Here is a 72,089-nt window from a genome sequence, read left to right on the forward strand (position 1 = left end):
TTCCTATCACTTTATAAATAATTATGTTCCATGTGTGATAAAAAATTTCCAGGGAAAGCACCAGGATTATTATTTTAAAAAACTTGGAAAGGATTAAGAATAAATTAATTTGGTCTGATTTACAAATATTTGCTTGTGTTTTTATAAGCTCTGTGGTGGCATAGGGAGTATGCTTGGTATGTCTAGTACTGCAAATACAGAGTGCTTTCACTGTATTATTTTTGCCACTTAGTGGTGAGAGGTGACATTAAAATGATTTAGTAAAATTTAGAAACTTGCAGAATCTCATTTAATGAGATCTCTGTTCATTATTCTTGGCCCTGGCTCAGTTTACTATATGATGTGCCTTGTATCATGAGACTGTGATCTAATTATTGAAGTCACTGGGCATCAATTTCTGTTTGGCCTGATCTCTTGTTTTCTTTCAGGAAGATGGACCCTGAATTAAAAGATCTTTGCTTCATCTATTTGCTATCCTAACCTCTACACCTATAGCAAAGACCAGTGCTATACCTAGCCTAACATTCTAATGGGTATTTCCTCTGCAACAGATCCCAGTCCTTTTTTTCTGTTTGTGCACTTGCAAATGTAATTAATAATTAATCTGATTTTATTTACAGATCCTGCAATAAGCCTTACAAAATCTCTACCAGTCTTTTCCTCATGCTACAACTTCAAAGAGAGAAGAAAACAGGATTTTATGCATTTGGAACAGCTAATACCACAGTACTGGATTAACACAGAAGCTAGTGCAGATATCTTGAAAAAAATGGAGAGTGCTTTTTTCTATGAATATGCATTAGATCGCTGCTGTCCTAACTATTCATTTCTGCTTCTATCAACTGTATTGCCTCTATACTTTCAATTTCTCTCCTTTTTGAAATTATTCATCCAGTAAGCCTCTGCTGCAGGAATTGGGCAAGGATGAAAGCAGCCAACTGGGTATTAACCACTGATGCTCTACTTCAAAAGATGTCAAGATGGTGTTATAAATTGCAAAACTTGTCGGTCCAGCTGGGTTTTGAAAAAAACAGAGCCTCCCAAATATTACTAATTTTGTAATATTTTCATGACACTGTATAATTTATGACTAAAGAAAGGAATGTGATGTTTTACTATCATGTACTTAAAGCAGCATGGTTTTTTTATTACGACAGCTGGAATACAGTAACTAGAAGCTTTCTATCATGCTTTTCAACATCCCAGTTCTGGCTTTGCATGAAAGAGAGTTTTGAAACTACACCATATATATCATACTTACGAGTCTAGCTCTGGCTCTTCCTGCTATGTTAGCTGCACAGCTTCAAGAGAAGGTGGGGTATGAAAGCTGGCACTGAGATCAAATAAAGGTGAACCAGATCCAATGTATAAAATGTCTGTCCTGGGAAGTGGAAGGAACTGGCGTGGCAAGGCACAGTATGGTACAATATGGTAGTTCTGACATCCTCTAGGATTTAAATCCACTGGAATAAATCCTCTGTATATTAAATCCCACTTTCTGGATACTTTATGTCAAACATAATGGGAGCTGAGAATTGAAGATAAATAAAGAGCATCAGTGTGCTTCAGTGAAAATCTGTTCAACTGAGCATAATGTAACAGTAGTTTTGGTTTAAACTGGCACCAAATAATCTACAGTGGTTACCGTCTCTCATGAGGCAGCTAAAAGTCACTGCAGGTATATTCTCCAGTACCTAATGAAAACATGTAGGAAACATAAGAATGTGATTTTTTTTTTCCCCTTCCTCTAGGAAATTATAAGATGATTTAACAGAGGTTTTTACTTCCCCTCCCTAAGCACCCTGAAAAGGCTGGAATTTTAAAAAGAAGAGATCAGGAATAAGTTTAACAAGGAGTGAGAAAATTAACTCCTTTGAATTTTTTCTTGTTTACTAGCTTATGCTTCCCATGAGAGAAAGATGGTAGTGCATCTGACAAATGACCAAGCTAGCTGTCTACCCTCTGGCAGGTCAGTACCATATAGATCTATACAGCATTGAGTTGCATGTGTCGTTATGCTTGGGAATGGCTCTAGAGCTCTTCTGGGAAAGCAATAGCCATGCAGATAAAATCATCTGAACATCATGTGTTTTTTAGTAATTCTCCAAAGGCAAAATATTTTCAAAACTTGGATTTGCTCTTCTTGGTTTTCTCAATAACCCAGGAAATCATGAGCTGTTCCCAGCAATGATTAATATATACCCATTCAGCTGACAGGAACTCAAAACACAGCCCTCTTTGAAAAAAAAATAATAAAAAAAAATAATAAAAAAAGTAAATTAAAATTCTCATCTAAATATTAGGCAAACCAAATCAGTGGTACAAGAAAACACATCAAGAGCCCATTAATATCTTGTGAATACCAGAAAAACCACATCAAGCACGTGTACATGGCATGAGAGATGTCAGATCCAGGGCAGAGTGGGTTTGCACCCCAGTTATACGGTATCAATGTAGACATCCAGAGCTCATTAGTAAAACAGAGAAGTTTATTCATGCATAGTATATACTTATGAATTCCTCTGAGGCAATATTTTAAAACTCCTCTTGGCATATTTATTTATCTTAATATTTGGAAAAACTTGTAACAACTACTGATAAGAAAAGGATGGATTTGAAGTATGGATTTCTGAGCAAAACACAACAGAAATAGTGGTTAAATTTTAAGCACATTTACTACTGGAAGATAATTCAGGAAAGACCTTAAATGGATTAGCCACATGCATGCTTGTTATCTGTAAGATAATGTTATCTGTGCTTCAGCTGTTGAGGTATGTCACAGTGAGTTAACACCATAAAAACTATTAAATGCTTGAGACTCGTGTCTAAACTCTTTAGTACAGAAAAGAGGAGCATTAATGCAGTATTAGGTATGACTCCCACTGAAGGGAACTGTACCTAAACAGAGCTTTCTGTGCTTGTAACACAAATACCATTACCCATCCCTGCCCTACTGGAATCTAATAGGGTGCTTGCAGTTCTAATACATACTATCCAATGGTATTTGCCTTGGGATTTGTGCCATGATATTCAGGGAAAAGCATAACAACAGTTGGTGTGTCGAAATGCCTGCTTCAATATTGGCTTCTTATTTCCTCGTGGGCTATTGTCTGGCCATTTCCTTAGAATACAAACAGGGGGAGGAACAGTCTTTTCCCTCTCTGCATTGTGCTTACCACAGGGACAGAACCCTCTGAGCAAGTAAATGTTCTTGCTATTTTGATTTTTTTTTCCTGTTGTTATTTATGAAAACAACTATTATGAAGTATAAATGGCTGCATTTGTGTTTGTTCCTATACAGAAAAGACTGAAAGACAAACCTTCCATCTGTTCCATTGACAGAGCCTGTATCTGACTGCTGTGATAATCCATTACCAGTTAGAGAAATTCCAGCTCTATTTGTTAACATACTAAAAGGCTCCTCTAATGCAGAACTTCTCAGTTTGATTCATGACCTAGCAACTCTCTTAGTAGACTCATTAGATTGTTTATCCATATTCTCTTGGGGACGTCTGGAAAGTTCATGCTACATATGTGCTACTACATTTGCTATCTCCCTCCTCCCATTTAACAAAAATAGAAGCATTATAAATGTCATATTGAATTTAAACATTGTTCTACTTCATGAGAAGTTGATCATTAACATGGGGAAACATAATCAAGCAACAGAGTGGGATTGGTAGGCGTAAACATGAGCTCACACCCCAGGAAACTGCTATGCCTGACTTTACAAAGTGAGGAGCCCTGAAGGCTGCAGGCTTGACAAAATAAGACACCATAGGGATGGAATAGGGCTACTTCTGTGCTCCTTGGCCTCTGGACAACATTATTTGATGCAGTACCACAGGATCATATGGGCATCTCACAGAATCACAGAATCTTAGGGGTTGGGAGGGACCTTGAAAGATAAGCTAGTCCAACCCCCGTGCTAGAGCAGGATCACCTAGAGCACATCACACAGGAACACATCCAGCTGGGTTTTGAATGTCTCCAGCAATGGAGACTCCACAACCTCTCTGGGCAGCCTGTTCCAGTGCTCTGTCAGTGCTGAGCAAGAACAACAGGAAGGTGAGAGGGCAAGTGAAAAATAGGTCATCTACTTTGTGGTGGGCAAGTGAAGATGGAATCCAGGGCAAGGGCAGCTGGAGCAGGAAGAGAAGGTGTGGGTGAGGGAGAGAATTGTTCCTTCTTGCTGAGCTTAAAATTCCAGCTTGGTTTTAGCAACCACAGGGATTTACTGCCCTTTCAGTTGGTGGGATGAAACCCAGCGGGTGTCCTCTGGTGACCCATTTTTGGGTCATGCCCCAATGCTTGTAAGCTGTTGGTCTGACAGATTTCGGCAATAGGAAGTTTATTCTGATGTGGTTCTTGAATGGTTTAGGAGATGTTTTGGAGGGAGGTTTGATGTAGGTCATGGAGCACTGATGTGGTCTCTCTGTGTTTTTCCATCTGTTTTTGTTCAGGGAGGGACCTAGTCTGAGTTCCTTTCACCACATGGTAAGTTCCTCATTGCACAGATTTTTGCTTGAGTCCCTTGCATTTTAGGAATGTCTAAAAGCCAGACTTGACAAAGTGTAGGAAGTGTCTGATCCTGAAGAGCTGCTGGAAAAATTTTAGCCAAGATTGCATGCCACTACCACCAGCATTGCCACACCAGCAGCTAGATTTCAGAAGGTGTTGTGTAACCCAGCTTTTCCTTGGGTTTCCAGAAATACTTAAGCATTTGGCATGTTTCAGTATGCTTGAAATTTCTGTTGGTTGCCTTTTGGGCACCACTGAGGTGAGATTCAGTGCATCAAAGCCAGGACCTTGCTCCATTCACTTGAAGCAGGCATAACTGGGCAGCTGGATACCAGGTGGTCAGAAGTACACAGCATTTTCTTCCAGAAGAGATAAACATCCTCTGGAAGCAGACTGGCTTCCAGAACAGGGAAGTTGGGAAAGCACTGAAAGGAGGCTAGTGTGGGTCCTCTAAATGCCTGCAAATGCATCTGTCTCTTTCCGGCAACTGAATAAAGAAGATGAGCACCTTTAGTTAATCTCCTCAGATGCTTGAAAAACTGGCCTTATTTCACTAAGAGACAATTGAACTTTCTACCTCTTTCCTTCAGTCTAAGATTCATTGATCTCTGCAGAAGAAACATTTTAAAAGGATTTCTTTTCAATTTTTCTTCTAGTTTTCCATCTTGTCTTTGTGTTCCTGAATTTAAAAAATACAGTCCATCCTAACTTAGAAAATTTCACAAGTTTCACAATTTCACACTCCTGGAATGCTGCCAGGAAATCCATTTGTCAGGTTCACTTTAAAGATGAAGTCTGCAAAATGTCGTGTCTTGTAGTACCAAAGAGGAGACAAAAATGGAGTTACAAAGTACAGACAGTAAGCTGTTCCTAAATTTTTGCACAGCTGCTGCTGTACTCATAGTGGGCCTGTGAAACTTGGAGAGGAGGTAGCGTGCAGCAACAGAAGAAAGGGACTAAGTAACTGAGATAATTATGATATCCCATTTCCTTGGTGGATGACTCAAGAACTCATGACTCGTGCTTTCCATGATGAACCAAACAGCACAAACTGACTTTTCCTGAACTAATCTGTAGGAACACAGAGTGAAATATTGAGATTCCTGTGTTTATTTTCTATTTCCACTTGTGCCTGTGTATACAATCACATTGCCTGCTGTTCCCTAGACCACATAATTGACCTATGGCTAACACTGGATGAGGCAGATCTCCCATAGCTTGGCTGCTAGCAAAGTAAAGAGCTGGAGAGGAAAGACAAAAGATCTAACGGTAGCTTGCCAGCCAGGTCAGTAGTTCAGAATATAATTCAGCCTCTTTCTTGTAGCACATCAGTGACATTTCAGTGGCAAGGAAAAATGACTGAAGAAAAAAAACAAGAGAAATATTAGCAGATCGGGAGGGACTTTCTTTTCCAGGTTCTAGAGATCTTAAAATTGTGTTGGAGTTTTGCTACAGCTTAGTGTCTTTGGAGATAGAGGGCTGAGCAAAAAAAAAGTTTATTTCTTTGATTTGTGTGCATAAAAAGCATCATCTGTTCTGGCAGTCACAATATATAGCTTAGAGTAGATGTAATTTTAATATTATGATTTAACATCATGATTTCTCTACTGTGCATTGCCATTTCTCTACTAGAAACAATGAGGTTCATGCAGCACAAAAAAACAAATAAAACCCTAAATACCAAATGAATCCAAGAAAATCTTGGGCATTCTGACATGTTTGCGCATGAGGCTTTGGGCCCATTTGTGGTGCCACCAGTCTTAAAGACTGTGTAGACTTCAACACAAGAACCTTGAGGTTTTGCAAGTAACTATTGCTGTAAATCATGAAAGGGACAACTGTGTGCAGTTCTGGGCTCCCCAGTTAAAGAACGACAAGAAACTACTGAAGACAGGCCAGCACAGGGCCACAAAAATAATTAAGGGGCTGGAGAATCTACCACATGAGGAGAAGCTGAGAGAGCTGGGGCCGTTCAGCTTGGAGAAAAGGAGGCTGAGGGGGGATCTCATTAATGTTTATAAATATCTACAGGGTGGGTGTCAGGAGGATGGAGCCAGACTCTTCTCAGTGGTGTCCAGTGACAGAACAAGGGGCAGTGGTCACAAACTGGTAAACAGGAGGTTTAACCTAAATATAAGAAATTACTTCTTTACTCTGAGGATAATGGAGCACTGGAACAAACTGCCCAGGGAGGCTGTGGAGTCTCCATCCCTGGAGACATTCAAAACCCACCTGAATGTTTTCCTGTGTAATATGCTGTAGGGGATCCTGCTCTAGCAGGGAGTTAGACTAGATCATCTCCAGAGGTCCTTATCAACCCCTACCATTCTGTGATTCTGTGAAGTCAGAATGAACTGTGCTAACCTGTGTCTTCTGATGTTGTTCTTGTACACTGGCCCAATAACAGCACTGTTGAAGAAGAACACTGCTATATGAGCCTTTGGTTTGACTCCTACATGTCACCTTAAGCTCTGTTCTAGTTCTGATACAGGAAGTGCAGCAGCAAGAGGCACGATGTGCGACACTGCTGATTTCGTTTTCACAAACTGCAATACTGATAGTACTTAAATATTTTCAAGCATATAGAAAAATTGAATGTTTATAATATCAGAGAAATACAAGATGTGTACCACAATAGTGGAAAACAGGGCCAAAATACTGTTGATAGGCTGGAAAAAATGGTGAAGCGATACCACCTTAGCAATTGATGTTGACATCTAACCAGGGCAATGAGTCTTTCCTTTTGTAACCCAAGTCAAAAGGAGAGGTTGTTATTAGTTACCCAGTAATCTTATGAAGCAGGTAGTATTTCTTACCAGCATCTAGCAATAGAAGAGGCATGCATGGTGGCCCTGTGGTTTGGATTTGGGCTAAAACGTAGGAAAGAGGCATGTAGAGATGAAGTTTAGCATTCTGTACTGTGACAGTTTCATCTTTCTTGTTATATAATCTTTATCTAGTTTATGAGCATTTTTAACCTTTGAGAAAGGGTTTGTAACAAGCTTTCCTCCTTAAAGGAATTCCAGCTGCTGTTATGTTTCCCTAAGTGGCTAATAAGTTGACATACACTTGTTGAAGGTACTTTTTTGAGACTACACGTTGTCTTGTCATTGTTCATGTTCTATTGCAGCTCCAGCAGAATGCAGAGGTCTCAGTCATGTGTGCAGAGAAGCACAAACATTGAAACTGCCTTTCACTGAAAAACTATGACCATTTTTAGTGGGGATTTAGAAGGAGGGAGAAATGCTAGTTTAAAATCAGGTACAATAATTGTTTATGGTGACTGTACGATCATTAACTTAGATTATGTTAAAGTGTGTAAGTTTCAAGTGTTGAAACATGTGCATTTGCATTGATTGCAGCTCCCCTGCTTAAACTGTCTTTTCAAGACTTTTTTTGCCAGTTTTTCATCTGTCTTAAAAAAAATAAACCACAACAAAAACACCTTTTGTTTCCCCCTCTATATTATTTCACAATTATGGGACAAGTCACACTGACAGAACATTGCAGAAAAGGTACAAAATGCAGAAGGAGCAAGAAGAGGAATACAGGACAAAATGAGAGACCTATTGTGAACTGAGGTGAGGAGGGTAAGTAATTATCTGAGAACTTCAGCTAAAATATTCCTAGCCACAGTGGAAGGTCTCAGAGAGGGCTGAGAGCCTTGCATGTTTGATGGAGGTTGCAGGCAAGACAGATTTTAACTCCAAAAAGAAACGTTAAATCCTGAAACAATGCTGAACTGCACATGCTAGCAGACAACCTAAATCTCAGGGCAATGAAAAAGCCAAAAGAAACACCCAGGTGTCTGTGCCCTTTTAGGGAAAAGCCTTTAGAATTTATTAAGTACAAGAATGATGTAGGGATTTCCATAATCCACAATTAAATCCTGGAAGAATAGTTTGAATACCTGGTAGAAACAGTATTATTTTCAATTATATTCTGAAGTCTTTCAGCTCAGAAGCAGGGAACGTAAAGCAAACTCTCCATGAGAGACAAAACAGCAGGAGATTCAACTCCTATGGACATTTCCAAGCTGACACTATGTGTGCCCATCACTATGTATTTCTATCCATTTGATAAAGCTGCTCAAGGGAAACATACAATATCTGGAACTAGTTTCTGTTTCCTCCATCAGCACTTAAAGGGTAAATCAAATTTAGGCAAATAGGAATACAATTAACAACATCTGAGGTACTACTCCAGCTAGGATTTGATTATGACTGATTATGTTGCACACGTCAAGATCAGTGCTAATCTTTGCCATGAGGAACCGATTAAAAGAGATTTTATTTTTTTTTACATCAATTATATTTTTCTTTAAAAACTTCCCACAAACACTCTGTTGGCATCACAAAATGTTTTCTAATCATTGATGGAGGTTGGGCTGAAGCAAAAACCTTGAGTGAAAAGATGCCAGAAGTTTCTCTCAGTGATGACATTCAAATAATTACATGTAATCTTCTTTTTCAGTTTGTGAGAAGTAATGCCCTGCCAAAACATTCACTCTTATGCTCTTCGCACTTTCAGAAAAGATGACCATACTCACACTTGCTCTGAGAGTCCCAAAGATGTTAAAAAAACAAAACAAAACAAACAATCAAACAAAAACAACAACAACAAAAAAGCTGCTGCTTGTTTTCCAAGTTAATTGTCACAGGCCAGATCCAGATTTGCTACAAGATGACCTTGCTTTTCCCTGCTCCTTCGTCACCCCTTCATTTTACAGCTCACAGGTAGAGTCTGGCCCGGGAGTGATGGATAGTTTTGCAAGCCATCATGCCACTCAACCTATGTAGACTTAACACTGGTAGTTGGAAGCTCTCAGCCTTCAGAGATAGGCTTTTCTACCTCCATAACAGAGAAGAGAGCATCTATGGTCTGTAAATCACAGTGAGAAAGAGAATGAATGAGCACAGGGGTGTCCTGTGGGCTCAGGGCCAACTCCAGAGAAATACTATCATTGTTTGGTGGATTCTTGCAACTAAAAATGAATTATTCTGAAGTGAAAAATCTAAGTGAAATTTGTTGACTTTGCTCATATCTTTGAGGTTTTTCACCATCTTTTTAGGCTTCCTCCCTCCTCTTTGTCTAAGCCACCTGTTGTACTCTGAATAAACTGTTGTCAAGTCTGTGCCACAGCACGTGGCAAGTCTGATCTTTTATGTTCAAGTTCTTTTATGGCAAGGCTTTTTTTTTTCACTGACTCAAATGGTCATCACTGAGTTACCGGGTTCATTTGAATATGAGTGTGAACATTGACACACATGAGAATGTTCATTTCTAATTTCATTTTTTAGGGACATCCATTTTGCAAGTTTTTCCAGCTTGAATACAGGAGAATTGACTGAACTGAACTTGTTTGGAAAAAATGCAGATTTGATGCCACAGCTTAGTTTTGCACAGTTACTTTTATTTTGCTCAGTCTTCCTAAAAAAGTGTTGGGGTTTTTTTTGTTCGTTTGTTTGGGGTTTTTTTGTTTTTTAAAATTAATTTCATTGAGTAACTAATCAAGTCTTAAAAGTACTGAAATGCTTAAACATGGAAGTGTTTTGTATTTTTTTCTTTAAAAAGCATTTTAAATATTGTATTTGACTTAACATGAACTTCATTCACCCCTTTTATTTGCCACATTTTTTACTCTGCTATTTTTTTATTTTTGGTTTTATTAAAAAAAATAATATTTTTTACATTTCATCTCAAGGGACTGAAAATCAACTATGAGTGATGTATTAGAAATAATAAATCAGGCAATCTGTTTAGTGCCCTCACTGTCAAAATAAATATAGCTAATTAGGTACAGATAATAACAGCAACGCCCCTAAAACTAAAAACTAATCCATGGAAAAGCAAGGTTTGGTGATATCACTCCTTGGTCAGGCCTTGGGGAATCTGACTTTGATTCCCAGTTTTGCTAGACACATCATCTCATGCAAGTTATTTCATCCCACTTAGGCTCATCACCCTGGAACAAATAGGCACCTCCAAAGTTGAGTCATCTTTTTTATGTCAGATGCCTGCCTGCAATTGTAAATGGTAGGAAAATCTGCACTTAAAGCATGGAAGAAGGAATGGGTCTTTGGGAGCTATACACACAGTGGCAATGGAATTGCACCCCCAAAAATGGCATACAATTAACTGCAGTGCAAATGATGAGGCTTCCAGCACTGGAAAGCACTGATAATTCTGGGGGTTTGTCCCATGGGGATATTGTGCAGGTGACTAAAGACCTGTAATCTCTCATGAGAAGGAGGCAGGCAACATGTCTAGGGACTGAAAGAGATCATAGCCTTATTTTACTGGGTACAGCCTACTTGTTTACCAGCTTACCTCCTCAGTCCATTCCAGGAGTAAGGGCCAAATACCAGGAAGAAGCGAGTCTATACTTCTCAACTATAACCTTCTGGGCCACAGCTTGTAAGAACAATTATTCTTCCATCAACAAAAGCCAAAGTATTTAACAATAAAAAATAATAAAGCTGTAGTTTATGAGCAGGTTCTCAAGTGAGCACTCATTATCCTCTCCTGGGAGATGGAAAAAGATAATTTTTCCCCCCTAACTTTAGTCAGGCTACTTAAAAGATAAGCATCCTGTCTAATCTAGTCTCAGTGCTACCGAGTGGAAAATGATTGACACCTACATGAATAATGTGTCATAGCCTAAAATAGGTGTCATCAAGAAGTCTTTCATACCTGCTAAATATAGACTTGTCTCTCTCCATTGATGACAGAGGAAACATAAATGACCACTTTTGACTAAATATTTTCCTTGAAGATAGCTGAAGTTAGGTGAGATGCATCTTACTTCCAACAGTCTCAACCCACACACAAAGCTTCCACTTTACTCTTCGCAGTTAAAAAATGCAATTTTGAGACATTCTTCTAAAATGTCCTCCCTCAAAAATGTTCTTGGTTTCAATATTTCATGCTGTTGCTGCCCAGGGCTTATTTGTCTGGGAAAAGTGGTCTTAGCAGTTCTCATAGATCTGGGCAGAATTCCCACAGATCATTGTTCTTTCTAGTCATTACTTCATGAGCTGCTCTTAAGTCAGAATGTTCTTTCATATATCACACACAAGCTTATTCAGAGTGTCATGCCTGCATTACAGGGCAGAAAAGTTACCTTGAAAGTAGGAAAAGCCAGATATGACACTTATGTACTAAACAGAATACTGAATTGTGGCATCATTACTAAGTAAGATAAATTTGTGATATGGGGAGAGGTTTGTCATTTGTCATTTCCCTCCTTAAGGAAGTAGGGAGAATAAGGAAGCTGGCCCATGGAGGTTCTATGGTACCCTTGCTGCTTGAGAAATTCAAACTCCATTTTATTAAAAATGGCAGCTGTCTGAAGATGGTCTGCAAAAACTGGCATTTGGTCAAATGAGTACACTGAACGTAGGTGCAATTAAAAGAAGAGCCATTATGACATTCCCAGTACCCAAACTGCTCAAACCTACCTGCTACAATTACTACTGTTTTTGCTGTTATCATTGTTCACATCCCAAACCACATCAGGCACCTCTTCCTCTAGGACAGCTTTCTTGGCAGCTTCAACAAAGAAGCTAAGAGCCAAATTGCACAGAATCTGGACTGTTCTGTCATAGCTAAGGATGTTTCTACAAGAACAGACAGGAGATGTGTTGGTAGTATGAGCAATCATTGCAAGTGCTTTTAGTATTCTGGGAATTTATCAAGGACCTAATGCCTACCACTTCAGTTCAGTTCCTGAGCACAACATTCACTTTAAATTATGTGTATACCCACAAGTATGTATTTGCCTACTCAACAGAACTATTGTTGCTGCTTGGAAAGGGCTAACGTAGTTCAGCAAAAATAAGAATTGCTCCAGAGCTCAAACATTTTGAAGTTTGGAAGAGGTATATAAGCACACAACTAATACCAGTAGTAGTAGTAATAACAATAATTATAATAAAATACATCATATGTTGCACCCCTCTGTCTGTTGCTAATCAGTTACATGAATACTGAAATAAAGATTCTTTTTGTATCATATTTTTGGAAGCATCTGAGAACTGTCTGCTGGGAATTAGAGCTTCTCCCTTCAAAGGGGTGTCAGGACTATTAACCCAGCTGAGCTGCATTTATACCAGTGCAGGCCATATGGGAACAAATGCAATGAGGCAGAGATCTGTGTGCAGTCACAGGGCCATGATCTCATTGCAATTACTGAGACGTGGTGGGATAGCTCAGATGACTGGAATGCTGTCATGGATGGCTATGTACTGTTTAGGAAAGTTGGTTCATTGAGGCGGGGTGGTGGAGTGGCTCTTTATGTTAAAGAGCACCTGGAATGTATTGAGGTCTGACTAGGAGAGAAGGAAGAACGTGTTGAGAACTTACGGTTGAGAATTAAAGGGCAGGCCAACATGGGTGACATCATTGTGGGTGTTTACTACAGACCACCTGATCAGGATGAGGAGGTTGATGGGGCCTTCTACAGGCAGCTGAAAGTAGCCTCACCATCACAGTCATTGGTTCTCATGGGGGACTTAAACCACCCTGACATTTGCTGGAAAGGCAACACAGCCAGGCAAGTACAGTCCAAGAGGTTCCTGCACAGCACTGATGATAACTTTCTGACACAGGTGGTTAAGGAACCTATGGGGGGACGTTCACTGCTGGACCTGATATTAACAAACAAAGTCTTATTGGGGATGTGAAGGTTGGGGGCAACCTTGGCTGTAGTGACCACAAAATGGTGGAGTTTATTATCTTGCTGGAAGAAGTAGAGAAATAAGTAGGGTTACAACAATGGTAATTTGCTCCAGGAAAGCAAAGTTTAGCCTCTTCAAAGATATAATTCGTGGAATACCATGGGTCAGGGCCCTGGAAGGTATGGATGTCCATGAGAGATGGGCAATTTTCAAACACCACTTCCTCTAAGCTGAGGACTAGAGCATCCCTATGAGGAAGAAATCAAGCAGAGGAGGTAGGAGACCTGTGTGGATGAGTAGGGGTCTTCTGAAAAAATTTAAATGTAAAAAGGAAATTTACAGAATGTGGAAAATAGGACTGGCCACTTGGCAGGAATGCAACAATATAAGCTAAGGCTCACCTGGAATTAAATCTGATGAGGTGTATCAAGGACATCAAGAAGGGTTTCTTTCAGTGCATCAATAAAAAAAGGAAGACTAAGGAAAATGTAGAACCACTGATGAATGAGGCAGGTGCTCTACTGGCAGAAGACACAGAGAAGGTAGAGTTACTGAATGCCTTCTTTGCTTCAGTCTTCACTGCTAAAGCTGATCCTCTTGAATCCTGGACACTGGAGGTAAGAGATAAGGTCTGGAGAGATGAAGACTTTCCATCAGAAAGGAGGGCCAGGTTAGAGGCCACTTGGCCAAACTGGACATTCATAAAGCCATGGGCCATGATGGCTACTCTCCAACATCTTTGAGGTCATGGAGAACAGGAGAGGTGTCTGAGGACTGGAGGAGGGCCAGTGTCACTCCAGTCTTCAAAAAGGGCAAGAAGGAGGACCCAGGGAACTACAGGCTGGTTAGTCTCACCTCTGTCCTCAGTAAGATGTTAGAACAAATCATTCTGTACATCATCTCAAAACATGTAAAAGCAAAGAAAGTAATTGGGAAAAGCCACCATGGATTCACTAAAGGGAAATTATGCTTGACCAATCTGATTGTGTTCTACAACATCATAGCTGTCCGGCTAGAGGAGGGGAGAGAAGTGTATGTCTTCTACCTTGACTTCATCAAGGCTTTTGAGATGGTCTCACATAACATCCTCATTAAGAAACTGAGGAAGCTTGAGTATAAAGTGAGATGGACTGAGAGCTGGCTGTGTGGCAGAACTCAGAGGGTTGTGGTCAATGGAGCATGGTCAAATTGGAGACCTGCAACCAGTGGTGTCCCCCAGGGATCAATACTCTGTCCAGTCTTGTTCAACTTACTCATCAATGACCTTAACGAGGGGACAGACTGTCTTCTCAGCAAGTTTGCTGATTATACCAAACTGGGAGGAGTGGCTGACACTCCAGAGGGCTGTGCTGCCATCCAGCATGACCTGGACAGGCTGGAGAGCTGGGTAGAAAAGACCCTGATGAGGTTCAGCAAGGGCAAGTACAGGGTCCTGCACCTGGGGAGGAAGAACCCCATGCACCAATATAGGTTAGGGGTGGACCTGTTGGAAAGCAGTTCTGAGGAGAAGGACCTGGGAGTCCTGGTAGATAGAAAATGATCCATGAGCCAGCAATGTGCCCTTGTGACCAAGAAGATCAATGGAATCCTGGGGTGCATAAGGAAGAGTGTGGCCAGTAGGTCAAGAGAGGTCCTTCTCCCCCTCTACTCTGCCCTGGTGAGGCCACATCTGGAATACTGTGACCAGTTCTAGGCTCCCCAGTTCAAGAGAGACAGGGAACTACTAGAGAGAGTCCAGCAGAGGGCAACAAAGATGATTGGGAAATTGGAGCATCTCCCTTATGAGGAAAGGGTGAGAGAGCTGGGACTCTTAAGGCTGGAGAAGAGAAGGCTGAGGGGACACCTTATTAATGCCTGTAAGTATCTAAAGGGTGGGTGCAAGGAGACTCTTTTCAGTAATTCCCAGTGACAGGATGAGGGGCAACGGGCACAAGGTGGAACATAGGAAGTACCATTTAAATACGAGAAAAAAGAATTCTTTGCTATGAGGGTGACAGAGCACTGGGACAGGCTGCCCAGGGAGGTTGTGGAGTCCCCTTCTCTGGAGATGTTCAAAACCTGCCTGGATGCAGTCCTGAGTAATGTGCTGTTGCATTAAGGAGCAAAGTAATTTGGCAGAAAATAAACCCCCTTGCATTCCAGCTTATCCCCAGATGCTAGAGCAGCTGGAGGCAGCTGGGCTTAGATTCTGATGGATGCCCAGTTTGGCATTAATTGTCCAGTCACACCCAATACTTATATTGGACTCTCATGGCTCCAGATGTACCACTAACAACGACACTGTCCATCTGGCAGAATTCTGTGAACTGTCACGGCCACACTCAGGAATTTGGTTGCATTCAAGAATTTTCATGACCAGATTAGTGAACAGTGTAATTTAGTGAAGCAAGATGCACAAATTCTTTTAGATTGCTGATGATAAATTCACTGTCTGCAAAGCACATGCAAATTGATTAATACAGCCTGGTTACATGCTCATGGAACTAAATACAACTCTATAGAGATTCCTGGGTTTCCTGGGGATGCACTCAGATACCTGGGTGATTGAATCTTACCCAAAGACATCCCTCTGCGGGGGAAGAGAAGGTCAGCCTGTCGACTGGTCCCAGAGGCCAGGGGAATGGGGTTGTCCATCCCTTACATCTGCCCTCTCTCAGACTATTTTATAGTATTTTATCTTACAGGTGGAGCTTTGGTGACTCTAGTCATACTGACCTTTATGATTGGTGCAAAATTCTCTTGCTTTGCATTTGAAGGTATAGACTAGAGAAAATTCAGTGCACAAGCTCAGTGAGAGGTGGTCATACCTTGGGAGGCAGGTAACTTTTAGGATAGAGGTCTGTTTTGGTATCATGGATTATAATGAGCAAAGTTCAGTTTGAGGCCAGCACTTCATCAAAAGTTGACCAACTGTCGGCCCAGGGTACAAAATGTGCAGCTTATCAATGTCATGATATATATTGTGCACCTTCAGATCCTCTTATTATCACAGAGTGTGGCCACAGTGTCTCCACTCCACCCTCCATAGAATTTCTCTTGGAGTCAGCATCCCCTGATGTTGTCAACATCTAGGGTTGCCTAGGAAATTGCCATGGTACAAACTTGTTGCACATTAACTGCATTCCAACCTGCTTCAATTCTGTACCTTTCCTTAGAAAGTGAATATAGGTTTAATTTCTAAGTTACCTCCAGCAATTATTCCACATGTGCTCTAGGCTATTCTGCTTTAGGAGGATAGCTGGACTAGATGATTTCTAGAGGTCCCTTCCAACTCTGACAATTCTGTGATTCTGTGATTTCTGAGCTGGTTGTGAAAGAAGATCCCTGGAATACATTCAGGAAATCCAGATTTGATGAAAATGTCTGCCTATTTCCAAATCAGGGTGACTTGTAAATGCATCCAAGCTTTTGGATGCTTAACCAAAACCGAACTTCTTTTGCAGTATGCCCATTAGTGATTGTTAGCATGTGAAACTGCTCTTGTGAAATTCAAAAGTATGAAAAACTCATCTGGTTTTACTATAAAGTTTAAACTCATCCCTTATACATTGAAAAATGTATGTTCACATTCTTGTTTTTCCCTGACACTCAGGGGAAATCATAATTGACAACATACATGACAACAACTAGGAGAGTTTCTCATCAATAGGGAAGTGTTCCAGCAAAGTCTGTTTCAGAATCTAAACACAGAGTCTTTCCCACCTCCCCCCCCCCGCCCCAGAATAATGGCAACATAGACAGATGGAAGCAATTGCATATGAAAATAAGAATTACATGGAATGATGAATGCTGAATATTGCTATCCCAGTGCCTCTCTTTTTTCTACAGACAGCTTTAACCTCTTTTTACTCACTGACATTTTCAACATCACCAGCACTTACAGTATTTGCATGAGTCAGATCATGGGTGATCTTTATCTTGTTTTCATTAACTGGAGGTCAGCAAGAACTCAGCGGTGGAGATTATAATTGAGATGAATCCTCAGAATAAGGGAAAAGCTGTCAAGCATTAACAAAGAGAGTATGAACAAAAGAAAATAAGTTTTCAAATAAAACAAGGAATGTGAAATAGCCTTGTTTCCTGGAGTCTTGAACTGGTGATGCTTCTAAGCTGGAGATGGAGTTCCTTGCACTCCCACATCTCTTCCAGGAGTATCCTGTGCACTACTTCCCTGTAGCCCAGTGCTTCAGGAACTCCCTGAAAGTGTGATAGGGTCCCACAGGTCAGACAATCTGTTGGTCTTCAGTTCCTTCCTCCGACTGAAGTCCTCTCTGCTTCCCTCTTTTCCCACTGTGAGAAGCAGCCTAGGTCCCTTACACTTTTTTACTCCTCAGCATCCCCTGCATGTCAATCGTTTAACATGTTTTGGAAGACAGTCAGATGTGGGATGGAAAAACTGAAATGTGTGAGCATGTTCACAGCTGCTGTAAATCTGTTTTGCCTAGTAACAATACTAAGCCACTGGAAGCTGATACTAGTACTAACTGCATGCTGGAGCTCCATGACTTCCTTGCTGCCTCTCTTGGCTTTCTCCAAAATTGTTCCGGTTCATCCCATTGACATTCAGATTATTCTCTGAGATTTTGGAATTGGTTCCACTTACTGAAATATAATAGTGTTATGAAATGGGGGTTAGGGCTTAATTGCCTTCAGCCAGTGATTATTTCAGCATTTATAGGGCTAGTAGAGACCTCACAAGGACTAAGACCATGGCTCCCACAAAGACTCTTAATACATTCTGCTATGTATCAAGCTTGAAGAATTTTCTACCTCTTGTTTTAAAATTAAGAATTTATATTTATATCCGTTGTGGGTTTCTCAGGACTTTGTCTCTGTGGCTGACAGCTCAGCTTAGCCCCAGCAGTACCTCTTCAGTAGTGGTTCCAGGCAGCGTCCCATTCCAGCTGGGCAACCTGAAGGTCCCTCTAGGGCCCTAAGAATGTTTTGAAGGGACTCATTCTCTTCCCAGAAGTGCCTGTGGGCCCACTACTCCCTTCAAGTTCTGCTTCTGCCACTGCTAAATGGTTATCCTGCATTTTGTACACACTTTTCTCTTCTTATAATTGATCAGGCAAGATCCACAGGAAAAAGCTGGACCTCTGGAGCAGGGGGTTACCTTGGTGGGAGTCTGCCCCTGGTTTCACTTCAAATGTCCACAAACCATCCAGAAGGTTTTGGGGGAAAATTAAATTGATTTCACAATTCACAGAGAGTGTGACATTTCTTCTTCACAGTCACGTTGTGAGGCAAATTGAGTAACTCTTATCCAGTACTTTGGGAGTTACAGTGGAAATTATTCCTATAAATGTTTCCATGGTGTTTTTCATTAATTAAACATCTCACTTCCCATACTAAGAAATTCCATCAGCGTTAAAAAATAGAAAGAGTCTGGATGTAGCTTTGGTCACAGATAGAATAATGTTGTATAAAAGACAAGCTTTTCTAACATGATTTTCTAACCTTTTGTCACTTCCCACTCTTCTAGCACAAGACAAAGGTGAGAGTGCTGAACACCCCAGCAGCTCACCCGCACATTTTTTAGATCAGCTACTACCTCCGAGTGTAGCGCACACATGTGATTCTAACACTTCTTGGGTGAGAAGGATGACGTTTTAGTCAGCAAGTGTTTCCCCTGCTTTCTCATTCTCAATTCGTGATCTCCCCGGCGGGGCAGCCGGGTGCGAACGCAGAGGGATGAACACTAGATGGAGACAGATGCTCCTGCCATTGGGTGTAGAAGATTTCCTGCGGTGAGCTGACATTTCCTATCAAAGAAAGAGCTAAGGCTAATGAGGTGCTGACTGTTCTGAAGCAGCAGGAGGATTTAAGCATTAGAGAGGTTTTACTCCCCCCACGTCATCTCAGACCTCAGCAAGCAGCTTTTTAAGGGCTAAATTTGAGCTTTGCTGTCATGTGAATGTCGTATTAGTTCATAGCAGAGATGCAGGGTATATGGGACGTTGCATAAATCATGCAATTTCAAAGGAGTGAATCCAAGGAAAGGGTAACTTGCATTAATCTCTTGCTCCTTTGTCTGTGCCTGCTAAAACTAGAATAGTATTTGTCTTTTGGGACCTACCTTCACTTTTTCATAGCATAACCTGAAGATACATACTCATTGCAGCACGGGAAACAAACCATATAAAAGAAGAGGTGGGTGAAAGGTTGGAGTTGGAATGAGATAGATATCTGGAAGTTTAGAGCTTTTTCAGAATGTATCAAGCTATCTACCCACCTGAAGCTTTCAGCAGTCTTGTAGCAAAAACCCCTACTGTAAGCAAGACATGACAGATGGAGGTATGTTAAGAATTCTGGGTTACAGATGTCCTTGTCCTCCAGACAATCACCTATGAGCTTCTTGGATTGAAATTCAGATCTGGTTTTGAATAAAACAGTTCATACTTATATCAAAAAAGAAACAAAAAATAAAATAAAGTTGAAACTTCTTACTACTGGAAGCTAACAACCAACCACTTCTAATCTCAAGGGGATGTCCAGTTTCTGGAAGAGTCTCAAAGGCTATGCTTGCTATTTTATTTTTTTTTCTTTAAACTCATCTCTGATTTTGATCATTGTCAAAACACTGTGAAAGAAAAAATGGTCTCGTCTGGAATTGCACAAGAGGTGGCCTGTGGGAGGCAGCAGAGCCTGGTAAGGGAAAACAGGGATGTCGCAGGACCCGAGTCCTCAGCTGAGCAAGTGTGAGTGACTCAGCACCACACAGGCACCCCGGCTGCAGTCCTTCACCCTGAGGTCACTGGGAAGTAGCTGACACCTACATGATATAAAGGGAGATATCCTGCGGGGCAGAGATGTGAATAGGTGTTCTCTGCTAGCTGACACCCTCTCTCACCCAACAAGGTCTGTTTGAGCATTCCTGAGACTCAGCTCTCAGCTCTGAGCTCTGGTATGGCCTGATCAACAGTGTGACTTTCAGGATTTTTTTTTTTAAATAAGGTGAGTCTTCACAGAACAAGAAAAAAAAATAGTAAAAAATAAAATAAAATTCAGTTCTGCCTGAACTAAAGTGAAATAAAACCAGTATTGGAATATTTCCTGAGGTAAATGAGATCTCATGAAATGTGGTAGACAGTTGTGCATCTCATGATGACAGATAAGAAAAAGTTATAAAACAGAGTAGAATAATTCACAAAGTTGATTTTTTTTTAATTATTATTATTTCTTTTTCAGGCACATTATGTTAGTATTTTTTAAAGGCTGAGTTTTGGTTGTATTTTTTTCAGGAGGAAGATCATGGTATGTTTATGAGTTTATGTAAGCACACCTGAGCCACAAGATTTTGGAAATCTGTTTTGCTTCACAAAAAATTGCAGGTAGCATAATTATCACCTAAGAAGAAAATGATGCAATGGGGAACTACTGGTGTTAGAACTGGTCACATCATTGAAACCAGTACATTTCATGGAAACAGGATCAATGAAGTTAAACAGCCTGGTGGTAAACACATTAGCCAGATATGTTTGTGTTAAAGACCATTCTCTATCTATTTGATGATGAAAAACTAAACTGAGGCCCTATTCAAACAAAATCATACAACACAGTTTTGTCAGAAATATGGGGAAGATTTTACTATTTTTACACTGCAGAAATAAAACCTGTTTCTTCTATATAATTAGATGTGACATCTTCTGAATAGCTCTGCATGCTTTTCACTCGCTTACCTCTTACCTCCCCTGTTCCCTGGCTTCACAAACAAAGAAAGCATGTGTAAGATGTCAAGAAAACACGCTCATTCTTGGGAAGGAGCACTCCAGTCCACAAAAACACCTGCAGCTCAGCCCTGAATTTCATTCATGCACTCAGTAAATTACTTCACTAGCAGTTATGTAGTGAGGCAGGTTGCTCTGACAAAGAAGCTGTTTACGTAGAAGTAAATGTAGAATCAGAGGCTCTGAGGTGAAATCCTTCCGACTTGATTAGTACCATCACAAGAAAAGTAAATGGAATACTGACATTCTCAAAAAGCTGTTACATGTGCCTCCCTTTGGCTTTGTAGACACCAAGAAAGATGGGGTTCATCCTGAAAAAAATATCCAAAAGAAAGTAGAAGGAAACCATTATTTTTGCCTAAGTTACATAATTTTGGATAAGGTGAGGTGAGAGCTGGGGCCTGCACTTCAGATTTCAGAAAGGAGAGGTTCATGTATGGGCAGTCACCTGCTAGTCTAATACTTAACATCACAGAATATAATGTTTGTTATTACCACAGCTTGAAAAGCAGGGACTTACTCTATTTAATAAGTCATCCTATCTTTTTTTCTTGAAATTGTATTGATAAACTTCTTTTACTATGTAATAATTATCTTCCTTGGAAAATTGCTGCATTGGCTTTAATTAGGATTAATTGGGATTAATTACTTCCAAAAGAGGCAGCTGGAAGTTCTCTGAATTTTGTCTTAGATAAGTATTCACTGGACTGATGCTTAATTCAGAAGGTGTCCAAACTATGTGAACCTGTTTGGCACAGAAATACTGAAAGATTAAACCTGAGAGCCTTTCATCCTGGAATGACTGCCTTTCCTGTAGTGAGAGATGCCCGATTGTTGCAAACAGAGTTGGAGAATATTTGCTCACATTCCAGCATCCAATATTTCTGTAATTCTCTCCCTTGACCCCATTCACACAGCAAATTTGTTTTCTTTTTCATGTCACTGTTCAAGAAATGTCAGTTTTTCACTTGTATCTGTAACTGAATAAGGGTACTTAGGCACAAAGAATTAATTTGCTTAGAAACTTCCAGAAATCCAGTCAGAGACCAAAATTTAGGGAACAGATCCCTCCCCCTGACAACAAATGCAGAACAGGCAAAAGGAGAATTCATGAAAATCCAAATAATACGAGCAAGGCTACCAGCATATGGATTACTGTTGCTAAATATATATGCAGAAACCAAGCTTCCTGCAACAGTGTTTTGGCCACGAAAATAAATATGCCAGATAATTTTTCTTATATTTTTGCTCTCTTCAGTAATTCTGACCTACTTCAGTTTTTCTCTGAACCTGAGTGTGTGAAGGGTTACTGATGATGGAGGTTTAAAGGGTGACTGCCATTAAAGTATAGTTTCCCTAGCTTTTAGATCATATTAGAATCACAGAACCTCCTTATTTCCTCTAATATTTTATTAGGGGTTTTCAAAGTAAAATAATATTTTGAAAACTGATTATCTCTGCCAGTTTTACTGTGTCAGTAAGGGCCCTCTCTGATGTTACCGTGCCAAATCCTTAGAGAAACACTGGGGAAATATGTTGAGCCACAGCTCGTCAGCTTTAATTGAACCGGCATAGAAAGACAGGGACCAGATGTAGAGTTTCTTTACAGCAGCTCAAAAGCAAAATAAGCCACTGATTGTGGAGAAAATACTCAAATTTCTATTAATTCAAGTTGTATCGGAAATTTGGACCACTTAGTGGGCCAATAGTTGGGAGTCTTGAGGAAACCTTTTATGATGTTGCTGTTGCTTAGGAAAGAAGGTAGTGTTAGGGAAAGAGCAGCTCTCAGAAGACCAGACAATCCGTGGGCCCTGTGTACTCTATTGTCACAGCAGATACAGTATCACCTGCTTAAGGATGGTGCCACCACAACACTCTCCTTGTTTGCAGAAGGACTAAGGAAACTAAAGGCTCCCTGAATCCCAGTGCCTTGTAGGACCAGTCCAGGGGTGATACACACAGTCCCCTGCCTGAGCCATGGGCTAAACAGGTAAAGTGCAAATAGGAAAGACAAAAGACAAATACACAGGCTGTGTAAGTTACAATTAATACTTATTCATAAGTAAGTATGTTTTTTCTTACAGATCACCTCCTTTTCAGGGTGCAATTAGACATTCAAGTTATTTGGCAGAGAAATGGGAGAGCATGGTTTGTAAGTTAGGGAACCAGCTTCCACTCTCAAGCCGTGCGTCATTGCCTTGGGGGACTGTTACCGTAACCCAGCTCCGAGCCAGTCAGTCCTGCTGTCTAGCCACAAAAGCTTTTTAATACAAACACTGCTGAAGGCTGCTCCTCAGCACAGCAGATGTCTGCAATCAGATATTGACTGACTACTGTGTTTGGCCAGTACTTTTGCTTGACAGTAGATATCTAGGCTATGAAGTAACGCTGCTGAGAAGAAGCATATAGACATGGAGATTGGTGTTGTCTCACAGCAGTTTACTAATTCTTTTCCAGCACTGTCCAACATTCAGACAGCCGACATGAAATCAGCAGTAGGAGCAAGCTCTGGAAGATTTGGTTATGATTACTCTTTCATGGGGGATGAGTATCTTCCTGTAGCTCCTTTGCTTCTGTGTGGTTTTGATAAAACCTTCACAGACATATTATAGCATTCCCCAACAACCTGATAGGTTACTTCCAGCTCTAAAGGCTTGAAGCAAAATACCAGGCACCTTATCCAGTTTCCATTCAAACTTCCTTTGGAGTTTGTTTGAATGAGAACAAAGAATCTGAACATCTTGCTCAACTTATCCGGAGGCTGTCAACACCACCACCTGTGAGTGACCGTAATGTCACTGATGGAAGACAGCTTAAGTCCAAACCCCCCTCTCCTCTTCCAACTCAACTACTTTTCCCATTAGCCCCTTCTCACATTAATATATTGAGGTTGCATTGTAAGGACACTGTGCTAACAGTGGCAGAGCAAACACTAGTTGCTCTGGTGGCAGGTACAGGGATCTTTGCACCACTCCATTTAGATCAGCAGCCTTCAGGCAACACCTGGCACTTGCTCAGCATTGCCCATTAGCACCAAGCCAGACTTCTCTGTGTCCTCTGTGTCTTACGTGTATCTTGGTAGCTCCTGAAGCTCCCAGTGGGGGTCCAGGCCCTCCTGTGTTGCAGCAAGGCACACTCCTCCAGTCTTTATACTGCAGAGATTACCCTCATTTGTGGTTATGATCCGTGTTTCCACTCACCATATTTTTCCCAGTGATTGACTGAGAAGCTTAGTGCCTTCGCTTTGTGTGAAGTAGTTCAAGTGATACAAACCTTTGCCTGATGGAAATTATCACCACTCCACAAAAGGTGTATTTCTGTAACTAAAGTACAGCTGCGAAGGCTGTGTTCCTTCTTGCGAAGAAATTAAACCTGTCTGACTTGCTCCAGTTTCATATTGTTTCTGAAACCAAGTAACACACTGCAGCAACTGAAGTAATATCACAGGATTTAGATAACCAAGAAAGGATTTATGAATAGCAAATGCTGAAAGTGATGTATTTCCAGGGACTATATTGTGTAACATATAAATGCATCTTGTAGTTTAAATAAAGGCGCTTGCTGATTAAATGGAAGCCTGCCTTAGGTAACCTGTGAGAGGCAAGACACTAGATCAAAGAGACCAGTATTTTTCCCAGTCAATGCAGAAATTAGAGACACAGAAAAGGGCTAATATTATCTTTTCAGCTGGTTATATTTGTCTTAATCTGTAGACAATTACACTATCATTATATTTTTTATACTACTATTATACAATTATATTACTATACTGCTATTATACTTTGACAAGAACAAAGTGTGCTCTTCTGGCTCCAGCTGTCTACTGAGGCCATCATAATCTTGAGTACTTTGTGCAACCAGGTGACCATGGAAGCAGAGACAACAGAGACCCTCTAGCTGCAAACACAGGCTGTACCTTTAATGTGTTTACCGATGCAAATCCACAGGTCACAGTTGACTACAACATATGCAGCCCAGGCATAGGTATCCCACAAAAATAATGAAAGTGTTCAAAGCAAGCTGTGAGGTTACTGACAGAACTGCACCTCTGCATTATGACACTGTTTAAAAAAATAAAATAAAATATGGAATCATTCCTTAGAATTACCTATGTTGATATTAGGAATAAAAAGCAGAGGATATTTGTTTAGCCCAGCTTTTCCCAATTACCACTTTTCTCCCCTAAAGTCAGTCTCACCTCCTTAAAAATCTACTCCTTTTTATGTTTTAGTTGTCATTTTTGATTAGTGCAAAAGTGCACAGTTATCACCACAGTGCTGTACAGACATCTTGTTTAATGTATTGAGTACATAGGAACAAGAAACCTCTTCCTGCCAGAAGTACCAGAAAAAAAAGATGAAAGAGGTGGATTATCTTACAGGTTAAACACTATGCAATATATATGTAGCAGCTCATTTTTTATCTTGCTACTTGCACAGTATATTGGGTAGGACATGGTGAGAGGGAGGAAGAAAATAGTAAAGGTGGACAAGTGTACGTAGAGTGAATTACCAAAATTAGGGGTAACATTAAGAAGAAGGAAAATTGAGAAAGGGAGGAAGGAAAAGAGGGTGTTTTCAGGAAAAACACTTTTGGGAAAGAAGCTTTTGGACAGTGAGCAAATGCTGTTTTATCCTGCTTTGCCCATCTCCATAATCAGATTTTGCCTCTGCTGGGATCCATCCACAAGTTAGGAGGAACTTTTGAGTTAGGCTAACTTTTCAAGTCAGGAGAGGTAACAGCATGTTCTCAGCATGCCTCATTAGCAACAAAATCTGTTAGAGCACACCACTGAGGAGACCTTGTAGCTTCTTAACATATCCATTGCCTTTCACACAGATATTTTCCATGCTGAAACGGTGCCAAGAGATTTATGAGAAATCTCCATCTGTCGTATGACATGCTGAATGCCATGAGGCAGCTAAATCCCTTATCCAGTCTGACTTGCCAGTGAGATGACTCTGCAGACAAGATGTGAAACTTTGTGGGCTGGATTTCTTCTGCAGGCACATTTCCACTGATGGCAGAGATACTGTTCCTCCTTGAGTCTTCGTCTGCACTCTTGGTGACCTGGCTTCACACTGGGCAGTCTGGTAGCAGATGGCTTTTTCCCCTTAGGGAAAAGTTTTACAAGATGAACTGGCAGAGTGAAGAGTGGTTAGCCAGACTTCCCTGGATAGGAACAATTAATTTTTCTTCAGGAGAAAAATACCTCTCAATAGGTGCTTGTCCATCAGATGGTTAAAGAGGTCTCTGAGCCAGATCAAGGACTTTGGAGTGCTACTACTAGTAATCAGCAGTCACGATCTCCTGATTATGGAAAAAACCAACCCAGTGGGACACAGCTGCCCTGTATCTTTGAAAGGTAGTAAAACACAGATGTCAACAGGTATCTGACAGATGACTTGCTCTCTGAAAAATCACAGCACTTGACACAATTTAAACCTTTGTTTGCCTAACAACAGGGTTGAAAATATTGTCCTGGGCACTATCAAGTTCTGTCTATTAAAGACTATGTGAGATACAAAAACCACTCAAGATCTGCTGTCATGCTCATGATTTCCAGAAAACCCAAGTAAAAATATAGCCTTGTATCACACATTTTAATAGGTCTATTATTTTCTTCTCCAGCCGGCTGGTTGTCTCACACAAATGCCAAGAAATGAAGTACAGTACGTACTGTACCTGTAGTTTATGCATCTATTATTTGTGCAGATTTTTTCCGGGAGTAGATAATTTTGGGCAGGAATTGGTTGCCAGCTAGGAAAGGAGAGAAGGAAAAACAAAATAATGTCCCTTAGGGTGGGTGGTACTAGTAAGAAGAACACTATTGGTCTGTGCAGGCAGCAGAATCTGTGTTTGGTGGTGTCACTGACATCTCTGAGCATGGCAACAGAGAACTGTTAGGGGAGCCACAAGTCCAGCATGCAATTAGGGTTAGGTAAAGGGATTGAGTAATCCTGGAAGGGTTGCTGTTATATAACTTGTACAGCTGTGCCTGGGGAACAGGGATGTAACTTAACACCACAGCAGCAATTCTTAACACTCTGTCTGCCAAGGGTCAATTGTTGTTCCCACTAAGAACCTTGTTTTGCAGCTAATTTAGAACCCAGATACTTTAATTCACAGCAGGCTAAAGCTTGGCATATACACTTCCCCTCCTTCCCTTCCCCCCGCACCCCCCCCCCACACACACACTTTGAAAGCTTAAATGAATTAGATAACAATGAAAATAGAATATAGTTATAACTGTTGTTATCAGTAATTTAGACCCAGACCATTCAAGAGTGAAAGGAGCTTGATGGTTTTAGACTTGTATTTTCTTCACTTAACACAGTTCAATTTCTATCTCAAACCATACATTAAGTCACTCACTGTACTGAAAGCGTTTTCCTTTGCAGACTGACTACTGTTCAGCTTAATATACATTCAATTTACATCCCATGAATTTACTGCTACAGTAGTTCTGGTTCTCAATACCTAATAATGGAACATTTGAAAGAAGCACTAAAAGATTTTGCATTATAAGACTGATTTTTTTCTTTTTTGTTTGACAGAATGTTTTCATTTCAGATTATTTTATTAGCAGTGTTAACCATTACTTTGCAGCATGATTTTTCATGTTTTATTTTAACGTACTTAGAGATTTTTTTGTAAAAATTCTAACTACATAACAAATCAATAATTTGAACCCAAGTTCAATTTCTGTCTATAATGCACTCTTGTTGTAAGTGACTTCATTATTTTGTAATTTACCTCTGTGGCGTCTAGCCAACAATAAAAACAGCAACTCTCCTGAACTTGAAAATCTTGTGCAAAGCAAAAAAGACCTCCAACACACAGCAGAGGGTTTGTTTGTTTAAGATGACAGAACTGGATACATTAGTTAATGACTTAGCTCACACAGATGACACCTGGTCTACAATCCTCAGCAAAGCTGCATGGTCACAGGGCAAGTCTACAGCTTAATACACCCCACAGCTCATCCCAAGAGAAGGCTGTAACATTCCATAGGCACACAACATGTACATATCATAATAACACAGGAGCTGGGAGCCAGAGTTTTAACCTATCTCTACCCACACTGCACCATTTGGGAAGATCAGGGATAGTCAAGGCAAACGCTAAGGGAGGCTTTGTGCTATTCTCCTCAAAATAGCCACAAACTTGGACACAAAATAAAGACCAAGGACATGGTTCATAGACCCCATTTATTTTTTTTTTTCTAATCTATATTCACAGCTTTAGTCAATAACCAGGTGACAGATGCTCTGTTATCGTCCTACTGCCCCAGCCAAGCCTGGCAGCAGTGCTGGGGAAGCCCAGGAGGTCTCAGGTCAGCGTGGCCTTGGGCAGCTTCTATCCTGGTCCTCTCAAACTGGGACATTTATAGAACTGCATGGAAAACACTTGAAAAACATGGAAATGTAAAAAATCATCAGTCTAGCACAAAGAAGTTGGACTTTTCACCCCTTTCTGAGATGGCCTCGTTAATGCTCAGCAGTCTTTTTTTTCCAGAAGACATCTGGAGAAGGACCATAGCCTCCCTATGGCAGAGGTTCCCAGATGATGGTGTAGTTAGAGAGCATAGTTCTACATACTATGCTTCAGCTGAATCGGGATGGATAATTTTTATTCTCTGTTTTAGCTCTTGGCCTCGAGAATTATTAAAAGCAAAGTGAGCTTTGCAAGCAATTACTGAATGTCACAGTATGAACGGGAGATTCTGTGATGCTGGAGGGTTATCCCAAGTCAGATTATGGAGGTTTTGTGTTTATATGAGTTGCATAAATTTATAAACATTATCTTCACAAAAAACATGTAAAGGATTATTTACAGGCTCATTTTGCTTTCAGATGTACTCCTGTAATAGTGTTGTATTATATCCCTCCATGCCTTTGCGAAATATTCTATTAACCTGATCATTTTTATTGTAATTATTTAACTACTGTGCATGTTTACATTTAATACTCTGTGACTTTGCAGAAAAAGGAAAAACAGGCATTCATAACTTAAGAAGCAGGTTTTGAGTCATAGCTGGCAAACAGCAAGGGAAGATGTGAAGAAAGTTAGTCAAAACCTGTTGTAATCATTTGGCCCCAGGAAACATTTAATTTGTTTTTTGTTCCTATTCCAATGTATTATAATGTTATTAAAGTTGACTTCATAGGTCAAGTGTCACCAAGAAACTGCAAATTTTATTTAGTGTTACGGGTTTCCAACCTGCCAGAGACTCAATATTTATCAGGGACACAGCATCTAATATTTTTGTTTTCTACATAGCCTAATCCACACTCTAAAATTTAGAACTTAGTCCGGGGTCCATTCAGTCTACCTCTATCTGTAACAGTGTGAACTGATTCAAATTTCTGGCTTCCAAACACAGGGCAGAGCTAGAATCTTGTTAATTTATTATTAAATATAATGGATTTGCAGTTATTGGACTACCCATGACCAAATTCCATTTTTGGTGGTGGTTTTGGTGCTATTCTGTGACTTTCAGTCTAGGAAGTGAAGAATGTTATGGTTTATATATATTACCAGTGAAATAATGTAAGCTATTTCATCTGTTTCATGGATTTAATAGGGTGCATTTTTTTAATTATTTTTTTTCTCACAGAAACAGCAATAGTAGTTGCTTTAAAAGCTATCAAAATTTTGAAATTTGGTTTTTTAGGGGTATCAAAACCTTTTTAGAATTAACAAGAATCTAAATTCTGCAGCATCCTGATATACCTTCATCTTAATTTTCATTAGCTGTTCCATTTCTTGGTTTTAAGCTGCATTAAACATGCCAGAAAAGACTAAGATAGAATCCAGCCTTGAGATTTACAAGTGACCAGACGGAAGAAGTAGAGATCTCACCAAAATGTCTGTCCATTGCCCAATTAGTTTTGAAGACTAGCTTTTGTCAATACCTACCCAAACCAAGCTGAAATTCCATTTGAAGCTTTTTAAGTCCTTCTGGAATTGCAGTTAAACAGAATAACTTCTTAATCACTCATTAACTCACATGTAACTACTTGAAACCTTATATTATCATTTGGTTGAGCTGTCAAGAGAGCTGTTTCCATTTTCCTTGTCTTTAGTGTTTTGACATTTGTGATTCTCAGAACCCAACACCAAGATCTAAATATAAATAACTATTTTTTTTTCTTCTGGTTAAACAGTCATGTATTTTTTTCCATCATTCTCTTCACGATGTTTAGACTTAAAACATTCTGAGTTCAGCAAGTGTATGTCAGAACTATCTTTGATCGTGCAATGACAGAACAGCAAGGGCTTTGAGGAGGTGGACAGAAGCAGGACCAACAAAGCCAGTGTATGACAAGAGAAAGCCAATATCGGACCCGAGTCAAACAGCGACAACATCTCTTCTTAACATTGCCTTTCTCTCATACATCTGTCCTGGTTTAAAACTTTTTTTGCCTGTGTTTTTAATAGATGTTATCTGATATCACTCAAATATAAGAGGCAAGAGCAGGAAAAGAAGGTATAAGGATGAGTCATCAGGCAAACATGGCAGCCTTCCTGTCAATTGGAATTCCTCTGAGGTCAGCCACAGAAACCCTCCATCTGCACCAACAGCCCAAGAGAAAGCCAAGAGCACATGGGAAGGGCAGGGGAAGAACCTGCACATTGCAGACGGTTCCTTTTGAGACCTATTAATACCTTCTTACACAAAGTGCCACATCGGTTATGGGCAAGATAAAAACATAGAAAGGACCCTATAACTGGTGACAGCAGGACCCCATAACTAGTGACAGCAGTTGCTATAGGCAGCATCTTTTGTATGAAATAGTGAAGAGAGTATGAATGCGGAGCTGAATGGGGATGGTGGTTTTCAAAATATGGGAAGTTATAGAAAAGCCATGTGGGATCTTATATGTGGCCTTTTTTGATAATACGAGAATGATGGCAACATGATGAAATGGAAAGGCAGCAGATGTGAAAAAAACATAAATATTCTCCGAGTTCCTGATTAACCTGAGGAATTTACTGACATTAGACATCACTGAGGTCAAAAGCTTACACCTAGGCAAATTAGGAAAACAAGTGAAAACTCTGGTAGGTATTCTCATGTCTAGCTCGAGAGACTCCCCACTCTGCAGGGTGCACCTATTCTGCTTAGTATTTGAACAGCAAATTGGTCAAGATGTTTCTCATAATATACGTAATCAGGGTCATGCTTATAGAATGCTATCTTCAAGTAGGATTAAAAGCTCACTTTAATTTTTTAAAATTAAAATAGCAAAATTATCTGGGACAACTGTTTTCAGCACTTTGCTGTTAAATATTCATTGGAGGTTGGTGTTGGAAAATTTATACTGATTTCCTGGAGCAGGCCTAGTCTTCCACTGTTGGATTTCAGGTAGAGGAGGAGTGCTTCTGCTGCCCCTTATGTGAATCTAGATTAACAGGCTGGCTAACTGCATAGACATTTACTAAAATCTTAAGACAAACAGGAGCTGAAATCTATGTTTAATGTTCCAGTTCTCTGCAGATTGAAGAATAAAGTAAAAATTTAAATGAGCTCACCAAAAATAATGAAGTTTGACTCAAAACCAGCTGGGCAAGAACAGAGTTTTAAATCTGGAGTTACTCTGAGTACTGAATCTGATTCCAGTAAAGCTTTAGTATGATTCCAGCAAAAATCCAATTTCCTTGCTGTTGTTTTCTCTGGGAACTAGTTTTTAAAACTAGTTGTACCCTTGCCAACCTTTCCAGAAAGCTATTTGAAGTGGATATTAATAAGGGTAAGATTTTGGCTACCATTTTCCCTTTTGAATGTCCTGGTAATTTGTGAAGACTTTCTGAACACAAGAAACAGTTGATGCCCCCTCAACTGTTATTATTTAACAAAAAATTCTTGTTAAAGGAATTGGAAACAAGCACTAGTGTCTGAAAACACCCGGCTGCAAAACAGTACATCAGGGTGTTGTGTTTCTGTCAACTGGGGGCTTCCAGATCACAATGAGGAGGCACTGACCTAAGCTTAGGCACGTGTTTCTTTGAGACACTGTTTCCTATCAGAGGCTCTTACTCCATCAGAAGGACCTTTACTAGTTTGTTGCAGAAGGAGCTCATAGCAGAGATCCATCTGAGGCAAGTAACACTGAACAATGCCAGAAGTGATGCAAAAGGAGCACAGGTAATGACTCACTTGAAATGTTTGGTGTTGTCTGAAATGAGGGATATATATGACCAAGCAGGTGAGTTCTGTGCAGTTTATTTGGATTTATGTATCAGAATAACGTTCCTAGGACTGAATGTTAAAGCCACAGTGCACCAAAAATATTTGGATGCATCAAAGGTACTTAAAAACATACTGCATTAAAAAAACCTCAGATTTACCTATACAGAAGAGAAAGTTCTTTGTAAAGCAAGTTGTTGCAACAGATGCTTCTGTAGAATGGATCCTTATCTAAGATTGAGCAACAGATTGGTCTCAAGAAAGTCTCATTAACATGATAAAGAACTCACTGTTTTATGTCTGTGGTACATGAGATTGCAAGGAAATACACCCAATAACTGCAAATCAGTACATTGTCCAGTAGAGATTACAGGGTGATATGAAATATTCCTATAAATCGTGAAAATATTAGTAGACATAAAAGTGTATTAAACAGAAAAGCAAGAACTGAGGAAGGGAGAAGTCTTCTTTGTAATGTTACGATCTTATAGCCAAAGAAGCAGCATAATAAAAACTTCAGCAATAATAATCAATGAAATTATTTATGAAAAACTATTTGACACTTTGTAGGTCAAATGACAGAACCAACACAGAGTGCAGGAAACTAAATGCTTGACCTGTGACGATGAAAGAATATTATTAGTTTGTAAAGCAAGAACAAATACGAGGTGGAATGGATTAGCCACACTGACAGGGAAGACAACCCTATACAGCAAATGGCTTTGAAATATGGAATTATTGTGATTGTCAGCAAGTCAAAAAAGTGACATTGAGTAGTTGCACAGCCGGTGCAGCACTGGGAGTTGTCCTTCTGAAAGCACACTCAGATATGAGCTGACTAGAAAAGTAATTTTATTCCAAACTGAATGAACTCCTAGTGCAACATAAAAGACTATGAAAATGAAACCCTGTTGATAAATCACCAGTGCATGTTCTTGGTAGATTAGACCATATGCTTACATGAAGGAAAAACATTGCCCAGAACTATTTAAATTGCTACCATTACATCAGCCTCAAGTAATAAAAATAGCAGAGAACTTTTTAACAGATAAAGTCATTCTTAATTCATCAGAAGGAAATGGATTGCACAAAAACATTATTGCAACAGAAAACAGGCTTTTATTGCCCCCCCAAGGTCTTGGGATATTAGCAGAGGTTTAACGAACGCAATCATAGAACAAAAATGCAAGCAATACCCTTGCCAGGAAGCATCCCATTGACATTGCTACCAAATTTGGACATGGCCTTGGAGCAAGAGCTGGAAAATTGAAAATAAATAAATAAAAGGAAACGTCATTATTAAAAAGAAAATGTATGAAAATATGCAACTGATTAGGGCCACTGAAAAAAGCTTAGACCATCACAAAATGGTCACGAAACACGAGAAAACAAAGATTGGCTTTGACACATATACTTCAACATTCTAGAGAAAGAGATGCACTTTTAGAGAAAGAGGCAGTGATGAGAAAAAACAAATGCTGCTACATTTGAATACAACAGAGAAAGATTTTTTTTTTTTACTTGAATTTTTCCACATTTTCCATAGAGAAATGAAGCTCTCACCTTCATTAAAAATGAAGATCCATGGAGGCTGTGTTATTGTCTCTGGCAATGATAGGAAAGACCAAAAGAATTTACAATTTTCTGAGCTATTCTGATGAACATTAAACATTATACGTTACATGATTTGGAATGGAAACGGTCCAACAATGGGAATATTAAAAAAAATAGTTTTCATATCCATTTTATTTTATTTTTTTTTCATAATATAGTCAATGGCATTTTAAACATTATTTACATTTTCTTTAACCAACTTAATAATTTTTAGAGCATTAAATTATTTATTGAAAGGGCAGTTTTCATCTTGAATACTAATTTTTGGCCGAAAAAATGTAAAGGAATTTTGGAGATAATTTCAGGAGCTATATAGAAAAATACTTCCTACAATGTTACAGGGGAAGTAAAATGAGTCATTTAAGCACTAGGAAATTTGGAACAACTTTAAAACTATTTTCCATGAAATATTCAAGGAGCTCGAGTAGACAAACAAGAGGTGCATTCTGTTCCCAAAATATAACTCTGTTCCAAAAGCTTCAGTAAGTCAAATCACTGCTCTGTGATTATGCTTTCTCCCACCTCCTGTCTGTGTTCTCAACATGGAACACATGCTCTGAGACAGGATTTGATCCGTATCAATTTATACAACTTCTGTTGCAGAAAACCTCCAAAATTAAGTGCAATCTACAAACACCAGAGTAATAGAGAGAGATAAAACCAGCTTTTAATGTGTGCTTATTCTATATGTTGAGTGCCAAGCATTCAATGACAAACATTAACATAATGTATTTCCATTGGCTAGCATTGTGTTGAAGTTGTCCTCATGACAAACTTCTGAAGTCCCTGTAGCATACATAGAAAACAGCCAGTGCCTTAGTAAATAACTCAGTGTAAACAACTTCATTGCAGTGAGTATAGAGGAGGACCATGAAGATGATCAGAGGGCTGGAGCACCTCTCCCCTGAAGGCAGGATGAGAGAGTTGGAATAGTTCAACCTGGTGAAGAGAAGGCTCCAGGGAGACCTCACAGTGGCCTTCCAGTACCTGAAAGGGCTATAGGAAAGCTGGGGAGGGACTTTTTACGAGGGTGTGGAATGATAGGACAGAGGAGAACTGTTTCAAACTGGAAGAAGGGAGATTTAGATAAGGTATTAGGAAGAAATTATTTAGTGTGAGGGTGGTGAGATGCTAGAACAGGTTGCCCAGGGAAGTTGTGGATGCCCCATCCCTGGAAGTGTCCAAGGCCAGGTTGGATGGGGATTTGAGCAACCTGGTCTAGTGGGAGGTGTCCCTGCCCATGCAGGGGGATTGGACCTAGAGAATGAGATCACAGGAGAAAACAGGCATCTCACTGCACTCTTTGCTGGTCACGTGAGCAGAGAGCAATTTGAGGAGGATGAGCTTCCAGATAGCAAGAGTTGGGGGGCTGGGTACTGCTCTCTGCATTGCCAGTGATAGAACAGAAAATAGCCAAAAACAATGGAAAATACTTTTGCTAGTACACAGCAAACATTGAGAGCTTTTTGTAGTCTAGTATTTATCTGAAGAATAATCCCATTCGCTTTGTCATTTTGGCTTCTCTGCCAAGTTTAGCTGAAGCCAGTCCAGAAAATACAGGAAAGCTCATATCTAGTACTTCTAGTTAACTTTCTTGAAGATGAAAGAGCAAAAAAGAGCAAAGTTCTGTCACCAAGAAAGGCTTTTTTATTTATAGATTTGTTTGTTTGTTCCACTGATGCTACTCAGTGTAACCATGTCTTGTCAGCAGAAAAATTTTAAGAAAGAAAAAAAGGACTCCTACTGAAGGAAAACAATATTTTGTTCCCCTCTCAGTAGGTGGTTTTCTCTGAGGTCAGCCAGGTATGTGGGACTTTTTGTTTTTCCCACAGTATTGTGATTTGCTTCCCATTGACAGGATATGTTAACTTTTGTAGTAGGAATATCACTTGCTTTGGAAATTGTAATATAACTAGTGCCCTGAACCAGGGCACTAGCATGAATTGGTGTAAATCTGGAATAATCCCAGAAATAAAAGACTGACAAAAAGTTACAGAGAAAAACATATTTACTACAACTTGGAAATCTCACCTCATCATTTTTTAATTATGTGCTGTAGTTATGCTGTGTGCAGTAACCTGGGATATAAGTCAAGAGCAAATATGACTTTTCCAAGAGCAAATAGTACTTTTAAAACCATGAGTAGGGACTTAGTTTAGTGATCTAGATGGTAGTGAGGCTCTAAAATTTTCACTATCTCCATCAACTAAATGTATAGTTAAAATATAGGTTCTACAAATATCAGTAAGTAATCATGTTCAAATAAAGGGAACAAAATACCATCACTAGTTTTATCAGGATTTAAGAAAGAATTTGTAGTGTAGAAAGCTAATGCTTTTCCAGAGCCAGACAGTTACCGTGTGTCCTTGATGTCTGTCTAATCAGCACCATTATAGGAAAAGCTACAGTCTCATCTGAAAGCCTTTTAGTGGGAATGTGTCAAGAAAATTTCTTAGGTGTTCCAGCCTTGCAATGTTCTGAAATGATCTTTCCTGACAATCTGGTAACACAAACAGGAAGGTATTTGTAAGAGAATGAGGTAGCTGCTGGTTTGTTGTTTTTTTGTAATTCTCTTCACTGCACATGTCCAGTTTCCATTGTGTGAAGCCAGCAGTAGGCAATAGAAGAGCTACTGTACTCTACACACAAAGAAACACAAAGGAAAGATCTCAGGTGCTAAAACGGCCATAATGGTAACCAGAAACATTCACATCCCCAGATGTGGCACTTTGTCTACCAGAGATGGCATCTCCAGCAGAGTAAACAGATCAATTGCAAAATCAAGGCCTCTCTTCATGTTGCTGCACCTGGTGGTCATATATTTTCTTCCACACATTATGCTGGTCATTACTTTCATTCTACATAGTCATGGTTTTCATTGCACACTGCAGTTTGTTTTTTTGCAGGGTGGCTAGGCAAGGTGTTGTTTGGGACACACTATTATACATTTTAGACTAATACATGTTTGCCATATTTTCATTAGTCATTGAAATTTTCAGTAAAGATCAGTAATTTGGAAGGCATGTTTTTACTGTGAAAATAAAAGAAGATACCCCATGCAGGGGAAATCCATGTTCAAAACTTTGCCTTGGGCTTCTCCACACCACCTTGAAACCCCCCTCAGATGCTTTGACCCCTCTTTGAGCCTCCTTGGAGGCCTCTCTTCTCCCTTTGTCCTTCCTGTAAGCGAGGTAGCTTTTCTCCACAAGTTCCCAGCAGATGACTTATTTTTTGGCACAATTCCTGCCACTGATTTCACTCTGCAGCTATTTTGCACTCTGGTGAATTTAAGCTTGTAATGGTTCCTGAAGCACCTGGGTCTTAACCAGTTCCCTCTTTGAAGGCCTTAAGAGGACAGAATTTATTAATGAATCACCTCAAGATGTCCATTGCTCTGATCTTCAGCCTTGGGCTGGACAATTTCTCTGTGTGAAGCTCTCCTGAACTAGAAAGACCGTTTTCTGTGCAAAGCAAGCCCATACAAAACCCTAGGAACATATCACCCCAGTCATTGATGTATTTGGGATATAAGAAAAATTTTTCTCCTGTTTCTGTTCAGTATTCAAAATGCAGGTATCCTGATGAGATTTTTTTCCATTTTGTGGAAACTGCAGTCTAAGAGATAATTTAATAGAAGTATTTTAAGATTTTACTAATGAAAACAAAATACTGAAGCAACCTGCATTCTTCCTCACTCAAAGTGTTTTTTATACTTGAAGTGCCAAGGTGAACAATTCTGAGATCAGGTTATTTTGTTGTCATTGTTGTCATTAGTTGACTTTCACTTCATTTTATCTCTAACTCCTATCCAATTTGCTTCTGCTCCAAATGTGCTCACCAGTCAGATGCTCATTGTTAGCAGTATCTTCTCAACCAAGACAAGCAGAGGTGTGTGGTGTCATGTTCAACATGCTTGGCCTGATTTGCTTCTCATTACCCAGGAAATGGAGTTCAGGATAACTTCTCTTTGTTGTATCCCAACCGGAACTGGCTACATATTTCTTCTTCAGCTCATGACCTTAATTTCACAATGCTGAGTATATCGTGCTGATATTCACTGAGGACATGTTAAGTTGCCCTTAGAAGTTTTAAACTACTGTTGTATTAGTATTGTTCAGAATTATATAAAGTTCATATTTCCAGATACATCTGGTTTGGTTGTTTTTTATATATCTTTAATGGAAAGACACAGAGTAAACAAGACAAAGAGTAAAAATACACCTGTGGAGAGTTCAGAGCAGTTGTACTGGAGAATAATTCGAGCACAGGGTTCTGTAGGGAAAACTGGTGATCAGCAGTGAGCTGCATGTACTAATTTTTCAATGTTTCTCTGCATAGTCTGGCTGTATGTTCCAGAATGTAATTCCTATCGAAAGGCTAATACCAAATCCTACTCTGCTCTATGAAAAATGTGAGGGTTTTTTGCAAAACATTCCCAAAGTATATGGACAGTAGTAGAAAACATGTGCAATTCAAGCGTTTGTGTAGCAGTCATGCATATGCAATATGTATACATAAAATACCATGCATACATTCTGGGAAAGACAGACGGTGCTTTTGGCTTTAAAATAATCTCTCCAACACTTTTGACATGCCAGAATGTTAAAAAGGTTGCTATTTTCTGATGAACAAGGAAAAATAGTAAACAGATGCAATGCCCTTCTCCTAACTGTTGATCCCATTTATTTTGTGCACAAGGTAGAAAGAACCCTGTTTTCAGAAAATGATAGCAGCTTTGGAATAGAGTTCAGCTGCTAGTCAAGCTTACCAGTTGAAAAGAGTTTTCAGTCCATTTGGTACAACAATAATAGTCAAAGTTAGGGAACCATTTTTCTCCCTCCTAAATATGTCCTAGCACCAGCATGATTTTAACAAGACAGTTCTTCGTTTTTATTTCTTTCACTCATTCCTTGGGTTTGTTGCCAAGAGCAACACGAAGAATGCACCAGGGTGTCATAATAATCCTCCATTAAATCCCTAGTATTTAAATTTTAATGCTATAATTCAACAGCTGACAAAAGCCCATTGAGCAGGTCTAAGGAGAGGAAAAGAGCTGGTCCCATTTTCTCAGGGGGTGATGCTATAGCAACATGGAATGAATTTGGGGTCAGGGAACAAGCTGCCTCTAAGCTTTGTTTGCATTTCCTGGCTAAAAGTAGAATCTGGTGTTATAAATTTTACCAAAATAAGTGGTTATTTGGAGCTGCATGAAGATCGTTCACTCTGTAAAAACCCTTGCCTTGTAAAAAAAAAAAAAAAAAAAGAGTGTAGACAACAAAACCAGCAGCCAGAAAGACAACAAACTGACAGACTGTTTTAGAAAGTGCCAGCCTAAGAATTACTTTGCAGTAATTCTCTCTTCCTTCTCCGGTTTCCCTACCTTCCAGCACAAACCCTGCACCAGAACTTGAAATGATGCAACACACTAAGTCCATTTTAAAGGAATAACACAAAGACAGCAAAGTCAATAACATTGGAACAGAGACCTCTTATAACCATCAAAGACCTCAGAGAAAGTCTGGTATGTCATTTGTTATGCTTAGCTGTCCCCACACTGAAGCCTTTTGTGCTCTGGGGAATGTTGTTCGGTGGAGACAAATGAATACACCTGGAAGACAATTGTCCATTGTGGGAAGTGCTGCCCAATGGGGCAGGGCAGCCCCCCGCCCCGCTGTGCTTCCCTCCCAAGGGAAGGCCCTCTCCTCTGCTCCAGCCCGAGTTGCCATGTGGCTGTTTCCAAGGTCGGGTTTCACAGGGAGGAGAGCTCAGGGTGGCTGTAGATAATACAGTATATTTGCAATTTCTCTGTTTTTTACCATACTGTGAGGTATGTTTTAAATAAGAGGGCTAATGCATTCTTTTTATCATTTAGAATATTCAAATTCATTAGATAATACCAATATAATGAGATGTAAAAGAGCAAGAGATACAATTCTCTGTATGGAGATACAGATTTTGTCACTGAAGAAAGCTATCCATGTTTTCTTGTGTTTGAGATCATTGAGCTTTCTCTGTTTTTCCACTTTGAAATCCATTGCTGGTTACCTGTAGCCAGACATAAGGGACAGGTCAGGAGAGGGAGTACAGGTGTTGACAGCCTGTGTAAGGTGGGATGAGTTTGCTTGATGGGTGAAATGATGCAGCCAGGATGGACGAAGGAGGAACTGGTGTGACGGTAGTCTGAAGAAGTGCGATAGATGGTTTTGAGGCCTTTAAGAGGTATGTGTATGGGAAGGAGCAGCAGGAACTGGCACAGCAGCAGCCTCTCTTGCAGCTGGTAATGTCTAATAGCTGCTTGGTCCTACAGATGGTGGCAGAGTGCAAGACACCTGAAGTAGGGACAAGGCTGCCTTGAACCACAGTGCCAGCACATCTGGGGTGGCATTTTTTGTCTTTCATGCAGGTCCGTCTGACAAGAGTTTGAGGCACAGTGTTAGGGTTAGGAAGCTGCCTTCCTTTCACCCTCCCCCTTCAGAGCTCAGTAGCAAAGGTTTTCTACAAGAAAAAGAGGGCTCCTCTACAATTCCTGACCTTTCCTCCTGCATACTTCTGGATGGGGAAGCCCCTGAAGAGTCAGTGAACCCCTGCTCTCTTCAGCATACCTCTCTGACAAAACAGTATCTCCCTTATTTTGTTAGCAAATTCATTGCAATATTATTTTATTTTTTTTTCAAGTCTGGATTTCAGACTCACATAGGCCAAACTTGCATTGCAGGTGCTACATGTAATGCATGTGACTGTTGCTACTTCACATATTGCTTTTTGGAAGTGGTACATTCACTTATGATTTGCACAGTGTAAGCATCCATTTTCTATCCACTCTTACATCAATATTATTAAGCTGCTGATTCACAATCCTCTAAAAACAAAGCACCTTATGCCTGTTTTCTTCCCCATGTCTGTGAATTGCTTCCCAGCTCAGTTTTGCTCTACCTAAGATGAACAGATTTTATGAAAATTCCATTCTTTCACCCTATAAAGAACTGTTTTTCAATAGAAAAGCTGTGTGCAATGGAGCCCCACTCCAAAAGACTTCAATTCACTTGACTTCTGGGTCTTTAGAGCAGGAATTATTCCTGTCAGCCTGCTAGATCTAAAAGGGAAGCAGTTCATGTGCAAACAGCTTTCCATCATTATCCTGGGAAGAATCCCACTGGGAGAATAAAGAGTAGCCATAGGAGAAAATTTTTGCAGTAATGGCATGTCATTCCCTTGACCCTCTGCTGAAGTGTTCATTTCTGTTATAGTTCAGGCAAGAAATATGACATTTTATTGTCTGAGATTTGCAGACAAGCATTCCTAAATGGGGTGCAGTTCTCATTGAGTAATAATACTATGGGACCATCCAAGAGAAAACAAGGAACTTCACTGTCATAATGTTAAAATCTGGCAAGCTATAAACTAACAAAGATGTTTTGTTAGATTATTTTTTATTGTTATTATTTAATGTCCTTTGCATGACTGGACTGATTTACATACAGAACTTGCTGGATTTATGTGTTAGCCATGTCAACTCTGATTATTCAAAGCAACGAAGAACAGGGACAGAGTTTTGAAAGGTCTGATGAGGCTTTGGAGCACCTTTTCTGTTCTGGAATTGTGGATTCTGTCTCACAGCTTGAATTAGGGAGCTCCTGAATTTTTGCAGCTATCACCTGTTGCTCTGAAATTACCCTGTCACAGTATACATGCTACCACAACATGACTGAAGTGATGGCTTCCTCTTGCAGTGAAGCTTATAGGTATAGACAAAGGGCACTAGCTGGGATTTTCTCCAAGGCAATTCTTCACTGAACAGTGTTTCACTATTTAAGTGAAGCTGCTGGTCTGCTGATCTGCTCCTTGATGCTAAATATGAGTGGAAGGCACTTTCCCATCCCTTGTTAGTTCAGTGTAAAACCTGTGCATTAATTTTAGTTTTCTAAAAATTTTTCTAACTAAAAATATGTTGGAGCACCTCTTCCTCAATAGTACTTAGAATTTCAGTGTAATACAACAATAAGCTCAATCTCACAGATCTGTATCTCTTGTGCAGGTAGAAAAAGGCTGAGGAAAGGCTGAGAGAGTTGGAAGCCTGGAGAAGAGAAGGCTGAGGGGAGACCTTATTAATGCCTGTAAGTATCTAAAGGGTGCGTGCAAGGAGGATGGAGCCAGACTCTTTTCAGTAGTTCCCAGTGACAGGACAAGGAACAACAGGCACAAGCTGGAAGATAGGAAGTTCCATTTAAATATGAGGAAAATCTTCTTTAAGGTGAGGGTGACAGAGCACTGGAGCAGGCTGCCCAGGGAGGTTGTGGAGTCTCCTTCTCTGGAGATATTCAAGATCCGCCTGGATGCACTCCTGGGTAATGTGCTCTAGGGGATCCTGCTTTAGCAGAGGAGTTGTAATAGATGATATCTAGAGGTTCCTTCCAAATCTGACAATTCTGTCATTCTGTGATAATTATTAGTAGGAGAATTAGAAGATGTAATGCAGTCCCTGGCCTAACGATCTGTCAAATAGAAGGCAGGCATTAAGACTCAGGGTTACTCTGACTGCAACACTGCTGATTTCTGTCAATGACAATGTCCAAGTGCTAAAAGTCTAGAACTGTTGTACTAGAACCCAAATGAAAAACTTCGTGTTATACTTTTAAAATTTTATTCAGCAATTGCATACTGCTTCAGAACAAAATGACACATTATGAAGGTTTTCCAAAACTCCTGTCGTGGATTCATGACAGTGACAGGTCTTTGGCTACCTCCATGATGTGTTAGCTCTGGGTTTAACACTTCACAAAGGTGTTCCCATAAAATAACTGATTTCCCTTTCTGAAAGACCAAATCTCTTTAAGATAAAACAAGTCTTAGGAAAGACAGTGGATAGTATATACATAAAGAATCTCATGTGCAGAATTGTTTCAACATTGGAGTTCACAGTCAAGGGCTCTCAGAATCTGCTTAGGTGGTTTCCTCCAAGTTTTCCAGAGAAAGAAATCCTCTTGCTAATAAATGCCAAGCAGAATAAAATCTGTGATCAAAAATACATCCATGTGCTTTTTGTCTTTATTTCCTAGTTTCAGGGCAAGCTGACTTCTTTGCGCAGAAAAACGTGAAAATGTAGCTGGGAAGCAGAAAGGGACTTTCACACTGAAGGTGCTGCTGAAGCCCGTGGATATTCCTAAAGAAAGTCTCTTTTGGTAAATTACTGTGAGACATGCCCTATGCCATTGCACTCCCCAGATTCCCCTGAAGAAATTTGACCTAGTCTAACTAATGTAGATCAGAATGTTTCATTAATACCTTTCTGAATTAGTGAAAGCAAGAGGGCTGGTGAGATTAGAGGCAGGACATTTAGCTGGTGGCATATAATCAACAAACTTCTGGTGCTACTTTGCTTAGGAAGTCTGACCTACTCTTTAATACCTGGAGCAGCTGAGGGAAGTCCATAGTGAGAGTGTCAGTTTAACACTGGGCTGGCAATTAAACAACTGAGAGATACTCTATTAACCCCTCTCTCTTCCTCTAGAGGGAAAGGAGAGAGAATAAGGGAGATGGAAACTCAGCTACACAACTTTAATGAAATAGTAGTGATGAAAAGGAAAATAATATACAAATATATACAAAAGTGATATCTTGCCCTGCCCCCACCCCCTTCCTCCCCAGTAATGGGGGAATCACAACACCACTGAGGCTGCAGAGCAGGCCCAAGAAAAGTCCCAGGCTGAGCTCCTGGAGTCATTGGGCAGACAGCTGGACACATGAATGCAGGAATTCAGGAATGTAAAGATTAGAATAAAAGGCAGACGAACGGGCAGAGTCCTCTCAGGACACTGGCTATGGACAAAGAGAGCTTGACTCTTGTGATCCCTCAGATTTATATTGAGTATGACACGTGGGGATAGAATACTGTGGTTGGTCAATTTTGATCATCTGTCTACTCCACTCCTCCCCAAAGCAGTGTGGCAGGTGTGACCTCTTTACTCCCTTTTGTTTCCAGAGCATGTTTTTCAGAACGAAGCACTGGCCTTGGTTCTGCACACCATTCTGCAGCAGTAACTATAAACATTGAGCATTATCACCCTACAAGTAGACACTAACTGAAAAACATGCATTAATTTCAGCAAGTGCAGCTACTTAGAAGAGATTTAACTGAAAAGTAAAATTACTAGAAAGGGCATTGGTTCTATGCTGGCTCAAGCAAGGATCATAGAGTGATTCAGGGTCTCTTAAAAATGCCAAAGATGACAAGGATAGAAATTCATAGTAATTTAGCTTGCAGATTGAGAGGAGACGTGATAAAATCTTCAAAGAAATCACAAGTTACTGCAGAGAGGAAGAGGATAATCAGTTCTCCATGTCATTGCTAGGCTGAAAAAAATCTGTGACTTAAAATGCAGGAAGGCAGTCAATATTGGAGGTACACCAAATATTCTTATAGTAAGGGTAATGAGGAACTGAGAGAGGTTATCTGTGAAGTCTTAGGAATCTCCATTAGTGGAGGCTGCAGAGAACATAACGCAAACGTTTGCCAGGTGGGACATAAGCGTACCTGAACCTCCCTCAAGGCATGGTCTGGACTAGGTGATTTCTCTTCCTATGCTTCTATGGTGGTGTGAGGTTTTTTTAGGCTCAGCACTGGATGGATGTTTATATGGTCTTCATTGTCTAATGACAGGCAGACAGTTCAGAATGCCTCATGCCTTTATTCAAACAGCAGGGTCTTTGTCTAACTATTTTATCACCAAAACTACTTTTCTGTCTTAATTCAGTTCCTCCTGGTTAAGGCTGGAAACAACATTATTGTACCTACAGCATCTGAGTTGTTACATAAAATTTTGTATTTCAGGAATGAACTTGGGACCTCCCAGTAGCCTGTGGTTGTGAAACACATAATCTTGATCCACTTCCTAAGCATCAGAGACCATTTTTCTGGGGAAATATGTATACATTTTTCTCAACTAGAGATGAATGATGGCAAAGGAATAGGGTATAAGATATCTAAAAGAGAACAAGAAGCCTATTACCTCCTTTTTTTTTAAGTTTGTTTGGAATTTGTTAGTGGCAACTGTGGGCAATTAAACAACAAACTCCTGATGTCTCTTCTCTGTCAAAGGAAAGGGAAGTTTTTTCCCATGATTTAATCAGCAGATGTGAGTTGCACCCTGGAAACTGAACCTCAGGTAAAAAATTTACTTCTTGAGAGTAAATAGTACAAAAATGAAATTAAGAACAACTTAAATTATATTCATGGTTTAACAAAACTGGGATTCTTCTACCTTTTTTTTTCTAACCAAGACATTTTTTAGCTGGCAATTAGTTTCTGTGTGGAAGACAGGAAGTTTTTGCAGTATTGATGTTCTGCAATGTTTTGCTTTGTGCTTGGATGAGCACATGCAGCCATGTTAATTAAAGCTGATTTAATTCCTGATCTGTGTGCTGAGAAGGACAAACATGGATTCAAGTCAGTCCTAACAATGACTACTTCAGTGTGGGTGCAGAAAGTGTCCCCATATTTCCATCTGGGAAATCCTGGTCTGGAGTATGTGTATGCTTGTAATGCCCAGATGGCTAACACAAGCCATCAGAAACAGTTCTGGGTGTATCAGACCAGATAAAAGATTGACTCATGCAAGTATATGCAGTGAGCCCAGGTGTCTGTAGAGTCAGCCCACACTAGTGCTCTGGCTACTGGTCCAAGGTCTCTGGACACACAGGAACTCATTGAAAGGTACTGCTGTTGTCTGGCCTGGCAGCAGGATGCTCACCAGACAATCTGGACAAATGACCACATCCCTTTTTCCCAATTGCATTACATTTTGGGCTGGGTTAGGCCTGGTGGTGGAGGAGAAGCTCAACATGAGCCAGCAATGTGCACTTGCAGCCCAGAAAGCCAACTGTGTCCTGGGCTGCATCAAAAGAAGCATGACCAGCAGGTAAAGGGACTTGTCTAGATGCAGAAAATAGCAGGGGTCTTGCCCTCCATATAAGTCATCTCCAGAAGCACTATAGGAGCATGACAAACATCCTTCTTAAGGTTAGTGGTAAAAGCAGTTTTCTGTGCTTTACCTTGAGAAAATCATTGTTACATTATGAACAAGGAAGTGAACCTGCCAAAAATCTAGGAGTGTCTGTTACTGTGGTGTTGCAATCTTTCAAGCCAAGTGATATATTTTCCTACACCTTGGTCAGTCCAAATATCAGATTTTAGGAAGTCTTCAGAGTTTAGTTTTTCAGCGGCTGTCCAACCACTGCATGTTTATCCTTCTATAGAGACAGTTGGACCAATCAACTTCTGAAATGAAATTATGAAAGGAACAGTCATGCCAAGTCAGATTCCAAGGTTTAAGGTTTCTGTTTGGTTTTGTTTGTTTGTTGGTTGTTTATTTTTTTTTGTTTGCTTGTTGGTTTTTTTTGTTGTTGTAAATTATTTTCACACACAAGAAAAGATGAGCTGCACACACGAGCTGTGTTCTGAAGCTGGATCTGCTTCCAAGTTTGAATTTGAAGGTGGGATATGGCCTCTGGATATTTTTAGCCACAAAATATGTGAGCCACAAAAGTATGTAAACTACACACATATATTTGCTCATGCTTTTCAAAGGAATTCTCTTCATTGCAGTAAAATAAATATTGCCCACAGAAAGTTGGCAGAGCAGTAGCCCATGTCCCAGCAGATGCCTATGGAATGTTCCTGACTGCTTTGCATGCTAAAATGTGTGGCTTTATAAATAATGTTAAAATATTCAACTCTAGTTTAAAAAAAAAATGAAAGCAAAATAAGATGAAAAAACCAATAATATATTCCCCCAAAAGCAAATGTATTATGGACAAAAACCAATGTGCTAAAAAACCATCCATGCCCTAAATGCTTTTCTCATCTGCTGCTTTAGAATTGCAACCAGACAAGGCCCAGTTGTGTCAAACAAGACTATTTGCTAATTGAAGTTATACTGGGGGGAATGTGGTTGATGCAGTATGGTTTTTTATTCATCACCAATTTCATGTCTAATTATGAGCACAGGTCCAGATTCAGCAAAGCACTTAGATAAACATACAAACCAGTTTCTCTTCAAGATAGCATGGAAATTCGTACTGTGTTTTACGGAAGTATCTGTTCCTGTTTTTTCCTATTAGCTAATTCTGATTACCACTTTGCTTAAGGTGTAGTTTAAGCTCTTTGAATGATTCTTTAAAGCTTGCTTAGTTCTCCCAGACATGGAGACTTAAGGAAAATTCAGGCTATTTGAATATAGCTCAGAATTATCAACTTTCAATAGGTGCTTCAATGAAATTAAATTTTAAGGTGTGCCAAAAGTTAATCATGTTCTTATTTATCTTGTTGGAAAGACAATTATTTTTTTATTAAAATAATTACACATGCAACTAATAGAGTTTTTCATTACTTCAGTATCTTTCATCTGATAATCTAAAAATATGTTTTGAAGATGTATGAATTAAACTATTAAATATTCCTCTGAAATTAATAGCTATTAACCCTGAATTCTTAATAAAAGGAGTACTTTAAATTCCCCTTCTCTTTGATGAATAGTACCGATTGAATCTGCTTTTTCTCCACATTAGTTATTTGAAAGTATTCCGCATTTGCTCTGACCTGGGTTAATCTTCATCAGAGTGCTCGGTAGTCTAGGTCCTAAATCAAATGTTTTTGTGCAGTCATATGGTATTTCTGTACCTCAATGGAATGCCTGCCCATTGTCTGTAGTTCTCGGCTGTGAATGATCTGTCCAAGGCTTTTGTTACTCACCTCTTCTCCCCCCACCACCCCATCCACCATTTGTATGACACCATTTGTACAGATTTATCTATTAATTCTGAGCTGACAAGTCTGCTTCAGAAAATGTCTCCCTTTTTCCTTCTTCAGTTTCTCTCAGTTTGTTGCTTTTCTCTCTTTTTTCAGACTTTGCATCCTGAGTGGCTCAAGGTCAACTCAAGCATAGTCTAACTAAAACCAATTTGTTTTATCTTAACTCCAAAACCCTTTCCAGTCCCATTTTCTATGGCTGCCAAGAACACCATTCTCCTTGTCATCCAAACACACAATCTTTGATTCTTCTTTTGACTTCCCTCCTCAGACTCTTAGTAAACAGTCAGCCCCACATAAATTATTTTGTCCAATTTGCACGGTGTACAAACATCTTTTCTTGAAATTCTAAATTTTACTTAGCCCTGTCTTGCTTATATTGTGGAAGCATCACCTTTAGCTTTATGTTTAACTTAATAGCTCACTTGTAAGTAAAATTCCTCATAAAATTATCTTTTTGTGTCACCTCTAAGAAAGGTTTACTACAACAGCAATCATAGTAATGATACTAATAATAATCAAATCTATATCTGGCAATTCCAAGCCCATGTTCCTCATTCCTTTTCTTTCTCCTACATTTCCCTTTATTATTATCTTTCACATAAAAAGTTCTTGTAAGTAAAGATTGTTGAAGCTTCAGATCAGGTACATTGTCTTTCTTTTTGTTCAGCAAAGTTCTGGTAATCTGTGCACATGTGAAAATACAAACCATTTACGAAACTCTTTGGCAGTTAGGTGCTGGTGGTTAGAGTCTTTCTTTGGAGCTGACTCTATGCCAAGGGAATCTGTCCTTGATGTGGAAACAGTTTTGTTGACTTCATAATGCTTCTTTGTTTTGGAGGGAAAAAACCCCTTTGAACTGGCTTTAAAAAAATGTGTTGCAAAGATTCATGAAAGAAATAGGTTTTTTTATTGTCAGTTTGAACAGGTCAAAAGGTGAAACTGCAACAATTTCAGGCTCTGATTGATAGACTTTGCTGTAGAATATCTGCCCATGCCATTCCCCAGGGCTGCTCAGCTGAGAAAGTGTTGCGTGATCAAACCTGGTCTCCATGGCAGGGGTAACAACAAGAGGTGTCAGGGGATGGGTGGTGGCTTGCTGCACTTTTATTTCTAATAATTAATTTGGTTTGTTTTGTTGTTGGGTATTTTTTCTTCTTCTTGAGTCCCCATTTCCTCAGAAGAAAAAGCCACAACTCCATTTGGACTTAACCATTCTTGAAATTAAATGCAAATTAAGTTTCATTTTACTTTTCAAGTATACCTTTCCTATCCAAGGATAGCAAAACAAAATCAGTAGGAGATATTGCTGCTTCTCCTATAACAGAAGTCATTCTGGACTGAATATGTGATTCGCATTATTAAAGCATCCACTCTTCTGCGGTCCTAGTCCCACACAGAAAAGAACCTCTGATTGAGAAGTGAGGTTTCTGTTACAAAATAAGGTACAAAGCTTACTGATGCTTCTACCAGAAGCAGGGATTTCATCACATCTCCCTTTTGTATGGTTTATGTGGTGTTTAGCTTACCACAGCCTCCCCGTGGTGAGCACTCATCTCTCTTCTAGCTGTAGATCATATCTCTTTCCAGGTCTGCTGAGCTTGGTTGATACTGGCTGATGGATGTCTGACAGAGAGAGATACACACAACACAACTTTCAGATCTTTAGTGGCTCAGGAAAGAAACTAGACTAAAAGATTATGAAATAAAATACCCACCCCACCCTACCCTAAAAATTAAGGCATACACTTAATAATCTTCTGCTAGAAGTTTTTCCTCTGAAAAAGAAAAAAAACTCTGGCGAGTCCCGAGTGCCCAGTGTGGGTTCTGATATTGCTTGTGGTTTGATCTGAGTGTCCCTCCTATCCAGTCGTGATGGCTGTCAGTACACAGTTGTATGATAACCCCAGGCAGATAAAACATGATCTTTAACAAATTACTCAAGACAATGATTGGAGTTACAGATCATGATTGTTCTGTGTAGACTTGCTCCACCACGTGCTCTTGATGTCAAATATCAACATAAACCAACATAAACAGAGTTTTATAAATATCAGAATCACTGTTTAGGCAGCATTAACTCATATCTACCTTCTACTCTGCATTGTAAGAGCCAGATAAAGAGATTTAATTAACTATTTTAAAATGTTCAACTAGCTGAAATTCTGAGCAATACTTGAACACTGAAAAACCATTAGGTGCTATAAGCTGCATTCATCTTTGAGCTGCTGCTCTGCCTCCATGCTCATCCTCTTTAAATTTGTGGCTGTTGTGCAGATATGAAAAAGTGCTATGCAGTTTAACCATGAGACTCTTGAAAAACAAGGCTGTAGGGCATGAAGTTTGTTTCACTCTGAAAGGTTCTCCTGTTTTCTTGCATTACATAAATATTGAATAAAAAAATGAAAGTCTTAAAACACAGTCCCTGTCATAAAAGTTTAGCCAGCCAGATGAAAACTTGTTCTAAAAGCAGGTCTCCTCAAAGACATTTCAGAGGTAGTTTGTTCAGATTGTATAAACTATAGAAAAATAAAGCTGCCTTTCCATAGTTCACTGAGTTTTGAATATATTTTCATAGCAGTTAACTATGTTAATTATCAAGGTAAAAGTTTAACATGAAGGTTTGGTCTTTTGATGGCTCAATTTATTGGTGGGCTACCAGTTCTGCTTTAGCACCATCATTTCCCTGATCTGTGAGCTGGCAGTAATTGCTTATTGTAAAAATAACAACTGTATTTTCTTGGTGTTGCCAGGGCATTGTGAGCTGTCACTGATTCTTGAATTTCACTGTCCTAAAAGGCAAAAGAAGAAAAAAGCATGCTAGACCCTTAGTTCATTCCACTTCAAACTCTATAAGTTGCATTTTGCCATTCCTCTACTTCATACTATCCCATGCAGATGACTTGATTGTACTAGGGTTTCCATCCATGTTTGTGTCTGCATTAAGAGGTATTGCAGACCAACAGAGAATTTGTAGAATTAACTGATTGGTGCTGGGGAGTTGGCATCCAAAATTATCTTGATTTCAGGGATTTTCAGTCTTCAGACTAACCCTTGCCTAGTGACAGGAACTAGAGGTCTGACTTGAGCTGGAGGGTCTCAGCTGTGGTCCCATTGTCCAGCTTTGGGAGTAATTAAGTTCATTAATCCCAAACCAGCCCCACAACTCAAACCAAAGCACAGGAAACAAGTAGAACTGTCACATTCACTTCAAAAGTGCAGTCCTGGTTGAGTCAAACTCTAAAGCAGATATCCATGGCTCAGTACAAACACCTATGAACACCAATTATCCTCTCCAGTAGAAGGCAGTAGTTTTGGAGAAGGACTCAAGAAGCAGGACAAGTACATGATGATGTTTCTTTTTGCTTCCAAGAACCATTTTTAATGACCCTCTGATGAGAACTGGATCCAGTTGCACCTGAACATTAATGTGCTATGTAGGATTGTCATGTTAATCTCATAAATTACACGATGAAGAACAACACTACACACAGTAAGAGTTTACGTGGGTATATATAGACACAAACCCATCTTCTCTTGGTTAATAAGCAGTTTATGTGTTTGTGTGAAGGGCAAATTTCTCTCTTTCAGTGTTTCTTACCTCCCCCACTGCTAAATACTCCTATTGAAAAGGTTAAATATGTTGCATTCCTATGATAAAACATATCATAATTGTCACCATAGCTTTAGTCTTATCTTGCAAATGAGGAAGTATTTGTAAATGTGATGTGTACCTGTTCACATATGAAATGGATAAGAAGGATACAATAAATGTGGAAAACTGTTATACTTCTTCCAAAATATCTGTTAGATCTGTGCAGAACTAAACCTCAGACTAGTTTCTCTGTGATATGTCCTTTTCCATTGTTCTGTCAAAACACTTTTGAAAAGATCTTCCCTTGACCCTTTCAAGGACTTGTACGTGATCTCCTTCCTGTCTTTTCCACTTTGGCTTTGCCTAAGGACCTACTAGGAATTCATTTTTATACCCTTAGTTGCAAATCAATCTAAAAATACAGACTTGGTATTTCAGTGGGATTTTAACATTTCCACTGAAGTCAGGTCTACACTGTTCTGGGTGTTATATACATAGCAAGGATTTCTGTCTTCAGGAGCACAGTGGTAAGGTATATAAAACCTGGGCACTGCTCCCACTCTGCCAGAGTGGGAAATGGAGGCATGAAGCTAATTGCAGAGGATTGCTCCAAGAGTTGCAGGAAGTCTGTGACAGAAGTGAAGTCTGCTGCAATTAAACCCATATATTTAAAGATCACTGGTTTTGTGCCTGAATTTGAAATAATTATTTTTTGCCTAAAATGCAATTTTGTGGTTTGGGCTTGTTTGTTTGTTTGTTTGTTTCCCTTAATCTCAGTTGTTTACTCAGGATTAAATGGTTAAATTGGATATATGGTAAGAAATCTGGGCTTCCTGAATTGAAAAGCAGAGCAGTGTAATGCAGATATGAATGTTAGACCTTAGGACAGCACAGTACAGCATAGTTACAAGTTTTTCTTACAAAATATTGATGTCCATAGAAGAAAGATTCACTGAAATTGTAGATCCTGAGTCAAAATTGTGGAGAGACCTATCTGTGAGAGTTCACAGGTCCCAAGACTGATTTTCCACAATTTTTCTAGCAACAGTTAGTAAACTCAGCTTCACGGCAGCTCTGATGCATGTATACACAATGAAATGCATCCATTTGTGGAGCTTTAGAGCTTTCACTTTCACTTTTTTTTCTTCAATGTTTTCAGACGTTTCCACACAATGATGTGGGCAAAGTGTCTTGGGGGGATCTCTAGAAGGAAGCAGACCTGCAACCTACCACCCTCAGTGTCATGTAGCTCCACTGTGCTAATGGAACAATATTTGGACCAGAATGTGCTGGAGTGATGAATGTGGTCTCCAAGCCAGGCATGCCTCATCTTTTCCAAACAACATTCTTGTACAGATTAGAGGATAATCTGACAGGCAGGCCCAGCCAATTAAAACAGTAATTGAAATAGCTGAGAGTGTTTTATTTGGCAGAAACTGATCATTCTGCTTCATTCTTTAATGAACAAACAAGGAGTGTCAATCATAATAGTTTGATTAATTTAAGAAGTAATTTTTCTGCTAAAATAATTTCCTATTTTGCCTTTCTGAAAACAAAAACAGAAAAGACAGACGGAAATAAAAGATTCCTTTTGACCTTTGGTGGGACACTACAAACATCAGTCAATGAATATAAACCTGAAATGATGGTGAAACCACAAAAAGCAAAACAGTTCCCTTTTTGACTAGAGGTAGGCAAAGGTATTTGAGATGCAGGGAAGGGGGAAACCTCAGGAAGCTCATGCTCATTAAAGGATTGAGGTTCGTTTTCCTGAGTCTCAGAAACATTTAGGAAAACAACATTAAACAAAAAGTAAACTAAAACTTCCCCTGCAACTTCTATAACCTTATTGAGGCTCTTGCAAAGAACCAGGTCTCTCTTTCATTCCACCCGCTTTTGACAAACCCTGTGCTATAAAGAAAAACAAGAAAAAAACCCTAGTCCAAAAGTAAAATTTCAGTTAGGAAAGTAAATGTAAGGCATATTTCAAACAACCAGCACACATCATTAATTGACAGTTGCTTGGTGATTTACAGGAGACAGCTTGTTAGCTTTGGTACAGTGCCAAGTGGTACCCACATCACTGAAAGCATCTCAGCTGGTGTTTGACCATGGATATCTCAGACTCTCCTTCCGACTGTCCCCAGTTTAGGAAACCATTGCTGGTCATCAAAGTACTCAGACCACATGCTTAATTTTAAGCATGTGCTTTCCTCAAAAGGGATGCATTTAAACATGTGCTATGGATTTAAACATGTACTAGAGTTATTTATGGAATTGCTCCTTCCAGGAATAGCCTATATCTGAAGGCCATATGGGGAGTATTGACTGCCAGGATGAAGACTGTGTCTTTTCTGTGGGTGAGTTGCAGATTTGAGTCCTCAGACCAGCTAATTTGGCACCTTGTAGAAAGAATTTAAGGATGTGAACTGTTTCCTGAAGATAACACATGTGAGTAACAAGGCATTCTGTTCAGTCAAAGGTTGGAATGATGCTTTCAGTGATTTTGACAAAGAATACAAACATTGGTCTATGTGATTTAATCTGAAGTGAGGATAGCTGTGGGAATCACCATGCGTGATGGATTCAGCAATAAGTTGCTTCAAACATTTTTAATCTCTGTTAAGCATGTTTTAAGTTTTCCGGTATGGTGTGAAGGCAGAGTTAAGTTGGGCTAGTCAGGGGTGTCTTTTTCAAATAATGGAAATGCCACCCCATACCTTACGTTATATTGCAGATCCATATCAAAACTTGTCTTCCAGGAACCTCTTTTCCAGTGTTGCGAATGGCCATGCAGAATTTTTCCATTGCTCCAGTTATTTCCTGATAGCAAGAATGAAAAATGTATTTATGCATAATCTTGTTGTAAAGAAATGCTTGAGATTTAGCTGTAAGAATTAATCACAGTAGTTTTGAAAATCTGCACCATTTTCTGATTTTGTCAGTGTGCTGGAGTGACAGGTCTGGGAAATGTTACATACAATGAAATGAGGCCACATGTCTGGTCAACTGTGGATCCTTCCCTCTTCTTCCTCACTAGTTGTAGGGTAGACTGCCCTTACCCGGCCTTTGGGAAATAGCACAGCTGCACCAGCTGCCCACTCTATCACAGGGACACTGTGTTCAACATGCATGGCTCTCCCTGGCTCAGGATTTTGTTCAAATAAATTCCAGGATTCTGGTGTGCTTCGCTCTAGAATAATTTCAGGAGATACTCTATCCATATATTATTGGTCCTTTCTGCTTTTCAAGTCCTAGAAGGCCCGACTTCAATGAAGAAGTTTCAAATAAGGTGCTGGTGACTAGATCGGAAAACTCAGACTAGAATTGCCCTAGATACATGTGTGCAGCCACCATCCTTGGTTCTCCTCTCCTAAGGACCATATATGCCACCTCTATCTTCCCTGAGCAACAGCAGCCTGGTCCCTACAGCATATCTATAGGGCCTGTTGGGATTCTGAGAAAATCAACACATTGCTTCACTACTCCCTTGGCATGACAATAAATCTATCTATCTATCTATCTATCTATCTATCTATCTATCTATCTATCTATCTATCTATCTATCTATCTATCTATCTCATTTGGCTTCACTCACAGATGGGATGGTCAGGTTGGCGCACAAATCTTAGTCTCAGCAAAATGAGAAAAAGTCTTGTGACAGCATTTGCCAAACTGCACGTTAAAGGTTGCATAGTGGCAGCTCACCTGCTCTACTTAGGACAGGGCTGTGGTGCTCTGAGCGTCTCATACTTATTGTGAAGTCTGTATGGTACTCAGCTGGCTTCAGCTTTTCTTCATAACTGAACTGGATAATTCAATATAATACAAAGCCCAATATTTAAAACACACTTTGAATTCAAGTTTCATCATCTGAAGCTGCTGCTAGTGGTTCCCATAGAGTCAGTCCTTGCTCCAGCCTGGCTTTATCAATCTGTTGGCTGTTTAGACTTAAAACACCATCTGAGATGAAAAGCTACTAAAGCACTTGGGAATAAGAGCATGTTAGTTATTATGCTGACAACAAAAACATGATGTTGATAATTGGTAAGTGTTTGGCAAATAGGTCTTGTTTCCAGCAAATTTTATCAGTTGTTTTCTTGGCTTCTTTGGTTGCAGAAGCTGCTTCCGCTGGCATTTCTGCGTCGCTTGCTGCGTCAAGAGTTCTCACAGCTGGAATGACGCAAGATTGTGTAGCCATCTGCTCTGGGATTTTTCCCTCCATACCTGTCTCCTTCTGCCACTTGGCACCAGCTTATCTCAAAGCCCATTTCTATCTTTTCAAGATGATTAAAGGTTAAAAGTTCAAACACTGACAAATTCTAGGGTATTGCAGAAAAGCTGTAAGCAGGAGTGTAAGCAACTGTCTTAGTGCCTTCATTTCCATCTGTTTTCCATGTGTAATAAATGCAGCCAAGTTTATTAATATTCTAATCTCTAGTCAAAGGCCACAATTCTATGCTATGACTGAATTAACTCTGAGGTTTTGGATCTGAGAACCATACTCTGTTTATGTAAACTGCAAGGCTATAACACTGCACAATCGTTTTGCTGATATCTTATTGGGATACTTAGACTCTCTTTCCACACTCAGGATGGCATAATAGGATTATATCCCAGTGAAAGAAACATTTATGCACAAGTTCAAGAGGTATATATTAAAGACTCGTGTACTACACCATGGAATAACCTTTACCTCACAATGTGTTTGGCCTGTGTCAGATACAGTTTGTACTGAAAATATCATCATATTTTTCTTCATTTGATAAAAGATGTTTTTCTGGAGACACCAGAACAGCAGCTCTCAGCTAGCTGAGTTTGTTAGCTTACACTTGAGAAAGCTGTATCATGTTTGAAATTTTTGTACTAAGGCAGTGAGTACATGTTACAATACAATGAAATAGAAGTAATTTTATACTTTTAAATTGGAATTATTATATACCATAGCATTTGAATCTGGCAGGTGGAAAAGAAACCACATCAATGAATTGTACTATGAAAGAATACTTTGTGGTTTTATAATATCTGTCATCTGAGGATCACAACACTATAAACTCATATTACCTTTCATAGCACATTTGTGGTAGCCGAAGCCTTTTAATTCACATTAAAAAATGGCACATATATGAACTAGTTTGGATAAGGATATAAATCTTTTACAATCTGTGAATCTGTGAATATCCAATCTGAGAAAAAAATCTAAGCATGGTCCCTGTTTGCCTGCTCTAAACATAATATTATATATTATTTGTATTTATTTATAATTTATAATTCTATTTATTATTGTACTTATTGAACGATCACAAGCAACATGAGGAAATTGATGGAATTTAGATAACATCCAAAAGGAAAAACAAGTTCTGCATTTCACCACTGTCTTGCAATATTTTAAAACTACACAGACAATTGAATTTCTAACAATATTATACAGCATGTGGCAAAAGCATTCTGTGTCAATAATTTTAAAACTAAAATTTTGTGATAGGTTTCTAGTCTCTGAAGCAAAAACTACATGTGTAGAGATAATTCCTGCTGGTTCAAAAATGCATATTGTGGAGTATCACAGTTGAGGCAGTGTAACAAAATGGGCCTGGGAGCTCAAATTCTTCAAGCTTGCCTCTGCTGTCTATGAACTACTTCTGTAAATAGGACAATGCTACTTTCCCCTTGTGTGTTTTTTGCAGATAATAATAAAAAAGACAGCAAACTTTTTTCAGCCTACTATGTTCCCTGTTGTCTAATAAACTTCTTAAGGTGACTAGCTAATTAAGCATGGGCTGATGCTGCAGTATTTGGCTGGTTGGCAAAATCTATTAATATCTGAATAGCCTTCCCAGCAACTTAAACCTTTTCTGATGGGGCAGCAGTGAGAGCTAAAAATTCCAACCATCATTATATGTTAAAGCTATAAAAACAAAGAATGAGACTTCATTAGGTTTTCAATTAGGTTTCACATTTCATGAAGGCTAGTAATATATTTTTATAACAAAATTTTAGACACTGAGCAAGTTATGACTGTCCTAGTGACTACTAGGTGCTGCAGAATGAGACACAAATAATGCCCTGCTACTTCCATGTATATACTGCTCATCACTTTAACCAGACAGCTAACAATGTCTCATTGTTGCTGTGTATACTTGAATTTGAAATACTTGTTTTCAGAAGTGTAACAATGTGCCTAGCAGAAGACAGGCTATGTACACCCCTACTGAAATGTCACATACTGTCCTTTAGCAGAAAACACACCAGAGATAATTTGCAAAGAGTATGATTCACAGTTACACTGCAGCCTTGAGACTCTGCCTGCACAGCTTGCTTTCACAGAAAGGCTGCCTTCCATGTAATCACAGCCTTCAGGAGAACAGTCATTCTTGGATTTACACACTTTATACCTGTTTGTGGCATTGCCCATCCCCTTAAGTCATCGTGTCCCATCATGAAGAGACCATCTGTGTTAGTTAAATAACCAGTTTCATGGGAGCTATTTCTGTCACCCTGCACAAGGAAGATGCCATGGCTCTGGTTCTCAGAGTCCATCTGTCCCTCCCAGGAGCAACTTTACTTGCATTTTAAATACAGGTGCAGACTGGTGAAGGAAACAAACTGAAGGAAGGGAAAAAAAATGGAAGGAAATATGAAGAGAACCAGTCCTGTATTTCTCTGGGCTGTGGGGACCAGAGGCAAGGAGACATCCGCGAAGACACAGAGGTTGTCTTTGTCTGATAAAAGTCGGAAAGTTCATTCCAGTTTTTGTGCCCACTGCTGCCAGACTGTGGAAGAAATGTATAAAGCTTTCAAAATTTCCTCATGCAAGTAAACAAATAGCAGATGAGAGAATCTCTTGTACTTGGTTTTCAGAAGCTGTCTGGTGTCCCCAGATTATCTTAAGTATCTGGATACTGTCTGCCTTCTCCAAGTAGACCCCCAGACTGATGTGTTATTGTCTCTCATAGGTGTAGCATCAGTTGGACGGATGTTTGGACCCAAGTGGATTACTTTAAGAATATTTGTCACTACAGATATTTTTTAAACACAAAGCAGTCATCATTCAATGATTTCATCTATTTTTCCAGTGACTTGTCCACATTAGGATACATGATGGTGCTGTCTGTCTATTTATTTCTATGTGCACTACAGATAAAACTGGGTAAGCCATATGTATAACTGGACCAATTGGAAGGTTTACTCTATAGCTCCCCACCATCCTGCTCCCCCATCAGCCAGATTTGGGGACTGACCAGTGACTCTCGTCTGAACTGGAAGCCTCAGTTTCCTCCCTACAGGGGCATGGGGCTTACAGTAGGAGACCATATGCTTCCCATCCTCACCCTAGCATGGAAACTTGGGCACAAATTCTTTTCTTATTTCTAGGACCCACAGTTTCTGACAAAGTCTCAGGAAATGTATGTGGGGTAAGGCCTCTGAAAAGTTTTGTGTTGATACTGCTTGTGAACAATAATCAGTTTGATGGATGCAGTCCTATAGATTGTTCCACTGTGGTATCCATTGATTGCTTGTGAAGAACCACCATAACTCACATTCACTAATGTTTTAAGAAAGATCGCCCTGAGTTATTGATGATCTAGAGGACAATCACTGAGCTCTTTGCTCGTCAAGCTAGCATTTCCTGCATTTCCTTCAAAGATATCTCTTCTTCTTGAGGAAATCCCTGAACTAGGACCTTCTCCATTTGTACGCCTTAGAAGCATAACTGCATGTCTAAAAAGAGTAGGTGAGCTGGGACCTTTCTTCTACCATTGGACAAGATGCATCATACAAATAACACACTCTCCCACCATAAGTGTCAAACACCTTTAATGCTGTTTAGGAAAAAAAGCCACATTTTCTTCTTTCACTCCGACAGAATACAGGCAAACTTCAAATTCTTTCAGCCTGCCTTTCCAGAGTAGCCCTGTATTTACTTCAAACTCAGCCAGTCCTATCTTCTCACCCAAACGGGAAGGCTCTGGATGAGGTCTAAGGCTGGCACAAAGACTGAGTTCTCTGACAGACCTCAGTTATCTCCAGATCTCTTGATCTCAGCTGACTCTAGACTGAAAGCCCCCAAAGTCTTCTGAGAGAGATGTGTCCAGACATCACCATTTCCCATTCTGAAGAGGTAATTGAATCAATACTCTTCATACTATGATATCCTGTGTGTTATAAATTTGATTATTTGTTTTGACCTATGTCTGCTGTCTCTCACTCTGTCACTGTGCACCTCCAGGGACAGTCTGGCTCAGTCTTGTAGTAGTTGTAAACATGTCAGACACTCCTGATCCCTTTCTCCTTTAGGCTGAGTAGGTGCACCTCCTTCAGCCTCTCTTCGCCCATGATGTGGTCCAGGCCCCTAACCAGCTTGGTGAACATAAACTGGACTCTCTCCAGTATGTTCATGTCTTTCTTGTACTGGGGAGCTCAAAACTGGACTCAGCACTCACAAGCTCAGTATTGAAGGAAGTAATCACTTCTCTCACCTTCTTGCTATAACCTTAAACTGTAACCAAAAGACCACATCCTGCTGATCCCTCATCCTTTCTTTTATATGACTTCATCCTGTGCTGATGTTAATATGTGGATATATGTGAGCCAGATCATATGCTGAACACGCTGAAGTTTACTTTCTGTACATACTACTAACACATGTTGAGTGGTTTTCATCCCTGTAAATGCTGACTGATTCCCCTTTTCTTCAGTGCCTCAGATCACCTGAGGAGCACAGTATGAAGTGCAAGAGAGCCTGACATGCAAAGATTAAGAGAACAGAAGTGTGACATGATGACTCATGAAGCAACAAAACTGGAGGTATCAACAGTTATTCCCATTCCCTTTTAGAAAAGTACCCTTGTTTCAGGAACACTTAGCTGTAAAGAGACTTCGAGGCTTGTCCAGACTTCTTACCTCAGAAGCAATGAAAATTTTACTTCTGACTTCAACAATAGTAAGTCCACAGATCTTTTGCCAAACCATACAATGAACAGGGAGGAGGGTGTTTCACAGCCATTGCTGTGTAACACATAGCTACCATTAGCATCCTTTAATAGTCACAGATAGCCTTCTGCGTGGATTCAAAAGTCCTTTTACACCTTCAGGCCAGGAAAAGGAAAAAATACTATATTCTTTGTTCTGTTCTATAAGGTAAAACATATAAGTATAACAAATCAGGTAGGATTTGTGCCCAACTATAAACTGCCAGTCTTTTGGAACAACCTGAGTGTTTCAACTGCTCCCCAAACTCTGGAATCTGTATTGAAGAAAGGAATTGGCAGAGCCAGAAAAAGAGGCAATGCCACACTGCCTGTCCCTAACAAGAAGGGCTGGAGGGGGTCTGCAAAATATTTTTTATGTCAGGGAATAATTATTTTGTAGTGAGGCAGAAATTATCTCATTTAAATAACATTTTTCCTACAGTACCTTCTCAAAGCCCAAGGGCTGCTCTTCCAAAAAATTAGATTTTTGGCAGCCCCAGAGCTTTTCTCATATTTCTGTCTGTCCTACTCATACTATAAACAGTATTCTTACAAAATAACTTCTAGGCTACAGTTTCTTCGTCAGCCCACTGGAAGAGGAAGGAAAAAACCCTACGTTTTATGTAACAGCAGCTGCAGACACTTACTTGGTTGTGCTGTAAAAATCTACCATTTGTTAGCAAAACAATCCAATTCTATGGCCAGGCTTGTATGGGAGGTCAGACTAGATGTTTGAATAGCCATTTTTGGCACTACATGCTATGAAAACAACTATTATTTCAGTATCATAAACAACATTATTAAATACAAATGCAAAGTGTCTGCGTGCTAGCCACTCCTTCAAGTTTTTATGTTGTATTGGAGTCACTCTTCAGACTAAATGTAGTTTATGGTCTGGGGACAAATTCAAGCTTCCTGGAAGCTGGAAGAGACTGGGGCTAATAACCAACACATACTAATGAGGATACATGAGCAACAAAACTAAATTTGAGGGAACTATGGGGAAAAATCCTCAGAAGTCTGCATTGAACTTCAAAAGCAAATACCAGTTTCTTTTCACTACTGTATTCAATTTGCATCTCATGAACTATGGATCAAGTCTTGAAGAAAAAAGATAAGGGAAAGGACCTTTACTCAAAACTGATTGCAGTCACTCCAGCACAGCTGTGGCAGAACCATAAATCAGGGACATTCACCCAATGCCCTAAACTCCACAGCACCTCCTCAGTCACTTCTTATTACAGTAAAAGAGAAAGAGACCCACCAAGCTCTTTTGGATTTTCAGGAGAGGAAAAAAGACAACTGGGCAAGCAACTAGCTGAAGTAATTAGGGGAGCTGTGAATGGCTCCACCAAACAGATGAACAGACTGTTTCCCCATAGGTATTCTAAAGAATATTTTTGCATTTTATGTTCTATAAACAACGTTAAGTGCAGTGGAGTTACTGGGGATTAAGGGAAATATAAGAAGCGAGCAGGGTGGGAGTGTAGGATGAGGGAGGATATGAAGGACGAGCTGTCTGAAATATGAAGATCATAAGTACTGGCATGTCTGGTTATTTGAGTGTCCCTAGCAGTCAAATAATGAGCCTTCTTCATGTTTCGCCTTTCTGGACTTGGCTTACTTAGACAAATTTGTAGGCATTAGGGTCTGTCTGGAGTTAGGTCCAAGATTTTTTTTTTTTTTTTTCCCCTTAACATTTTGCAGCTGAGGCAGCCTTGTGAAAAAGACGCTTTGAAGAGAAACATTACCAAATATGTCTTTTCTCCTGCCCATATCTTCTATTTCCACAGGAAAGGGGCGCAGGCACAGGCAGACCAATGGAAGTGCTGGAGTGGTCACCGTCACGGGAGGAACAAGCCCAGCCCTGCCTGCAGCCCCACTCGCAGAGAGGAAGCCGCTGAAGTTAAACGTCTTCCTCAGTAAAAGGGTCGTTGTCACCTTGACATTTCTGACAGTTCAGGCTCTTCTTCCCCTTCCAGCTGCCCTTGGCCACTCCTGGTGGACCACCTCTGAAGACTGTTTTACTTCCTTCAGCTGCTCTTTGCGAACTGCAGACAGCAGAGTCTGTCTATTTTTGTCAGAGGACACCGCTCGCACAAGCAGAATAACCAAGCCCTGTGCCATTAATGCTTCCTGACAGAACCTCAGCTGCTCTCTTCTCCGTGTTTCCAGAGATTTTAGGTAATCATAGAATGAGAGTACAACAAGAGAAACTCTTTCACTGCTGTTTTTCTCTAATACAAAATATTGTTACTCATAACAGCTGCATGTAAAAGTCCAGAGTAAGGAGTGTCTGCATTGTACTAGGACGTCTAAAATAAAAAAAGTTCTCACCCCAAATTGTCTGCAGCCCTGTTCACGGCTGCCCACTCCTACAACAATTCATTATTCTCTGCCCTCCTCCCCCCTCCCCCAGAAGAAAAATCCCTAACCTCTGGGGTCACAATTATTTAAGAGATCTTACACGTACTGAAACCCTCTCATGCTTTTTCCTAAGATAGTACTGTGAGTTTTAACAAAAAGTGAATCCAACTTCCTAAGTAATCTTATTTATCCCTTCACCACTCTTCCCTGTTAATCTCCACTCCCCTGTCTTCTGTATCCTATGATAGCTATGTCAGACCTGATACAGTATGGACTGCAGAATATGGTTTATCCAGAATACAATAAATGATGGTTTCTTGTTGGTGCCTCTTCTGACCAAATGGGGAGCTGCTGCCAGGCTAAACCTCCTAAGGCTTAGCCCTGTCCTCTGGAAGGAACTCATCCCTTCTCTCCTTCTGGAAGGAACTCATCTGGGGTTTTTTGCTGAAATAGGGTTGGAGGCAGTTGGTGGATGTAAGCAAGGGGCAGATTAGGAGCCAGTCAGGATCTTGGGAATAGTGCTCAGGTTCAGGGCAGGTAGCAGGTTGGAGCTAGGATTAAGACTAATTCCATCGGATTGATCTGGGAACTGCCCTGCTCAAAAAACTCAGCTTTCTCTCTAGTCCTCTATCCTCTAGCCCTCTGTCTACTAGTTCTCCATTCAAACTCAAGCCACTTTTATATCAGTCCCTAAGACTACTTATCTTCCCGCACTCTAGCTCAATCAAATTTAGAGGAAATAACCATAATCCTCTTTAGTGTTACTTATTGGCTCCCATCCTAATCCAACTCACAAGTGCCTGCCTAGATCAAGAGCTACTAAAGGATACTGTCTGGTTTACATCAGTCCTAGTAGCTGTCTTGAGCTCAGTACCAGCCTAGTGTGTTGTTAAGTCTTCACAGGTAAGTTTCACCCCAGGCAGCTTGACCAATATAATCAATATAAAGGTGAAAGCTATATTTGACCACTGAATACCTGCAAGTATTTTATTAAACTTGTGAGGCTGCACATTATTCTTCACGATAACAGAAAAAAACACAGAGTCACTTGCACCAGCCCATGTAAGGGGCAAAAGTGCCTTGCAGAGACTTTGAGGGTCTGCCCCAAACATGGAGATCATATCTGCAGCCCAGGAAACACTGAGGTTGCTGCATTGTTCTCCTGAGCAAGACCTCATGGCACGCCACAAGCTTCCACATATATCTGTGATGTTTTCATTTACAGTCATAAATTAAATTACTAAAGTAGCAAAAAATCAAATGTGTAAGGAAAAGGAAAGACATGTTCCTTTTCAACAAAAGCCATTCAGACAACAAAAATTGAGAACTTTGTAATTTCAGATATAAAATTCTCTCCAGCCCTTCAGCTGGAAAACTGGAGGGAAATGACTCCTTGACTTTCTACTAACTGCAATCAGCAAATAATTGTTAATCATCTCTAACCAATTTTCTTTCCTTTTGGAAAAAGTCAAATAATGCATGACATTCCTTGTTTACATCCTGAGAACATGGGTAACAACTGCCTCCTGTTATGACTGTGCACAGTTCCAGCCTTTCCCACAAGTCCCCTGTGTCACTCATCCCCCTCTTCCCACAGAGCCCTTATGCCTACATGGGTAATTACAACCATTCTGAATTTTTGATCTCTTAGATTTTTATTTTTTTTTGCTTCTTTCCTGCTACCATTTCTCTCTCCAGCCTGGTAATACTCTGCAGGCTCTGAACAATGGATTAGCTGTTCCCTCCAGTCAAGGTTTCCAGAAATAGTCTTTAGAGTTTTGCCATATGTTTATCTTTCTTAATACTCCAGTGAGCAGCCCCCTCATGACTCATGGGCAAACAAAGGTCTTGAATGGTTTGTTTATTCTTCTGAACTAGATGGCACTGCCCAGGGCTTACCATGCGGGCAGCAGAGGAGCTCTAAGGAGGTGCATACTCTTGTACATATTTAATTACAAACAACATCATATTTACCATGACCCAAAATGCTAGGAATCAGAATGAAGGTTGGAAAACGTAGCCTCCCTCAGGTAACCCCACTCTGACATTGTTCCTGGAAAGGGTCGGTCCCACATTCTAGCATGCTTCCATACAAGCACCCATTCCCATGTGGAGTCACTGCTGGGAGAAGCAAAGGAGGACTAGACGCCCTAAATAACTCAGCTTCTGACCTTCTCCCACTGAGCTCTCTCCCACTCTGGACACAGTCACTGGATGACCCTTGTCCATCAGCAGTAAGGTGTATTTTGGCTCACAAAGAACAAAGGGAACCAACAGTATTGGAGCCCAAGAATCCTGTCTTAAATAAACAAGTAACTTTATCACACATGACAAAGTAAAAATCCTAACAGTCAGTCACAGAATGGAATGCCCAGCAAAAATAAAGGTGCCCAGAAGACCTGAGAGGTGGGGCTAAGCCACATTCTTGATATGTTGATATATCTTAATATGAGATGAGCTCTCATGGACAGTGCTGGGTGTGCAAAGCCATGCAAACTATTCAGGTATAAAGGCTTAAATCACATCAGGGACTGAAGAAAAGAAGATGCAGGTTAGTCAGTTACTCATCCTCTTAAGTGAAAGAATTGAGGTGAAAAAAGCCAAATGTGATCCAAGCAGGTACCTAAGAAATCAGTTTTCATGCACTTTTAAACATTCTCTGGTCTCTATGGGGACTGCTGGGCTGGCAGCTCTGACTGGGAGTATCTGGGAACCCTTGCTTTTCCAGACAAGGTGCTGGAGACTGGGCACAGAGTGCTATTTAGAGCTCTTCTTTCAAGGCTCAGAAACAACTGCAGAGACCTATCCATTCAGTGACACTTATAGCTGGGGACACACCATGACATTGATTTGATTAAGGCCATTGGTTAAGATGCAGAAGTGACACACGTTGTGTGACATTTTGACAGTCTCCTCATGAGTTCTGGGAAGGTATGCTGGTTGAGATTGATACAGCTGCTGTTTTACACACAGAGCTGTAAAATAAAACCGTTAAAATATTTAGAGTCTACGCCTATGAAGCAGAGCTCCCAAAGTGTTCATGGTCCTCATTTAGAGAGGGCTGGACAGGAAAACCGCAAACTCTCACAAGGCTGAGTAGCTTGAGATCTCAGGGTCATGTTCCAGAGGAAAAATCTATCAGATCACCAAACGAGGAAGATAAATCAAATCAACTGCGTGCTGAAAAGATTAAAATAAAAATAAAAATTTGGTCTCAGGTATCTGACCATTAGTGTCTAAAATGGCAGGATACCCAGGCATCCCACCTGGTATTCAGCTCATGTTTCAGAATAACATGGGTGTCCCACAGATATGAGCTGTGCCACGTCTCATGTACCACTGGACACTTAAAATGACACAAGCAACTTGTTCAGGCAAGTGGATGGGTCCCAAACTGCCTTTCACCTGTGTGAGAGCTTGTAAGTCTAACTAGGGAAAAAAGGATATCTGACCTTTCTGGAATACGTGAAATTATGAAAACTTAGTACCTATAGGATGATTCTATTTCTGTACCCCCTAGACGAAGTCACAAACCTTCTCCAAATGCCTGCCCACTAAGGTGTGCTGTCCCTGGAAGATAAGCATATTAAAGATTTGGGGGGCCAGGAAATCAGTGAATGCCAGCAGAATGCTGTAGTAAGCACCTTTCCCTTGAAGACAAGGATGTTCTGTTCAAAAGACCCTGCTTATCACAGCTGTGCAAATAGGGTGAGAGGAAAGCCTTTCTCTTAAGGGAGGACTTCTGTTTTTCATTGGTCAAGCTCTATCTGAAATTCTGGGGAAGACCAGGACAGGTAGTGAAACATGAATAGAACTTCAATATAGTGTTTAGTATATGAGAACATTTTTAAAGATTAAGAAGGGATTGATGATGCCTTGAGTATTCAACACACTTTGGAAATATTTCCAGATTTCCGTATTTTCAACAGCAACTGTAAATGAAAGGTAAACTGCTCTTATTAAGAGTAGGAAAGGGAGGTGAAGGAAAAAAGATATAATGTTGGCAGATGTTTTGTTGCTTTCTCTGAGCCACTCTAATAATCAAGTCAAAATATTTTTCAACAGGAAGGAAAGGATAACTTGTACACTGAGGTCTTTTATAAGAAAGGAAGTTCAGTCAAAGTGTATATTTACTAAGCATCAGAGAAACAAATACTTTCAGCATCAAAAAATAGAAAACCAGAACAAGTTTTCCACACACAGCTCACCTCTTCTTACAAGGCAGGTAGAAGTTATACAGGAAGAGGATGAGACAAAAGTTCAGATGCTGGGGAGTAAACACAGTTTAAATGTTAAATTCTCAGGTTAACTCAGGTTAAATTCCACCAGAACTCTGAAATTGAGGCAAAAGGTCTGAAGCTTTATGTTGTCAAGCTTTTGGGCATGTATTTCTTTATTTTTATTTATGTGTTTATTTCCTACAATATATATCAGCACATACTGCATTGTTAAATCTTATATAGATTGGCATTGGCTGTGCTATCTTGGGAACACACCAGCTGATACACTGAAAAGGGAACAGATCTCTGCCTATGTATCTGTAGAGCACTGTAAGGGCTGCAGTTTCCTTCTGGACCAATGGGTTTGCAGTAAAATAAGCTGGGGTTTTTTTGTGTTTTTTTTTTCCTCTGTTTTGGACATGCACAGACAAAAATATTTTTTTGCACACAAATATATTACAGAATTTTAAGTCTGTAAAGTCCAATGCTCTGTTTGGGTTTCTATATGTATAGTATGTATGTTATGCATTGTAATTTTGAGACAAAGAATCTGCTGCAGTGTGACTGGGTTTTTTTCAGCATTGCTACATAAAAGGGAGACAAACTACTACTTTATAGAAGCCATCAGGTATAATATTTGAGAAGTCTGAAAAATCTTATTAATATCACTGCAAATCAAGGTGCATGAGACACTTTTTCTTCGTATGGTCTTGGGCCATTGGTGCACATCCTAAGGAACAGAGAAGATCCTGTTCTGCATTTAATAAAGACATACCAAGCTTTTGCTTGGTAGAACTATTCACTGCTTTGCTGAATTTTCGCCCACATCTGTTCTTGAAAACCTCATCATTGTATGTGACATTTTAAGTACACATCACAAAGAGTTAATGACTTCAGCTGCACAGCAGAAAGTGTAGAGTAACTCAGGCTTATGTTCCTATATTTCCTAATGTTCTCAGGCAGGATAGTTCAACAGAAAAATAAATAAATTGGAGACTGCTTTTGTCTAGGTGGGATAAAAATGTCTAACCACAAATGGAAGTGACCATAATAATGCATTTGCTGCTTACTTTTTTTTTTTTTTTTTTTTTTTTTTTTTTTTTTCCCTAAGAATAACCTTTGCCTTGACCTTGTACAAGTAGAAAGAAAGGTTTTGTGAGGGTGATGTGGAGGTTTGTCAATACTATGTTTCTGACTATTCCATTACCAGCTGCCAAATCCTGATGTCACTTCTCAGCCATCTAGAAGGTTCACTGGGTTATGCTGATGAAAGTGCTTTAACTTCAGAAGTGAATTGTTTGCAAACTATAAAAGATTCATTATTCTTTCAGTGCCTGGTTCTGTTTCTGTTGAAACAGGTGGTAACTCTGAGCAGTTCCCATGAGCCCCTTCACCCTTTATGTAAATCAGTTTACTCTCCTTTATATGAGACAAATTGATAACCATAGGACCAATAAATCATCAGCTTAGTTCACTGTCATGTGCATCAGAAATGCTGAGAGGCATTGCATGGGTTAAATGTAATTTCAGCTCCTTACACATCCTGTTCTTGTCCCCTTTGCTGAATTCCAATTTTGATCTACTGTCTGGATTTCTTACATGGATGTTTAGGCTCTTTGACTAGCTTGAGAGGACCAGCCTGCTCCACTGCACAGCTGTCAGCTGCTCATTACTTTCAGCAATTGCTCCTTGAATAGTAGCTCACATCTGTCAAGATGTAAAAACATCATGATCACCTGAATTCATTTCCTAAATTCAGGGTATGAATTGTCACACAGAGATTTCTCCATCACATTCCTAACCATTCTTCAGAAGGTTGAGATTCTCCAAAATTGCCTTTCAAAAAAGAGATCTTGCCCTACTCAAGGGCTACTGTAAAGCTCACCACCATATTATAAATATATAATGTATATTAATCATATCGTATTACTATTTTGTTATACTGCAACAATATATTCTACAGTCTTGTAATCTATTATATAGTATACATTAAGTATTATATATGTTATGTGTTGCATGTTACAATTATTTTTATATAATGTCTTAATAACCTAACACTAGTGTGTTAATGTAATGTTATATTTGTTATATAATTAGTATATTATTATAGATAGTATATATGTATTTGTATATATACACCTTGCTGTGTGTATACACATATATTTATAGGTTTATATACACCTCTGTATATACACACATATATATACATACAGACTGCAGAAAGTATTAATTTTCCACTTTAAAACAGGCTGGTTTTTTTCTATCTGGAATTTATCCAGTCTTAGTTATAATCACTGACTTATCTCACACTTTTTTTTCTGCTAGATTAAAGTGCAATATACTAATGTGAACCTTTTCTCTAGATGCCTAAAATAAATTCACTGGTAAGATGTCCTTAGGGGTACATATACTGATCTTCTTAAGTGTTTTAATAGCTGGAACAATAGCACTGATTGCAGCCATCATCATTAATTTCTTTTAAACTGTGTTTGTTAGGTATGTTAGCATGAGACAAGTGATAGTCCGTTGCTGTTTTGAATTATTGCCCATGGCACCAGTACATGGTGTGACAGTTTTAGATCCTTCTCAAGCTTTAATCTCACTGCAGCAGCAGCAGCTGCCTACTGGACGGTCAGTGAATGCAAAAGGCCACAAGCAGTCCTGGAGGACAGGTGAAGGGTAGAGGATGGTGAAACAGGAGAGAGAAGGAGGCTGGTGAGCATGCTGGCACCTTCACTTTGTGTTAGACTGATGATTATCCAGTGCCAGCACCTGGGAGTCTGTAGTTCAGCCCGGTATTTGGAGGGACAGACTGTTCACCCAAAGCAGGGTTCTGGGAAGGGACATCTCTCCACTGGGACATCTCTGTGCCAGCACACCAGCACAAACCTGTGTCACCGGCGAACCGGCTGAGAGTTGTCCTGGCGTAGAGATGTCCCAGCAGAGATGGCAGTGGAGAGGTGTCCTAGACCCTGGGGATCAGTGCAACACCTCCCCATCCCCATGGGACTTCTTCCTCGCCAAAGCCTTCTACAAGGTCTTGGCATCCTCCTACTGTCTCTGGGGCTTTGGCCTCATTCGCAACCCTATGGCTCTCATATTTTTATTTCTGCATACTTTTTAGCACAGGTAGTGATATGACTTGTTTTCATTTGGCAAGGGTGTACCATGTAATGATGGTAACAGACTGGATTTCTGCCTGAATCTGGCCTCGTATGCCAACAAAACAGTAAGCATCTCCTGCTAACTGTCTCTCAGGCTGCCTCCTGAAGGCCAGTGGCTGATTAGCATCTGAACTCCAATATGGAGACTATTTTCCCTACCACCATGGGATGCATGTCTCCCTTTCTTACTTTTCCATCCTGCAAGGAATTAATTTTTTTGTTATCTCTTTCCTTGAATTTTCATCTGACATAATCCTACTCAGTGGTAAAGACTCTTAGGACCCCAAATATCAGCGAGATACTTACCTCAGTGTGAACTGAATATTGTTTAAAAGCCATGTCGAGTTCCTCAATCAGTGAAGATTTGCATGGTGTGGAAAACCCTACTGTCTCTTACTTTCCTGCAAAAAAAAACCCTCTAGCTAAACTGTGAAGAAAAGAGATATTTAAGAAAGTGAAGGACATTGTAATTTTCCACAGGAAGAGCACTCTAAATATTTTTCAGCATGTTTCTTAACAAGTACAAGTAGTCGGGTGCCTTATGCAAGGAATTAGGCCACCAGTAACATTTTTTTAAGGCAGCTGTATGGCTTCAGAGAATCATAAAATTCATGGACACATTAAATTATCCAAGACAATATACTCATTTTTCCATTCCTCTCCTGGTAAATTATTGTTCTCTGAGCAATGTTTTTCAAGTGCTTTTTCTCAGTTCTGTTTAAAGGAATCAGACAATAGGGGCTCCTATTGTTTTCTCAGGAGGTTATTCCAGAGCCAAAAAATTCTCACTAGATATAATCAGTAAAGTTTTTCATAATGTTATTGTATTTTCATGTAGCTTATGTTGTTAATTCCAGTCATGCTCAAATCATGTATTTGTGGTTTTTATACTCTCAAAACATTTACAGGTAGTTACTGTAATTCATGTATGTGTATTTTCCCATTTAGATTATCTTTGATTTAATGAATTGGTTCCAAAATAGAGATCTGCTAATACAGACAGATACCTCAAAAATCAACATTTCCATTTATTTTTTTTAAAACTGGTTTCTTTTAATTCCTTTCAGTTTGCTGGGTTGTTTGGGTTTTTTTCTGCATTTTCTATAAATTGAATGTGATATTGCAGGTTTAAAACACGTATTTTTTGTTTGGAAACAGATGTTAATGTAATTTCCTCCCAGTGAGGTGGAGATTCTCAGGAACTTTGAGCTAACAATACACAGAATGAAACTTTCTTATCTCACAGATAAGCACCATATTTTCTAAAGTGCTCCAGCACACCATCGTTCAGGTTTTTAACTTGTATGAAGTCACAGGCAAAATATAGAAAATTACTCATATTCTTGCTAAAACTGAGACAACGTCTGCCCTTTCATCAACAGGTGTAGTGTTTACTATGAACAACAAGCCACAAAAGCCTTGCAGCCAGTATGATTTGGTTTGCAACAATAAACCAAATGCCTTTTGATTTTTTTGACTGTGAGAAAGCCACCCCATGAAGCACATTCTTACAGTTAAAATGTGGCTATAGAAAGGATTCCTCTTGCTGAAATCAAAGTTAGTGCCTCAGCAGTATTTAATTCCTACAAACATGATGAATGTCTACAAAGGCTCAAGTTAATTTCTGCTGAAACTTCATGGAGTCAGAATACACCACAGATTTTTCCAGAGTAATGTGCAAAATAGTTGTCAGACTGCAGAACTTAGGAGTGCTGGATGTTAGAAGTACCTAATGAGTATGCTATGCTACAAACACCTCAATTCTGTGACACTTGAGATAGTACTTGAAGTAGTTTCCATCTGGCTTGCTCTCAAGCATTTGCTGTTGTCCCCTTCTGAACTGCAGCTAAACAAAAAATATGGAAGGCTCTTTTCCACATTGCATTCCACATTTCTCAGCTCAGATTTTCTCTTTCAAGTTCCATATAATTCATTATCCTGGAAGACAAGGGAAAGATTAAAAAAAAAAAAAAGGAAAAGGAAGCCATTCAAGATGATGTAACCTGGATTGCAGAGTAGTTCAGGATGGGAGTCCTAACCAGTGTGCACAGCAAATTGGGTGGCTTTCTTGTTCAACAGCAGGGAACAAGAGAGGGACCTTTACAGTACAAATATCTCAACACAGGCACTTCACAGGGTGATCAAATAATTAAATCACTGGTACCACATACTATCCCCTCTGTGCAAGAGGAGAGAAGAACCTAAAGGCAAAAAAGGCATGGCCAGGGGAGAG

This window comes from Apus apus, chromosome 3 (assembly GCF_020740795.1).
Source record: "Apus apus isolate bApuApu2 chromosome 3, bApuApu2.pri.cur, whole genome shotgun sequence".
Taxonomy (NCBI): Eukaryota; Metazoa; Chordata; class Aves; order Apodiformes; family Apodidae; genus Apus; species Apus apus.